A 63,104-nucleotide genomic window follows, 5' to 3' on the forward strand; every position below is an offset into this window, starting at 1 on the left:
ACTTTACGGATAGTGATTGCCAACAACAGGAACTGGTGGGTGATGCAGAGATCAATAAGCAATGACAATACAAGCTTTTGGTAGCATCTCAGCCAATCACAGCATTTTTCCCATTGTGCTCTCTGGATGAAGGAAAGGATATAGCTGACAAAAAGTGCTGGTGCAACACAGGCCTGTTAGATAGAATCTCAGCCTGTAGCAACAGGATAACACTGTGAATGAGTGAACTGAGGGAAGTTGAGGTCTTGTAATTTGTGCTTTATAATTACTAGACAAGGCCATTCCAGTGCCCAGTAATGCACTGATGAATGATGGAGGTATGTGACAGACAGTGAGGTTATAGAAGTCCATTTGGCAAGTAATACTTTAAGATGGCTTTCATTAATACTATTTTAATACTTGCAGGATTTTCCCTTGGTTTTCACATCAGCAGCTCATTGGAATGAATCATTATACTACAGCTTCATTTCTGTCATCTGTTATGACTTTTTTTTTTCTTAGATTGCTTATTGTGTATTAGCTCCAATGATGAATGTTAAAACTCATCTACCTTCCTTCTATCGGATGGTTCCCAATGAAGAACATCAGTACAGAGGGATTGTACATTTACTTCTGCATTTCCAATGGACGTGGGTTGGGCTCATAACAGCAGATGATAAGAATGGAGAAAAGTTTGTGCAGACGCTGAAGCCAATGTTTTCCCAGAATGGGATCTGTACAGCCTTTAATGAAAAGACAGCAGGCTTATCTCAAGCTATGGATGCAATTACTTCAATTGAAACTCTTCGGGACCAAGCTGTTTCACTAATGAACTCCAAAGTTAAAGTATTTGTGGTCAATTCAAGTCATCAGACCACGGTAGGATTGACATGGTTGATGTATATGTATTCTTTATTTGAAGGTACCACACATTATTCTGCTGGAAAAGTGTGGATCATGACAGCCCAGTGGGATTTTGCAGTAGAGGCAGTGCTCAGGTCTTTAGACATTCAATCCTTTGATGGCACCTTATCTTTTTCAATACACTCCAGTGAAGTCCTGGGTTTTCCAAAATTCCTCCGGACTCTAAGCCCTACCTTGACAAAGGGTGATGGTTTCCTCAGGGTCTTCTGGGAAGAAGCATTCAACTGCATTTTTCCTGATTCTAATGGAAACAAGGAAAATAAATGTAGATGCACTGGAGAAGAGAAGCTGGAGAGCCTCCCTGGAACTCTTTTCGAAATGAGCATGACTGGCCAAAGTTACAGCATTTATAATGCAGTCTATGCCATAGCACATGGTTTGCATAAGATTTATGCATCAAAGCCAAAACTCAGTGCACTGACAGACCCAGGAAGACAGGATGATTCAAATCCACAACCTTGGCAGGTAGTATTTTACATGTGGAACAGCTATCCTGTAATGGCTGACCTAAGTTAAATGAGTCCTTGATTCAAATAATGGTAAAAAGAAACCCAAAATGGCACAGAATATGTCCTTTGCCATAAGCACTTCCTTCTCTCCCATGCACAGCTTCACCGTTTCCTGAGGGACATCTCATTTAATAACAGTGCTGGGGACACGGTGTCGTTTAACGAGGATGGTGAACTAGCCTCTGGTTTCGACATTATCAACTGGGTGACATTCCCCAAGCAGTCCTTCCAAAAAGTGAAAGTGGGGTGGATGGATCCACACACTTCCCAAGACAGAATGTTCATGATGAATGAGAAGGCTGTTACTTGGCACAGCATGCTTAATCAGGTAGGATTCCTTGACACTTTTATTAATTAAAATTAATTAAAATGAGTAAACTTTGTATTAATTAATGGCCTGATCCTAACTGGGATTGGACCAGCACATGGAAGAATTTATGACAGTGGAGCAGAGTCCCACTGTCTTTAAATGACTACTGAAGATACCTGCTACTTGTCACCGGTAGCCATATTCAGAGCCTTGCTGCAAGAGGCAGCAGCACTGGAGAAGCACCTGGGAGAGGTTTGCGCCTTCAAGAGCCTGTAAGCCAGCAACAGTGGTGGGGATGTGAGGAACTGGACAGGGGTGGGTGGAGGAGGGAGGAGACAGGACCTTCAGGAAGTGTGTTATGGGTGGGTGGGTGGAGGGCAGGTATCAGCATAGAGAGCTCTGTCAATATCATGTCCTCAATTATTTTAATTATTTGATTTCAGAATTGTTACTGCCTGGGGGTAACTCTGATTAGAAGGTCATATTGAATCTGTATTTTAAACATTGTATTTATACTCTTGAAAACACAATGTGAAGTCCAATTCACTTTTTCTGGAGCTTGGTTCATCTCCCTAGTGTTGAACTTTCCTATCTAACTGCATTCTTGTCTTTTCCTCATTGCCTCTTCCTCACTGAGTTATAACCCTTGCCTGATTCTTCATAACATGGAACTGTAGTGTCATTTGCCGGGAAGGTAAAAGTAGCTTACATTTTTTTCCTGTGTTCATGAATAGGTCGTGCCCCTTGCAGTGTGTAATGACAACTGCTATCCAGGTTACTACAAAGAAAAGAAGGAGGGGGAGCCGTTCTGTTGCTACAATTGTGTTCCGTGTCCCGATGGAAAGATTTCTGATCAGAAGGGTAGGTGATACATTTTGTAGTGCGATAAATTCTCTCTATATACTGGTTTTGCTTTATAATATTTTAAACTCTACACAAACAAAAAGAAGTCACTCCATGACAGAGATCCATAATATCGTTTGCAGCTACAACACCAAAGAAATATATTTGACAAAGACGCAAATCAAATCAGTGTTCACAGAGGGGGGGGGGCTTGAATTATACTCTCAGAATGAAACAAAAAGGGTCCACACTTATGAACATTTGTGCCACAAAAAGTAGAATCATGTCTGATATTTTCTGGTGAATTTTAGAGGGAACTTTTGTAACTGATTCGTTTCATCCTCATTTCAATCCTAGAGGAAAAAAAGGTTACTGCACTTTATATGCATGGATCATAGGGAAGATGAAGAAGATTTGTTCTTGGTCATTCCATAGGGTTGGATCAAGAGAAATGACTACAAGGGAGATTATGCTTAAACATTAGAAATAACTTTCTTTTAATATGAATGGTTAGGCAGTGGAACAGCCCGACTTGGAAGATGGTAGACTTTCCATCACTTTAAGCATAGACTGCATAGCCTTCTAGTTCGGATATTATAGTTGTGGACAGCTGGAATGAGGTTGGACTTGGTTAACACAAGTCCCACCTCCATGATGTTATGAAAGACCTCAGTCTGACTCTCATTGGATTAATTTGAGAATAAGCCGAAAAATAAGAAAGCTTGCTAATTTTGTTGAGGCCAATGTTTCATGCTGCTCAATAGAGAGGTAGCTCTGAATTGAGGCTTGCCAGCTCAGATTGAAGTAGACCACTGGAGGATGGAGTTTTCCCCAAAAGACATATGTATGACCTTCAGAAAAATTCAGTTTATGAGTCATTGCTTTGCTTTATACTGGCATGTGACTAGGATGATAGCACTGAACTACTTTGCAGGAAAGTTATGAGGCTATGTTTCTATCACTGAAGTTAAAATTTGAGACAGACACAATTTGGGGTGACAGAGTGGAATGCTGAGTTCTACTCAATGACTTTGGTGTTTATGGTCAAAGCACAATAACAATTGAAAGATGGGTAGTTTCTGGAGAGCATCAGACTGGAAATGGATATGTTGACTTCAGTGGACACAGGGTGATATAACTAACTAGACAGAGAGATAATGATATATTCTCTTTTATTTTTCAGACATGGACGACTGCTTCAAATGTCCAGCAAATCAATTTCCAAGCAAGAACCAAGAACAATGCCTTCCCAAGCTGCTGAACTTCCTCTCTTTCTCAGAGAAGCTGGGGGTCATTGTGGTTACTTTAACTATGTTTTTTTCTCTGATCACAAGTTTGGTGCTTGGACTGTTCATCAGGGATAAAAACACACCTATTGTCAAAGCCAACAATCGGGACCTCACTTACTGTCTCCTTATCTCCTTATTACTTTGCTTCCTTTGTTCCTTGCTATTTATAGGCAGACCTTGTTCAGTGACCTGCCTTTTACGGCAAACTGCTTTTGGAGTCATCTTCTCAATAGCCGTGTCTGCCATTTTGGCTAAAACTACCACCGTGGTCCTGGCATTCATGGCCACCAAACCAGGAAACAGGATGAGGAAATGGGTGGGGAAAAGATTGGCCAACTCCATTCTCATTGGGTGCTCCCTGATTCAAGTCAGTATTTGTGCTGTCTGGCTGTTTACGGCTCCTCCATTCCCAGATGTAGACATGCAATCCCTGGCAGAAGAGATGGTAGCAGAATGCAATGAAGGCTCAGTGGCCATGTTTTATTTTGTCCTGGGTTACTTGGGATTTCTGGCTTTTGTCAGCTTTGCTGTAGCTTTCCTAGCCAGGAAGTTGCCAGACAGTTTCAATGAAGCCAAGTTCATCACCTTCAGCATGTTGGTCTTTTGCAGTGTGTGGTTGTCCTTTGTTCCATCTTACCTGAGCACCAAGGGCAAATCCATGGTGGCTGTGGAGATCTTCTCCATCTTGGCTTCCAGTGCTGGGTTACTGACTTGTATATTTTTCCCCAAATGCTACATAATTATCCTGAGACCTGAACTGAACAGCAAAGAGCAGCTGATTAGGAGAAAGCAGTAAGAACCAAAAGTTGAAATCCTCTACACAATTCTCAGATAAGGTTTCACTGAATTCAGTGAGAATTACTTCCAAGTAGATTTGCACAGAATTGCACTGCATGTGCTACTGACATTTGTTCTAGTGTTCTTTTCATTATTTCATGCTTATCTTGAAGCACTCTTCTCAGTTTCTTCTTACCCCCCTAACAAATACTGTCTTTAAAGCATCAGTGCATCTATAATATGGTTTTATGCTTAGTCAATTCATATTCTTTTCTAAGTAAAAGTGATTTAGGAATATGGCCACTATCAGTAGAAGTCCCTTGAGTCCCTGTATGGGTTTTTTGTGGGATCTGACTGGACATCCCTCATTTCTCCCTCATTTCTCCCTCATAGCCGTCTCCTAACCAACTTTCCAGCACTGATGCAATGCAATGCATCTCTAACATACCTCCTTCTCCAGTGCCTTAGAGGCCCTCCACAGGTGTCTGGAAGCAACTCACTTTCACAAACCCAGAAGTAAACCATTAATGACTTCTGGAGGCATGAGGAGGCCTGCCGAGGCCTGTGGAAGCCTGGTACAGTCTCCAATTGCATACAGAGGGCTCATGTTTGGAGCCAACTGGATGCAAGGGCAGGTGGGAGAGCCCAACTCAAGACCCACCACTCATTGGGTAGTGACCCACCAAGCGGGTCACAACCCATAGTTTGAGAAACCCTACTCTAGCCTATTTCCATACTGTACTCCTGTTAATTTCATCCTCAGGTCCTTCCATGTCATGTATGTCAGCCCTCTGACCCTGCCCCTTGAGATGCAATCTCACAAATATGTTTTCTTATTCTTCCTGCTTTAGACGAATGCTTGGTAAAGAACAATACTTTGGGGATATGACTTTGAAGCATGTAATTACCTCAGATTGCTAGCATCTATTCCTGGCCTTACCAAAACAACGTGAATTTTCTGAGGCCACAATCAGAATCACAGTGCATGACAGTCTATAAGATATTCCTGTGATAGTCATACCTGGGGTGTCAGATTCTGAATGCACAGGACTGCACCATTCCAAATTCCATCCACTGCAATTTGTCACCATAGCGCATCCAAACTGACAGAAGTTCTCATTTTTGGAAGGTGGTTGTAATCTGGTAGATGGTGGATGAGAGGAAGGAACTGGGAATCCCACATCAAGATTTACCCTGAGATGGCAGTGAAGTTTCTCTTGTTTTTGCACTTTCTGCAGCTGTGGCTGCCTCAAACTGTTGGCATGGTTCAGACTGTTATGTGTACCATGAATGATCCCTTCCACCTGCCATATGAGTATTATCAGACAGGGGACCTCAACATTGGAGCAATTGCAACTATGTTTGGCTGTATGTTTGATGAAACCTCTTTCACTAAGGATTCAAAAGCAAAGATGGTAAATGAACTTTTGTAAGGAGATTTTTTCTTCTTCTATAGCATTCACTAGGACAGAATAAGAGCACAAACATGCTTGCTTTAAGCAGTGGAATTTTCAGCAATCCATATAATGCTTTACAGCAATGTAACACTGTGTTGTTTTCTGGTTCCAGTTGAACAGACTGCATCCCCACTGTTCTCCCATCACATCACATTCTTCCATGTTAAACTTTTCTTAAAGTATAACATTCTTCCATGTTATACTTTTTTTAAAGTATATTTTAAAGTATATTCCGAGACACTTTCAGTCTTCTCATATCATACTTGCCTTCCTGCCTGATGTTATCTTTGTGTTTTTGAAACAGCCATCATATAAAGCAGGGGTGCCCAAACTCCGGCCCTGGGGCCACTTGCGGCCCTCAAGGCCTTTCAATGCGACCCTCAGGGAGCCCCCGGTCTCCAATGAGCCTCTGGCCCTCCAGAGATTTGTTGAAGCCCACACTGGCCCGATGCAACTGCTCTCAGCGTGAGGGCGACTGTCTGACCTCTTGCATGAGCTGTGGGATGCAGGCTCCCTCCATTGCTTGCTGTTTCATGTCTGTGATGCTGTAGTGGGAGCAAAGGAAAGGCCAGCCTTGCTTTGTGCAAGGCCTTTTATAGGCCTTGAGCTATTGCAAGACCTTCATTCATTCATATAAGTCCATCTTTAATATATTCATTTATGTCAACTTATGTAAATTTATTCAAATTTTAAATTTAAATTAATTTCCCCGGCCCCCGACACAGTGTCAGAGAGATGGTGATGTGGCCCTCCTGCCAAAAACTTTGGACACCCCTGAATTATAAAGCATGCTTCAGTCTAGAGGTTCAACAAAGATCACAACACAAACATAACATTCCTAAAAAAACAATTAGAAAGCAAACCTTAGTTTGAGGTGTTGGGAGAGATCTGGGTGGCAAATATTTTGTGAAATGAAAGCAGTCAAGGTGATAATACTAATCAATCTTCCCTACATAACCTACACAATTCACAAGAAAAGTCATTCAGGTTATTAATGGGTTCAATAGAATTTAAATCACTATATTGACAGCCCACGCGTATGATTGGGCAGTGCTCTCAGAACCTGCAGCATCATGAAATGTTCTTGACAAGGCTGCTGCCAGAAACCGTGGCCTGCCTGGAGCCCCCCCCCCCCCCAAATTGGTAAGTCAGCAGCAGCGGCAGACTGTGGGCAGGGAGGGGGAGGAAGGACTGGGGGTATAACTTGAAGGGGAGAAAGGAGGAAATGCGGGTGGAAAGGAAACAGAACGGGGTGGGTGGATCTGGTGGCAATGGTGCATGCCAGATCTTATGCCTTTTTAACCTCCTGCCCCTTTCTTGTCTTGGACATAAACCATCAAAACAGTTCTGTATGTCCAAGGAGACCCATATGTGGGCCCAGGGTTTACAAAGATGTAAGAGAAATAATTTTTATTCGCCTCCCACTTGCCCCCATGTTGCCGCCGCCACCACCACTGAATACAGTACGTGCCTTCAAGATGGCAGCAGCTGGTGTGCATCCTTCTCCGACAACCATCAATCAACCGTGGTCTGTGGTCACTTGCACTGCTTGCTCTGCAGCCCTCTGGTTAGGTCATCTCCTCCAAGCCCCTAAGCCAAGGGACAAGGGGTGGCAAGTGACCACAGACTGCGATGACCACTTTTGGCTCCAGTCTCTCTCCAGTGAAAAAAGTGTTGCTTTTTGCGTGTGCCACTTTTTTGCTGGAACAAGGCTGGAGACGAAAGTGGCAATCACAGTCTATGGCCACTTACCTCCCCCTTGCTCTTCCCTCCCCCCAAGCCAAGGAGCAAAGGGTGGTGAGCAGCCCCTCCATTTAAAACAAAGCAAAACAAAAACAAAACAAAACACCACTTTCCATTTTTTTAAAGGGGGTGTGATGTTATCCCTGGAAGTGACATCACCCAGATTTGACATCATTTCCGGGGGAGACATACTGACCTCAGCTCCGGGTACCAAAAAGACCAGCTATAACACTGGTCACAGCTGACTATTGTCCCTTTGGAGCATTCCTACCCTGACTCCAGGTTATAGGTCTTCTGCTCGAGTCTGCAAAAGGGGGGAGACACATTTTTGAGTCAGTGGCTCAAACTTGAGTCTGTGCCCAAGTCAGTGACACGCCTGACTTGAATGCACACGAGTTTACAAAAACACATAGTTTTGCGAATCGTACTCAGGCCACCTGACTCGAAGTCCCATCCCTGCTATTGGATCCTTGGGTTGGGCAGCTAGACAAGATCAGGGGATCCACAATCTTTTTTCTACAATGCTGATGAGCACCAGTGGACTTGTGCCAGAGGTCAAAGGTAACTTAAACATTCTCTTCAGAGTATTTAGGGTTACAATCCTATGTACACTTTCCAGCACTCCCCAGTGAATGCAATGGGACATGCATCACAGTAAAAATGCACAAGATTAAACATAAGAACATAAGAACAGCCTCACTGGATCAGGCCATAGGCCCATCTAGTCCAGCTTCCTGTATCTCACAGCGGCCCACCAAATGCCCCAGGAAGCACACCAGATAACAAGAGACCTCATCCTGGTGCCCTCCCTTGCATCTGGCATTCTGACATAACCCATTTCTAAAATCAGGAGGTTGCGCATACACATCATGGCTTGTACCCCATAATGGATTTTTCCTCCAGAAGCTTGTCCAATCCCCTTTTAAAGGCATCTAGGCTAGATACCAGCACCACATCCTGTGGCAAGGAGTTCCACAGACCGACCACACGCTGAGTAAAGAAATATTTTCTTTTGTCTGTCCTAACCCGCCCAACACTCAGTTTTAGTGGATGAGCCCTGGTTCAGAAATTATGTGAGAGTGCAAAGAGCATCTCCCTATCCACTCTGTCCATCCCCTGCATAATTTTGTATGTCTCAATCATGTCCCCCCTCAGGCGTCTCTTTTCTAGGCTGAAGAGGCCCAAACGCCGTAGCCTTTCCTCATAAGGAAGGTGCCCCAGTCCCGTAATCATCTTAGTCGCTCTCTTTTGCACCTTTTGTACAAAAAAAGATTGTGCTGTAGGACTCTCTGAGCTGAAGTTGGAATCCAGAACTTAAACAAAAATAGAACCAGAAAACATTATGTCATTTTGCACAATCAACATTTCAAGTTAATTTAGAGCTCTAACAAAAATGAAACAGCAAAACTCATAATTGGTGAGCCATTTAGGAATGGAACTGGCAATCATGATTGACAAATTGAGATTATTGACATTATTGTGGTACTGACACAGCATTTCTCTTACTTTTAGACATGGGCGACTGTTTAGAATGCCCAGTAAACCAATTTGCAAACAAGAACCAAGATAAATGCCTTCCAAAGACTCTAAACTTCCTCTCCTTCAAAGAACCTTTGGGGATGACTTTGACTTTCTTGGCTCTATCTTTCTCTGTGGTCACTGCTTTGGTGCTAAGAATTTTCACCAAGAATCAGAACACTCCTATTGTCAAAGCCAACAATCGGGACATCACCTATTCCCTGCTCATCTCCTTACTGCTCTGCTTCCTCTGCTCTTTGCTGTTCATCGGCAGGCCTCAGGCAATGACGTGCTATTTAAGACAAACTTCTGTTGGTGTCATCTTCTCAATAGCAGTGGCCTGCATATTGGCTAAAACCTTCACTGTGGTTTTGGCATTCATGGCCACCAAACCAGGATCTTGGATGAGGAAATGGGTAGGGAAAAAGTTAGCAAACTCCATTCTCATTGGGTGCTCTCTGATTCAAGTCAGTAATTGTGTTGTGTGGCTGCACACTTCTCCCCCATTCCCAGATGTGGACGTGCACTCGCTGGCTGAAGAAATCATACTGGAATGCAGTGAAGGCTCAGTCACCATGTTTTATTGCCTTCTGGGCTACCTGGGATTTCTGGCTATTGTCAGTTTCACTGTAGCATTCCTAGCCAAGAAGTTGCCAGACAGTTTCAATGAAGCCAAGTTCATCACTTTCAGCATGTTGGTCATTTGCAATGTCTGGTTGTCTTTTTCCCCATCTTACTTAAGTACCAAGGGGAAATTCATGGTGGCTGTGGAGATCTTCTCCATCTTGACCTCTGGTGCTGGATTTGTATCTTTTTCCCCAAATGCTACACAATCATCCTGAGGCCTGAGTTGAACAGCAGGGACCAGTTAATCAAAAGAATGTAGTAAGCCTAAGTATCTGGGAATTTTACTAATGTGTTTTTCAGTAGTGGTATTTATTCAGAAGGATATTTAAAAGCATATTTACCATCTCGCCTCTGTCAAATATGTGAATGGACTTCCAACCATAACATCATTTCCAGTGGGCCCCAGACAGGTTGTTGTTCTAAAAAATGGGTTCTGGTGCTAAAAGTTTGAGAACCACTGCTCTACACAGTTTGGATAAAGGTTTCACTGAATTCAGTGCCAATTACTTCTGAGTAGACTTGCACAGATTGCACTGCTTATGCTACTGACATTTGTTCTAGTATTCTTTTCAATATTTCATGCTTATCTTGAAGCACTGTTCTCAGTTTCTTCTTACCCTCCTAACAAATACTGTCGTTAAAGTATCAATGCATCTATAATATTATGGTTTATGCTCAGTCAATTCATATTCTTTTCTAAGTAAAAGTGATTTAGGTGCATGGCCACTATCAGTTGAAGACCCTTGGGTCCCTGTATTGGTTCCTCATGGTACCTGACTAGATACCTGACATTTCTCCCTTGTAGCCCAATCCTAACCAACTTTCCAGCACTGATGCAAAGCAATGCATCCCTGACCTTTAGGAGGCTGCCACCCCATCACAGAATGCAGTGTGTGCCCCTTTGGCATGGTTGCATCAGTGCTGGAAAGGTGGTATTGATTTGGCTGTCAGGGTCTTCTTGAGTCTCATGGTACCCAGAAGACCCAATCAGATCCAAATATTCCCTCAAGACTTGCATCAGATGTGCTTGGCTTACATGGATGCCAACCAAAATGAAATGGATTCTGCTTATTATTTTTTCCTGTTATGTTCACCTGAAATAAATTTACATCTCTAAATATATCATACATTTAACAAAGTGAACACAAGACTACAAAAGTGCATGCCATGCATTTGTCACACTTTAAGGTACTGTTAAGGACCTTGGCTATCTTGGGCCATATTGATAACACCTTGCATAGCAACAAACAACATAGTCTTTCACTATGGCAAGGAGCAGAGGGAGGCCATTCCAATTCTACGGTGTCAAGCCAGTCCTATAAATGTCTTGGTGAGTTTCTGAACCCTTGAGTGAGGCTGACTTTGAAATATACTGAATTCAGCCTGTGAGGCAGCTGTGCCCAGCTGTAATGAATTGGAATGCTGAGTTCTGTGGATTGCTTGGAAGAAGCAAATGCCAGGCCCTGTCTATGGGTCAACAGAGGATCTCCCATTAGCCAAATGTGGCAAATGCCCTGGGTGCAGAACTTGCGTGCCTCCAGGACTGCGCAGTAAGCCTTAATGAGGCTCCCAAAGCTGTGGGGAACTGTGCTTCCAGATATCCGGAAACACAGTTTAAGACAGCAGGGAAGCCTCAAATGGCTTCTCCTGTGAGTCCTGGAGTCATGCGAGGCTCTGTGTTGGTCCAGGTGAGTGGGGGGGGGGAGCTTCACACAGGGGGTGACTTCATGGAAGGCAAAGCAGATGTGCTTTTCAGAGGGGATGCCATGACTGCAGCAGGCTGTATGGCTTTCTCCCTTCCCCGAAGGCCAGAACCTAAAATACAAGGGCATGCCCGGGCCTGTTCCCATTTCCCTTTTCCCATTGGTTCTGTTTGGTGGTCCAAGAGCTACGAAACCTTTGCCTATCGGTCAGTGGCGATGGGGAGAGTTTTTTGAGGGGTCACATGAACTCCTTTCCAGCACTTCATTGGGGGCTCCTTTTCCCGCCATACCAAATATCCTGGCGCCACAAAACCCCTTCCTATTGGTCGGCGGCAAATGGGGGGGTTGTTTGAGGGTCACATGAACCCCCTCAAGGGGCAGGATTTCTGGAAAAAAAGGCAGGACTTCCGCTGTCAAGATAGTTTTGAAAAGAAGTATGCACTATTGCTACTGCTATTTACTGATCTTGTGCTTTCACACAGTGGCATAAATTAGGACGTAGAGTAGATTAACTGCAGTCTCACAGGTTAGAGGTGAGATCACTCCATACCTCTAACCTATGTCTGTGTTGTACTCCTGTAAGTTCTCCCTTTGGGCCCTCCATATTGTGTATGTCCCACCATCCCCTGAAGTGAGGTGTGACAAACATGTTTTCTTCTTCTTCTTCTTTCTGACTCAAGTGAATGTCTTGTAAATGACAGTACTCTGAGGAATGACTTTGAATTCTGCAATTACCACAGATTGCAAGGAGTTCTCCCTGATGTTGTCAAATCCACATGGATTTTCAGAGGCCATAGATAGAATCAGTACACAACATGAAAAGGTCTATGAGGTATTCCTGTGACATTCATTGCTGGGGCATGAGATGCTGAACAGATGTGACTGCACCAGTCTGAAATACACCTGTTTGTGTGTATCACCAGTATCCACTGGAGGAAGGGTGTTATAACTTGGCAATATGGTGGATGAGAGATAGGAACTGGACATATGAATCAAGACTTGCCCTAAGATTGGCAAGGATGCTTCTCTTGCTTGTCATCTTTCTGTGGCCAAGGATGCCTCAAATTAATGGCTACACCCCCACTCTTATGTGTACTGTGAATGATCCTTTCCAGCTCCCATATGAGTATTACCAGGCAGGGGACCGGATCATTGGAATGATTGCGACTATATTTGGCTGCATATTTGAGGAATCCTCTTTTACTGACAATCCAAAATCAAAGACGGTAAATGAACTTCTGTAAGAGAATTTTTTTTTTCTTTTCTCCATCATATGTACTAAGTCAGGATAGAGGCACAGACTTGTGATACTACACCTGCTCAGTACAAGCAATGACATCTTTGGCAAACATTAATCAAGTAACCTTTTCCAATGATTGAATGGTTTGCCTTGCCTCTTTTTCTTATACTTCTGTTCTTCCCATTCAGATATCACATCAAATTATCCTGCTTAAATTGTAGGTTAATTTAATTTTTCACACACTTAAAAACCCCACGCATGGCAACTGGACATGAGTCTGTCGCAGATACGATAACACATGATGTTACTTTTGTTCCTTAAATTTGATGGGTCCATTTTAGATCACACAAAATTGTTTTCTATTCCTTTTCTTTCCATTTGAGTGTTATACACTTTGAGTGTTTGTTGAGTGTAACAAATTTGAGTGTTATACAGGTGTATCCTAATTATCCACAGATTTTTCACCCATGGTTTTATCTCAATGCGATGAGAAGGGCCCTTTAAATTAAAGGGGGGAAAAGGTTGTTTAACAATAGCCTCATTAATGTGGGATAGGGCAGCTAGCAGACAATCCATCAATCATTCTCTCTCCAGGTGCTTTGAACAGCTACACTCCGAGGCAAGTGATCCCTCCCTTCTCCCTGAGCTCTTGAAAGAATACTAAGTGGAAGTGATGATTACCTCCTCCAATCTTCCCTGCAATGTGGCTCCCAGTGAAGGGAGGGGTTGCTGCCTGGAGTGAAGCCTTTCAAAGCACCTGGAGAGAGAATGATTGATTGATTGATTGCTGCCTGATGTCTCTGTTGTGCATTACAAAGGTCATTAAGGCTTTTTTAAATAGCTGAGCAAAGGGATATTGTTTTTTAAATGGATTTGTTGGAACACAATTTTGGAGTTCTGGGTATGGAACCCTCATGGATACCAAGACTCAACCTGTATTTCCTTAATTTTTGCAGTGATCAATACTTTCCTGACTTGTAAGTGTAATATTCTTATTTTTTTAATCATTTTTTCTTTATTGTTATATATCACACTTCTTCATCCCCTGTTGCTCAAGACATCTGCTTAGTCATTTCATTGCCCACAGCTCCTTGATAGAACAAGTACCTGTTCTGAATCTGTGTCAAGGCAAATGTCACACAGTTAGAGGTGTGTTGTTTCCAGTGAATAAGACAGGATTACAGCCAAAGTCATACTGAACACATTGGGCTTACTTCTGAGTAAAATAAATAACAATTTTCAAACACCTCTAGACAAAGGAGTGACTTGATTTTCAGCCATTTTCCTATCTGAGGAGTGAATCAGAGCAGTGGGTAAGTCACAGACCTCATCTAAATGGGTGAAAAATAACTGTTGGAGGATACCTGTTTGGCAGTCTGGTCAGTGACATGTGGAGTGCTGCAGGATTCTCTCTTGTCCCTTATGCTCTTTAACATCTACATAAAACTACTGAGAGATGTCATCTGGAGAATTAGAATAGGACAGTGTTTCTCAAACTGTGGCTAGGAACCCACTAGGTGGGTCGCAAGCCAATTTCAGGTGGGTCTCCATTCATTTCAGTATTTTATTTTTTAATAATTAGACTTGAAGCTCACAAGGTATGTGATTGTATTTAGGGAAATGTTAAAGACCTGTACTTTGAACAAGCTACTATGTATATTCTTTTAACAATGATAGTCAAAGGAACTTACTCCTGGGTAAGTGTGGGTAGGATTGCTGCCTAGGATTGTGAAAAATTTTCCTGCTTGATGATGTCACTTCTAGTCATGACATCACTTCCAGTGGGTCCTGACAGATTCTCATTCTAAAAAGTGGGTCCTGGTGCGAAATGTGTGAGAACCACTGGAATTTATATATAATTTAACTTTCCCTTTAGTGCAAAGATAAAAAGCTATCAGCGTGTCCTGTCTCTGATATTTGCTGTGAAGGAGATCAACACAAATCCCAAGATCTTACCAAATATGAGCCTGGGGTTCCACATCTATGACAGTTACATAAATGCAAGGATGACCCAACAGAACACCCTCAAACTTGTTTCCAGTTGGAAAAGGATGGTCCCCAATTTCACATGTGACAAGCAAAACAAATTGATATCCATCATTGGGGGTCTTGACTCTGAAATCTCCCTTCACATGGCTACTATCTTAGACATCTACAAGATTCCACAGGTAGAATTATTGTGTGGCCTATGTGTCTTTGACAACTGACCAAATGCTGAGCTTTAGCAATTGCAATTCATGATGTATTTCATATCCCTGCACTTGTTCTTCTGATCAGTGTGGTTCAACTAATCGACCCGTACCCACTGCTGACTCAGGGCTCAATCCTATCCAATTTTCCAGTGCCAGTGCAGCCGTGCCAATGGGGCATGCACTGCATCCAGTGGAAGGGGCAGTCACAGAGGCCTCCTCAAGGTAAGGGAACATTTGTTTCCTTACCTCAGGGCTGCATTATGGCAGCACCAGCACTGGAAAGTTGGATAGGATTGGGCCCTCACCTGGCACCACTGGCCCATGTGACCTGTGGGCCTCCACCAGCAATTGCACTTGTGGACTCATGCTCTTGCCAGCAGCATCAGCAAACCTGACAACAACAGAAAATGCCCAATGAATTCAGACACTTCTGCCTGGATCCTGACACTTCTGTGCATTCTGTTGGTGGGGCTGTTTGGACAAGATTGGCGTTCTTTAGAGTAAGTTTTCAGAAAAAAAGAGGAGTTAATCTCAGTGACGGAAACTATACAGGTCTGTGGGAAATGTTATGAGGTCCAAAGTTCTTATTAAAGTCCGTCTGCCAGGACATAATTTGACACATTATTAATTGCAGACCTTTCTCTTGCATCATTTCTGTCTTCTGTCATGACTATTTTTTCCCCCTTAGATTGCTCATTGTGTATTAGCTCCAATGGTGAACATTAAAACCCATCTACCTTCCTTGTACCGAATGGTCCCCAATGAAAAATACCAGTACATAGGGATTGTCCATTTACTTCTGCATTTCCGATGGACGTGGATTGGAATCATAACAGCAGATGATGAGAATGGAGAAAAGTTTGTGCAAACCCTGATGCCAATGTTTTCACAGAATGGGATTTGTACAGCCTTCCATGAAAAGACACCTGCTATGTCTCAAGTTATGGATGCATTGACTTCAATGGAGCCGCTTCGGGCCCAAGTTGTTTCACTATTGAGCTCCAAAGTCAAAGTCTATGTTGTCAATTCAAGTCATCAGACCACAGTAGTATTGACATGGTTGATATATATGTATTCCATATTTGAAGGAGCTACACATTTTTCTGTTGGTAAAGTGTGGATCATGACAGCCCAGTGGGATTTCTCAGCAGAGGCAATGCTCAGGTCTTTAGACATACAATCCTTTGATGGTACCTTATCTTTTGCAATTCACTCCAATGAAGTTCTGGGTTTTCCAGAATTCCTCCGGACCCTAAACCCTACCTTGTCAAAGGGTGATGGTTTCCTCAGGGTCTTTTGGGAACAGGCATTCAACTGCTTCTTTCCTGATTCTAATGGGGACAAGGAAAATAAATGTAGATGTACTGGAGAAGAGAAGCTGGAGAGCCTCCCTGGAACTCTTTTCGAAATGAGCATGATGGGCCAAAGTTACAGCATTTACAATGCAGTCTATGCCATTGCACACGTTATGCATAAGATGCACATCTTAAAGCCATGTGTCAGTGCAAGGTCTGATAGAGGAAGATGGGATTATTCAGCTCCACAACCTTGGCAGGTAGTATTTACCATATGGAATTCTCCACATATGCCAAATCTTCCACTAGCTCCTACCCAGTTTTTCTATCTCTAGGATGAATAAATCCTGACTTTGGAGGGAGTGGCTTGATCTGTGATAGTAACGTATAGTAATTGCTTAGAGTGAGGCGGTCCTCTTTGACTGGCCTTGCTCTCAGCAGCATGTGGAGGTATGTTCTGAGGCCCAGGGAGACTGTGTGCAGACTCCCCAGGCCTCACAAGGCCTTCTAAGGCCTCCAGGCTTTTTCAGGCAAGACCATCATGTCTGGTTTTTGTGAGGCCCAGGGAGGCTGCCACTGGCTTCAGAACACCCTCTGGATCTGGCTGGAGCACAGCTTGAATTGCGTTTGGAGGGGTAAGTAAGGGGCAGCATGAATACATGGTTGGGAAGGGACGGGGGCATGGGTGGGTAGAACAGGGGGAGCAGGGGGAGGAACATGTAGAGACTAGGGCAGGGAAGGCTGTGTGTCAAGGCTGGGAAGCAGGAGGTATCAGTGGCAGAAGTGCTGCCAGTATCCCAGCCTTCTTCCCAGCCACAGTCTCTCAATCTATGTCCACTCCAGCTTGTGCCTGCAAAATTGCTGGTGCAGGTTCAAGTAGACCCATTTGGGCAGTGATGTTCACTTACCCAGCAGAGACGTCCAGGACTGCACCGCCCGCCACACACACAGGATGCGGTGCGCACTCTGGTCCATGGCTGCATCGGGGTGGGATTGGATAGGATAGAACCAGGGGACATCCACTAAAATTGAGTGTTGGGAGAGTTAGAACAGACAAGAGAAAATATTTCTTTACTCAGCATGTGGTTGGTCTGTGGAACTCCTTGCCATAGGATGTAGTGATGGCATCTGGCCTGGATGCCTTTAAAAGGGGATTGGACAAGTTTCTAGAGGAAAAATCCATTATGGGGTACAAGCCATGATGTGTATGCGCAACCTCCTGATTTTAGAAATGGGCTATGTCAGAATGCCAGATGCAAGGGAGGGCACCAGGATGAGGTCTCTTGTTATCTGATGTGCTCTCTGGGGCATTTGGTGGGCCGCTGTGAGATACAGGAAGCTGGACTAGATGGGCCTATGGCCTGGTCCAGTGGGGCTGTTCTTATGTTCTTATGACTGGGCTATTAGAGATGGAAACTAGGTAGGGAGTTTATTCTTCCCAGAAATGTCCTGCTGATTTATTCACTTTTGGACATAAATATATAATGAATGTGCTGATTTCACCATTTCTCTTTCTGTAACTGTCCATTTCATGACCTAGCTACATTTATGCTTACTTATATCTTTGAACTTCAGAGCAAGAAAATCATTGCAAAGTCTGGGGTTTGCCAATATTAGATGGAAGGATTGCAATACACCCGTCCTTTTGCCTCCCTTCATCGTTTTGTAAAGTCCCCCTTTGCCTCTTTCCCTCTAGCTTCACCCTTTCCTGAGGAACCTCTCATTTAACAACACTGCTGGAGACACAGTGTCATTTAATGAGGATGGCGAAATTGCCGCTGGATTCGACATTATCAACTGGGTGACTTTCCCCAACCAGTCCTTCCAAAAGGTGAAAGTAGGATGGATAAATCCGCCTACTTCCCAAGGCAGAGAGTTCCTGGTGAATGAGAAGGCTATAACTTGGCACAGCCTGTTTAATCAGGTACAATTTTTTTTTATAATTACATGGCCACAATTTTATTAATTATTTCACATAATCTAGCAGCGGGCCCCAATTCTCCTGATCAGAAGCGGAGTTAGAGGGGAACACAGCCCAATAAGTATGTGCCATGTAACTGGCCCCTCCCTCTCAGTGTTGGAGCCATTGACGGCAGCAACAGCAATGTTCGGTCACTGCCCTGAATGGCTCCAACAACAGTGAGGAGGGGCCATTTACTGTTACCCTGCACATGCCCAATCTTGTATGATCTTGGAAGCTAAGCAGGGTCAGGCCTGGTTAGTACTTGGATGGGAGACCGCCAGGGAATACTGGTGCTGTAGGCTTATACCATGCTCTTTGGAGACTGAAGGTTGCCAACCAACCATTTACACACGCATTGTGGAGCATGCCATACTTACCATGCCACCCCCCTCTAGCTCTGCTTCTGCTCTTAATACTCCTGAACCCCTTTTTAATGCAAGTTCCCTGCCTTGGAGGAGACAGGTATTCACTGCCAATCCAACCTGCCAAGAGTGCTCTTACTCTTCATCCAAGCAAGTGATTTTCAACCTCTTTCATCTCATGGCACATTAACAAGGCACGAACAGCTCCGTTCTAAGTGCTGCAGCACTGCTGGGTGCAGTGGCACCAAAGGGGCTACTGCTGCATCCAGCATCCCTACTGAGGCCACCTCAGGGGAAAGGAATGTTCATCCCCTTCCCCAGAGTAAGGGTGCAAGCCCCATAATGGACTTCCTCAAGTTTGCTCTGCCTGTTTTGCCGGTGCAGACTGGAGAGGCTGCATGGCTAGGAAGGAGGTTTCTGCTGGTCCCACCCCCTCGCAGGCCACTAATCAGGAAACAGTCTGGGGGAGGTGGGGGGGGAAATTTTCCATCATGGCAGTTAGGTTAAAAGCAAACAATTCCTACTCAGGCCCTGAAGGCCGCCAACTAATCTAAGACTAACCCTGGAGTTGGTAGAATGGATGCAATGTAGCCTCAGCTCCAAATGCTAAGAAACTCAGAAGAATCCACAAGAAGAAAACATCAAGGGAGCTCTGCCCATAGACAGCGCACCAATGGGATACAGCTCTTCCCTATCTTGCCTTGTGCTGAGCAAAGGGCCCCCGACCTCTAATTGTGCCAAGGCTACATTCATTCAAACCACCTTCTAATCCCTATTGTTTCAGAACAGAGTTTGATTTCAGTCTGATCTATCATGGCGCATCTCTCCCAACATCTCTAATTTCAGAGAAAAAGGGAGAAAGATTGTGCTTCAGACTTTGATTTCATTTGTGACCCACCATTCCTCAGTTACTTCCCTGGGCATAACTCTGATTGGAAGTTCATACTGAATCACTACTTTAAACAGTGGGTTTACTGGAAACCCAATGTGAAGTCCAATTTACTTTTCCCAAGAGCTTGATTTATCTCCCCAGTGATGAATTTCCAAAACTAACTACATTCTGACCCCTTCCCCATCAAGTTATAAACCTTGACTGATCCCCCATAAGAAGAGGCACTGCTGTGAATTTTAGAGGGTACTTTGCTGGGAAGGTAGAGAAACCTGAAATTCTCTCCTCTTTTCATGAATAGGTGGTGCCCCTTGCGGTGTGTAATGACAACTGCCATCCAGGTTACAGCAGAGAAAAAAAGGAGGGGGAGCCATTCTGTTGTTACAGTTGTGTTCTGTGTCCAGATGGGAAGATTTCTGATCAGAAGGGTGGGAAACACGTTGTGCAGTGTGATAGAAATTCTATATATTATTTTTCAGTGGTTTTGCTTTATTATCCTCAAGTCCTCAAAAAAGAGCAGCCAACTCCATGATCGATGACATAGATACCGTCCCAAACAAATGTATTGAACAAAGAAGCAATTTGAGTTATTTTGTATACAACATTTTAACAAGTACAACGCAGCAATAAAAGGCCAGTGGATTGCAACAACCTGCCTAAAGTCTTTGCTCACCTGTGGGCTTGACTGCCTAACAGTAATAAGGAGGAGAGACCAAAATGGGTCTCTCTACTGAAATGATACAGCAATATGAACCCCTGTATTGTACAGCCTATGGGCCCAATCCTATCCAACTTTCCAGCACTGATGCAGCCGTGCCAATGGGGCATGCGTTGTGCCCTGCAGTGAGGGGGCAATCATGGAGGCCTTCACCAGGTAAGGGAATGTTTGTTCCCTGTCCTCAAGGCTGCATTGCGATTGCACCGGCACTGGAAAGTTAGATAGGATTGGGTCCTATGTCTCTTATGGCCTAATCCTATCCTTGTGGAAAGCTGGTGGATCCTTAGGTTGTGGCAGACTCTCCATTGGCCTAACAGAGTCATGTTGCTGATGCAAAAGACAGAAGGCCACATACTGGCAGTCAGGGTCCATAAAGGAGATAAGGAGGGTAATTTGTACCCGGGCCCAGGGTCAAAAAAGGGGACCCAGGAGCCAAAGCTCCTGAAATTTTCTGACACAGAAATTTTCTGGGACCTTACATCTTCCAATCTCATCTGGACTTGCTTCCCACGTGGGATTCTGGGGCTGCCTGCCCTAAACCATAAGCATAGGACTGAGGATTGTGTACATGACACTTCTTACCACCAGTGTCAAATCTGGAAGAAACTGGCCTACTACAGTAACTCTTTGGCATGTAGATCCACTTACCATGAAGGAGTATATGAAGGAGCTCAGGGACACAGCTACGGGACTACTGCTGCTGCAGAACTACATTTAGGTTCACACAGGACAATTTCTATTCTAGTGTGAGCCTAAATACAGTACGATGATAATTTTCTGCAATGATTTTCTATATTTTAGAAAATATAGAGATACTTATCTCTTAATATAGAGATAGAAAATAGAGATTTTAGAGATACTTAAGAGTGTGTTTGGTTTTCCACATTACTGTATCTAGCTGCTAATGCTAGGTGGACAGGTAGACCTGAGCTCTGCACTGGGGAAACCTGGTAGACCTGGGCTCCAAAGACTTTTTTGGCTGTTGTCACCAACCTCTGGCCTTTTTTGTTCTCTCCCTGTCCCTGTTCTGCCAGTGTCCATCACCACTCTTCCCCTCTCTGATTTACCCCTCCCCCTTGGAAGGGGGGCCCCCAAAAAAATTTGTACACACTGATAAAATTCCTCTCAGAGGCCCTGCAGGCAGTGGTGCTGTGCAGACAAGCCATCGGGGTGGTCATGGTGGTGGATCAAGGTGGATCAGGGTGGTGATCAGGCCAGGAGCACATCAGGGGCAGTACGGGGCAGAATTTGGTCTCAGTGATGGGTGCCAATTCCTATAACCACATCCCGGCCTGGACACATCCCTATCAGACTAACAGATCTAGGCCAGCAAAAGAGTAAATCTTTCTTTACTCACTGCTTCTGGCCAGAAAGAATTTCATGAAGAAATCCATTCTGTTCTGCAAATAATTGTTCTAAGTTCGGATGACTGCTTGATTAAACTTGATTATTATAAATTAGTGATGAAGATGGTTGTCGAGGGTTAGGAAGAAAGCCACCAGCCCCGGCATATATTTCAATTGTTTTCACATCTATATACTGTATGTCTGTTATTCAAAGAGTTCAACTGATAAACGAGGAGTAGAATATCGTTTGAATGATGGTTAGCAACAAACATTGGAAATGGATACCATGATTTCATTAAACACAAGCTGTACCTAAGAAGACTGAGAGATTGAAATATTGTGTTTTTCTTTTGCAGATATGGACGACTGCTTCAACTGCCCAACAAATCAATTTCCAAACAGGAATCAAGATCAATGCCTTCCCAAGTTGCATAATTTCCTCTCTTTCTCAGAGACACTGGGAGTAATTCTGGTTTCCTTATCTGTATTTTTCTCTCTAATCACAGCTCTGGTACTTAGATTGTTTATCAGGAACAGAAATACTCCCATTGTGAAAGCCAACAATCGGAACCTCACCTACTCTCTCCTCATATCTTTAGTGCTTTGTTTCCTTTGCTCTTTGCTATTTATCAACCAACCTCAGCCAGTGACCTGCTCTTTACGGCAGACTGCTTTTGGCATCATCTTCTCAGTTGCAGTTTCTTGTGTATTGGCAAAAACCATCACTGTGGTTCTGGCTTTCATGGCCACCAAGCCAGGATCCAGGATGAGAAAATGGGTGGGGAAAAGACTGGCCAACTCTATTCTCCTTGGTTGCTCTTTGGTTCAAGTTATTATTTGTGCTGTATGGTTAAGTACTGCTCCTCCATTCCCCGATGTGGACACACACTCTCTGGCAGAAGAAATCATACTGGAATGCAATGAAGGCTCAGTCACCATGTTTTATTCTGTTCTGGGCTACCTGGGATTTCTGGCCATTGTCAGCTTCACTGTGGCTTTCCTAGCCAGGAAGTTGCCCAACAGTTTCAATGAAGCCAAGTTCATCACATTCAGTATGTTGGTCTTCTGCAGTGTCTGGCTGTCTTTTGTTCCATCTTACTTAAGTACCAAGGGGAAATCCATGGTAGCTGTGGAGATCTTCTCCATCTTGGCCTCTGGTGCTGGTTTACTGAGTTGTATCTTTTTTCCAAAATGCTATATAATTATACTGAGGTCTGAACTGAACAGCAAGGACCAGCTAATCAGAAGAATGTAGTAAGCCTAAGTATTTGGGAATTTTACTAATGTGTTTTTCAGTAGTGGTATTTATCAAGAAGAGTCTTTAAAAGCATATTTACATTCTCACCTGTGTCAAATGTGTGAATTTCAGTGAACACTCAATTGCCCTTAAGGCTGTGTTCTATCATGCTCAAACCCAGTCGCAACTACTGAAAGATTTACCAGACACAAATGATAGGGGTTGGATTAGGACATTTATGGGCAAAACTGACATGAAAAATAAACAGGAAAATCAAGAGAGGTGTTCATCAAACAAAGTCAATTAATTGAGGCTATAATTGCTTCCTGGCACCACCTAAGAACAAAGGCAGATCTTCAGACAGTTGCTGAGTCAATGAGACATTGCTGTACTGCTGTTTGAAACAATAAAGGCTACAGTCCTATCCACACTTACCTGGGAGTATGCCTCACTGATTCTAATGGGACTTACTTCTGAGTGGACATGCATAGGATTGGGCTCAAAGGCTACCCTACTAAATACTGATAGTAGTGCAGATTTGTCATGATTGCAATATTTGAATCATAACCTTTTTTTTGTACTGCAGATACTTGATTTCTGTTTTTTATTATTGGATTCAGCATTAAATTCTATTCCACTTGATATGTAAGCATTTGCATTTAGTGAAACATAACCTTTCCTATAAGCCTGCAAATTTGCAAAATGTGAAAGTTTCAAAAATTGTCCACAATTTTGGCCACCACTGTATTAAATACAAATTAGCAAGGCTTCAAGTGTTTGGAACATTTATTATGGTCCATATTCGTCAATGAACACTTAAAGAGCCAGCAAATTGCCATTTCCTTGCCTTCCCAAGCTGCATGAAATGGGGGGAAATGAGCAGTTAGTGGCTGGCTCATTCTCAATGTGGATTGCATGGAAAGGATACAATCAAAGCATGCCCTTCTTTTTTGGATTACCTAATCTCTTCTTTAAAATCCCCTTTTCTGTGAAGTTAGTCCTCTTCTGGACTGTACCTAAGGGCCCAATCCAATCCTGGGCCAGCACTGCCTGGGAAATGGCCATCCCAAAAGTGCCACAAGCTGGCTGCCAGAAGGTGCTGGGTGCAGAGACAAATGAGGATGGTTGCTGGGCCTCCATGCTGCTTAGAAGAATCTTAGGAGCTGCCAGCAATAAGTAACCCACTGAGCAGGGGTTCCAGGGAGGGTGGAGAAAAAGCGGCACAGGGGTGAATCTGGGCAGGCAGAAGGATGGGGTGGAAGCCCGGGAGGGGGCGTGAATGGTGGTAGAGGCTGCCGCCAGATCCTATTCCCCCATTCCAGGCCTGACAGCCCCACATGGATTGAGGTGGATCTGTGGCAGCATTTGGGGTTGGTCCAGATCCAAGTAGACCCATTGTGGCTTCTGAGGCTCAAAATGAGACAAAGAAATTAATGTTTCCTTAACTTGAGGAGAGCTCCAGCTGCCTCCCTGCTCCTGCAGGACACAACACCAGCTGTTTTGGCACTGTGGCATGGGCAGGCCATTATGATAGTTAAGTGTTCTCTGTTGATCACTGCTTGAAGGATTCTTTCCTTCTTCTGATGTCGCCCTCTTCTCAGGATCTAGACCAGAAGTCCTTCTGGGGAGTACCCTGCCCTATCATTTCTTACACAGAGCCATGCATATCAGTGGTACAACATAAATATTGAATTGTAATAATTAGCTAAGAAGATGAAAGAAACTTTGAGGCAAGTTATGTCCTTCTGAGCTTGCAGGGGAATAGGCAGGGGGCACTGAAAGTCTGCAACTGCAGTCCCTCCTATAGGAGCTCTTGAATGTTTGACAATGAAATCTACAGTGATAAAAACATTTGCTTATTAATACCATGATTTGCTGGGCTCTGGCCTGACAGAGTTGCATCCTGTGGGGGAATTTGGGCTACTGGAGGGGTCCTCAAGACAAGGGGAGATTTGTCCACTTGCCGCTGGGTAAGCCCCAGCAACCTCATTGAGGGCGCAATCCTAACCCTTATGTCAGTGCATTTCAGCACTGACACAAGGGCAATGCAGCTCTGAGGTAAGTGAACAAACATTCCCTTACTTTGAGGAGGCCCCTGTGAGTGACACCCACCTGCAGGATGCAGCACATGTCCCATTGGCACCGCTATGCCAGTGCTAGAAAGCTCTGACATAAAGGGTTAGGTTTGCACCCTGAGTCAACAAGGACCTGTGCCAGCAAAATCAGGAATGGGGATAGGATATGACATGCTTTGGCGCCACCAATTCTGCTCACTGCCTGGGGGCCAGTTCATCCACCCTGCCTGCCCTCCCCTGCCCCATTCAACCTACTTTCCACAATCCCCTACCCTTCCCCCTCCCTTGCACTGGACTTAATTGGTTCTGCATGTGTCCCTGAGGCCACTGGTGCCATCAGGAAGGCTTCCCACTGGCATGCTTGGCTTCTGCACTGTCACAAAGTGCTTTGCGGCACTTTTGCAACAACGTGGACCAGCGGAACACTTGATGTCACAGATGACAGTGGCCTCTTGGCTAGTCTGCACTGTGGCCAGTAAGTTGGCAAGAGCATCAGGGCAGATCAGGGCAGGGAGTGCGCGGAAGTGAAGAGGCATAGATCACAATGGTAGGCACACATGCTGAAAAACCTATGCCTCTTTCCCAACCCAGAACCATCATTAGGAGTCTCCAGTTAAAAAGCTGGTGTAGGTCCAAAGAGACCCATTTGGGAACCAGGCAGCCTATGGAAAGATAAGGTATTTCCATAGCATACAGTTTACACTTCAAAGTTAGTGCTGCATGGTCTAGGATTGGCCATAAGTTATGGTGAGACCCAACACATATAGTTTTCTCCTCCTTTGCTGTAAACATCATCCAGCCCTGCACAATACGCTGGAGTGATTATACCAAAAGCTGTAATTACCACAAAGGATATTGAGTCATCTCCATCTCAGTAAGCCACTTGTGGGTTTTCAAAAATCACAGACATAACCAACAACCAACTCTGAAAATGTAATAATGTATGCCTGTGCCATTGACGTCTGGAATTTGAGATGGTCATCAACCAGCACTTCAGTTGTTTGCCTGCATCAATGGAATTTGGTGACCTTTAAAACGTGTGTGTGAATCCACCTAACAGGGAAGAACTGAGTGTTCTGTGTTAAATTTCCCCAAAATGGCGGGGATATTCCTCTTGTTTCAGCTCACTCTTTGGCTGCATCTGTCTCCAACTCACCTCAATGCACAAACTGCAATTTGTACTGCATCGAGTCCTCTCCAGTTCCCACACGGATCTTTTCAGAGGGGGGGATGCGATCATTGGAGTCATTGCTACTCAGTTTGGCTACATTATTGATGAATTATTCTTCAGTGAACACCCCAGAACAAAGATGATAGACGAATTGTTGTAAGTAAGTATTTTTCCCCTGGCATGTTCAGAGAACAGGATGCATGTAACTTTGTTTTGAAAATGTATTAAAAACTCTATACCAGAATTCTTTGTTCAAGCAATGAATGAAAATAAACTAAGTATACATATTTCCTTTTCTATGAACTGCTTGGAATATTTCTCCATATTTCCATCTGTTTGCCTCCTCTTCATTCGCAATGCAAAGTCATTCCAATGGTTTCCTCTGTTCCTCTTCCATCCTCATCTCCCCACTGTATCTCCAGTTAAATATCAGAACTCCCTCATGTCCAGTCAGGGGGAGTCAGTGTCAGTTTCTCAGGGCCCAATCCTATCCCACTTTCCAGCGCTGACGCAGCTGCAATGCAACCTGAAGGTAAGGGAACAAATATGCCCTTATCTTGAGGAGGCCTCAGTGGTTGCCCCCTCCCCACAGGACGCAGTGCAGGCCCCTTTGGCATAACTGCATCAGTGCTGGAAATTGGGATAGGATTGGGCCCTCAGTAGGCTTCATTTGCAGTTCTTTTTCAGTCACACAAGCTGAAGTATATTCTCCTATTTATATGAGAATACCACTCTATTTTTCTATTTTAAGTCATTTGGCACTCCCATTCTTCTATACAGTGTTTCTCAAACTGCAGATCGGGACCCACTAGGTGGGTCACGAACCAATTTCAGCTGGGTCCCCATTCATTTCAATATTTTATTTGTAATATATTAGACTTGATGTTGCCATGGTATGTGACTGCATTTGGGGAAATGTTACAGACCTGTACTTTTAACAAGCTACTAGGTATATGCTTTTAACAATGACAGTCAGTGAGACTTACTCCTGGGTAAGTGTGGGTAGGACTGCAGCCTAGGATTGTGAAAAATTTTCCTGCTTGATGATGTCACTTTGGGTCATGACATCACTTCCAGTGGGCCCTGACAAATTCTCATTCTAAAAAGTGGGTCCCTGTGCTAAATGTGTGAGAACTGCTGTACTTTCACAAACTATGCCCTTGATTTCTGTTGTTGAATCAAAGATCCATTGTAATGTATAATTTCCCTTTTTATTGTTATTAACTAGTGAAAGGCGACAGTCGGTTCTTGGCTCTTGTAGGTGTTGCCTTTGCAATTCTCCCCTGGCACACTTTCCTGTGCTTTTTTGAGCATTGACAGTCAGAGTATCTGATCCTGAGCTTTTTCTCCAGCAGGTGGCTACCATGGAAGATGAGGTGGAGTGGCAATATTGAATTATATTGATCAGCAGCCTGACCCAGTGCCAGGCAATGTGATATTTGCAATGACAGGGGAATTGCATGAATGCATTTTATTTATAAACACTGGTCGGAGACCCCAATGATACATTTCTCATGACATTAATTTTTCAGGAGAAAAAGTCTGTGAATGAAAACTGCCTAGAAAACATGTGTATCCATGTGCTTCAAAGTTAGAAATGCTTGTACTACTAGTAGCATATACAGCTATGAAATGGTACAAAATGGCAAGCAGTCAATCTGTTGCATCATGAAGAGTTAATGAGCTCTCTTCTACATATTGTGTGTGTTTTTAGTGCAACACCAAAGTGCTACCAACATGTCCTGTCATTTCTATTTGCTGTGAAGGAGGTCAACGAGAATCCCAAGATCTTACCCAATGTCAGCCTGGGATTCCAAGTTTACGACAGTTACTCAAGTGCAATAATGACTGTTACGAATACCCTGAAGCTTCTGTCCAGCTGGGAAAAACTGATTCCCAACTTCAAATGTGAGACGCAAAAGAATCTGATAGCTGTCATTGGGGGATGTGACTCTGACACCTCTCTTCAAGTGGCAAATATTTTAAGCATCCACAAGATTCCACAGGTAAAGTGTACAACTTAAATCCATCATTGATCATCCATATCTCTTTAACACAACCTCAGGGATTTCCTGTAAATGAAACACATACAGAAATACTACAAAATAAATTGTCCACGAATGATATTTAGTATGAAATTAGCATCAATTAGAATCAATGATCTTTCAAGACTATGAGGAAAATACGAAGCTCATTCATCATTAAATTATCTCACGTTTCTTTAGAGCAGGGCTGCTTGAACCCAAGCCTGGGGGCTGAATCTGGGGTTCGGATGAATCCGTTCGCTTGGTGAGCAGACCTTACTATTCCACCCAGGTGCTGCATGTAGTGCTCTCTGTTTGGGGGACAGGGACGCTCTGGTCAGTCGTATCTGCCTGGGCATACTGTCACAAGGACTTCTGGGATGCCAGGCAGCAGACACGACTGCCCAGAGTGTCCCTGTCCACCAACCAGGATTACACGCGGCACTGGGGTGGAATAGAAAGATGCGGTACAAACGGGGACCACAGTTCTGTTGCATAGCAGTGATGAGTTTGGCCACTGCTGCTTTATAGTAAACATATTAAGGAACAATGTGTTGTATTATTGACCACTGAATTTCATTTCTGCAGATATATTCATTTGCAGTTTGTTACGGTTCTGTATTGGTAGTCCATTTACAATTAAAGCCCCTTCTTTTTGCTTAGATTGCCTATTGTGTATTAGCTCCAGTGACAAATGTCAAAAGCCAGCTCCCTTCCTTCTATTGGACGGTCCCCAATGAAGCGCATCAGTACAAAGGAATTGTGAAGCTCCTACTGCATTTTGAATGGACTTGGGTTGGGATCATTGCATCCAATGATGATAATGGAGAAACATTTGTTCAGAACATGAGGTCCTTGTTTTCCCAATATAGCATTTGTACAGCTTTGAGTGAAAAATTAGCTGCCTTATCTGGACTTATAGAAAACACCCAATCAATAGAGACCATAGATGTAATGAATCCCTTTGTGGCCCAGATCACTTTGCTTATCAACTCCAAAGTCAATGTATACATTGTAAATGCAAAGCGGCAAACTGTAGAGTGTTTGAAATGGATGATATATTATTATATGATGTTGGAAGGAATTATGAATTTTTCTCTTGGAAAAGTGTGGATTATGACGGCTCAGTGGGATTTCTCAACTGACATCATGCAGAGGGATTTTGATGTACAAATCTTCCACGGAGCCTTGTCTTTTGCCATTCACTCCAGTGACGTCCACGGTTTTCCAAAATTCCTTCAGATCCTACATCCTAAAACACATAAACAAGATGGTTTTCTCAGGCTCTTCTGGCAACAGGCATTCAATTGCTTATTTTCCTATTCTAATGAGAAGGAGAGCCGTGAAACTTGCACTGGGCAAGAGAAGCTGGAGAGCCTCCCCGGGACTCTTTTTGAGATGAGCATGACTGGCCAGAGCTACAGCATCTACAATGCAGTCCATGCTATTGCACATGCCTTGCAGGAGGCATACTCACTAAGGCACAAACTCAAACCAATGCTGGGAAAAAATGCACTGCCGTCTCCAAGTCTTTCAATGTCTCTGGTACATTTTATTTATTTTACCACAATTGTATTCTGTGTTTCTCCCGTTTCTCCCGTATTATTATTCTTAATAATAATAATAATAATAATAATAATAATAATAATAATAATAATAATAATAATAATAAAATACAGGTATTTTTCTATACCGCCTTTCTTGGTCCTCAGATTTCTCCTCAGACGTTATTCAAGGCGGTTTACTTAGGCAGGCAATTTAAATCCCCGTAGGGATTTTTACAATTGAAAGAAGGTTCTATCTTTCAAGAAACCACAGCATTCAGATGTTTCTTTCTTGATCTGGTCGCACACTCTGGCCTCCATCCTCCCACGCTCAGAGCAGATGGAATAGCTCAGCTCAGCTTGTCAGCTGCTTCAAGGTCGCACGGTGCTGGTGGCCTCAAACTGGTGACCTTCGGATGTTATCTTCAGGCAAATGGAGGCTCAACCTTCTAGACCAGACCTCCTGCCCAGACCAGACCTCCTGCCCTGTATATACAGTTCAAGCCATTGAACATGCCTTGCAGAAGACATACAGCCCAATCCTGAGCTGCCCAGCACACGGGGCTGCTGCAGCGCCAAAAATGGCTGCCCCTGCATCCCGAGAGCAACCTGGCCAGTGCTGGTGGCTCCTCAGGAGAAGGGGACTTTTGTTCCCTTTCCCTGGGTAAGGCAAGTAGCCCCACAATGGGGCTACTCAATTCTACGGCAACCCAAGGGGTAGAATCAAGAACCTCTGAGTTGGGCAGGTGGTCCAACACAGAGGCTCAGGATCCAGTGAAGTGAAGCTCCATTGAAGTGAAGTGAAGCTCCATCACACCGGTGAAGTGAAGCTCCTTCCTCCCACCCCGCTCACTTCCCCAGCAAACCTCCTCCCCACCCTTTTCCCAGCCATCCCCACCTCCCCCTCACCCCCACCTTCCTTTCTGTCAACCAGCAGTCTGCATGAAATCAGAATGGTGGAGCAGTGGCGGTCCACTGGTGATAGCCCAGTGGTGGCCGGAACTGAGCTAGTGCCGGTGCTGGATCAGTGGTGAGGGCCACTGACACACCTTAGAGCATTTTTGCAACAGTGTGTGCTGGTAGTAAGCCGGTGCACGCTGTATAGGATTGGACCCATATTCATTCAGGTCAAAACTCAGACCAATGTTAGAAAAAATACATTGACGCCTTACACTCTCACATAACACCAGAACCAGGGGACATGCACTAAAATTGAGTGTTGGGAGGGTTAGGACGGACAAAAGAAAATATTTCTTTACTCAGCGTGTGGTTGGTCTGTGGAACTCCTTGCCACAGGATGTGGTGACGGCATCTGGCCTGGATGCCTTTAAAAGGGGATTGGACAAGATTCTGGAGGGAAAAGACCTTACGGGTTACAAGCCATGATGTGTATGTGCAACCTCCTGATTTTAGAAATGGGCTATGTCAGAATGCCAGATGCAAGGGAGGGCACCAGGATGCAGGTCTCTTGCTGTCTTGTGTGCTCCCTGAGGCATCTGGTGGGCCGCTGTGAGATACAGGAAGCTGGACTAGATGGGCCTCTGGCCTGATCCAGTGGGGCTGTTCTTATGTTTCTTATGATTCTCCAAATTGGTCATGTTTTTGGTACATCCCTATCCCGTTTGCAATTCCTCCCCCATTCAGTGCACAACATATTTCTGACTCTGATCTTCCATGTCTTTCATTGACAATGAATAGCCTGTTTAACATAAGATTTCAAATGTCCCTTGAAGCAAAATTTAAACAAAGCAAGACAACCACCTCACCAAAGCCCCAACCTCAACTTAAAGTCCACCTTTCATTATTAAACCTAGATTCATCAATTTCTGGGGAGCATCTCATTTAACAATAGTGCTGGGGACAAGGTGTCTTTTGATGAGGATGGGGAATCAGCAGCTGGATTTGATATTATAAACTGGGCTACATTCCCCAACCAAACGTTCCTAAAAGTCAAAGTAGGAAGGATGGATCCACAGACTTTGCCAGGCCAAGAGTTCAGCATCAATCAGGAGGCTATTATGTGGCCCAAGACTTTCAACCAGGTGGGTTCCATCCATAGCTTCTAGGATACATAACTATGGGCGCAAGCCTAACCCCTTATATGTGTTTTCCAGCACAGGCATAGCGGTGCCAATGGGGCATGTGCTGCATCCTGCAGTTGGGCGTCACTCACGGAGGCCTCCTCAAAGTAAGGGAATGTTTTTTTTTCCCCTTACCTCAGAGCTGCATTGTCCTTATGTCAGTGCTGTAAAGCACTAACATAAGGGGTTAGGATTGCACCCTATATGGAATAAGGCTCTATTGCTCTTTTACCCCACACTAGTAGAACTGTTTTTTTATTAGTTCATGTCATTTGGATCCCTTCTAAGAAAAATCCATTCAAATTTTGCCTTTCCAACACCTTTGGGATATGAAAATGCTTTCTGCGGTGAAATTGGACAGAATAGCCTTTTCCTATCAAGTGTAGTCTCTTTGGTTTTCCAGAAGATTGACAAAAATGCAGCATGATAGAATGGGGATGGTTTGGACACCAGTGGAAGAAAACTTGGTACGAGACTGAGCAAACAGAAGTAAGAGTTCACTATCACCTGTGTGCTACTGCATTGCTGTTGGGAACAATAATTCGTTGACAGCATTACGGGTGCAATCCTGACCAACTTTCCAGCACTGGCATAGCTGTGCCAGTGGGGCACGTGCTGCATCCTGCAGTTGGCAGGCAGTCACGGAGGCCTCCTCAAAGTAAGGCAATGTTTGTTCCCCTTGCATTGCCCTTATGTCAGTGCTGGAAAGTGGGTTTGGATTGCGCCCTACATCTGTTTAGTGCAGGGGTGGGCAAACTTTCAACTTTAGAGATCCTGGATCCTTAGCCTTAAAGCATAGTTGTGCCTCTGGGAGAGTTGGCTGGCTTGCTGAGGCTACATCCGTGCACTGGCTTGAAGAGGTCACATCGAACTGGATGACACTTACTGATCTGTGTATTCTGACACTTACTGATCATTGCAACGAAAGAGCTTTTGACTTTAGAAACTGATCTCATGTAACTCTCATTTGCATCCCAGCTATTGAAATATTTTCTCATTCTAATGATCAATGTCACAATGAAGCTTTTCAAACATGAATTGATTGTATCAACCTATTTCTTTTTTTAGAAATACAAGGAACTGCATTATAATCAAATACTTGCTCCTTCAAGTACAGTATTGTGGTCTGTTAACACAAGCCTACAAAATGGAGGGTCAGAAAAGTTGTTCCCAAACTTTATGGTGGTTTGATATGAATTTGGAGTGCCGATTCCAAAAATGGCATCCGTTTTGCCCTATCGCGTCTAGTTTAAGGAAGCAAAATGTGTGTTGGCCTGTGTAATCATTGTGTAACACTAGGCTGGCCAGAAGGGGGGCTAGGATACGACCTAGGTCATCCAGTTCGGTCTCACCCCCCTCCTGGGCCTGGATCTCCCACTGGGCTGCCCTCTACCCTGTCTTCTCTGCTGCAAAACACCCTTGTTCTGGACTCCCCAACTCCCCAACTCCCTGCACCAGCCGGCCTCAACCAATTTGACCTAACCTGCATTTAGTGGCATGGAGGCTGGATGTGACCTCAGCAAGCCAGTGCACGGATGTAGCCTCAGCAAGCCAGCCAACTCTCCCAGAGGCACAACTATGCTTTAAGGCACATTCGTGACACTCCTGAACTGGCGTAAGGATTTTGTGCTGGCCCAGCAACAAGTGATCGAGCCCTAAGTCAATTTAGAACAATTGGGGGAGAATATATGTCACAAAACCTCTGACAAGTGACCTACTTATTGAGTAATTTAATGGAGATTTCCCACTGCAAGTGACTGACAGATTCATACAGTCTTCTTTCCTTTTTCCGATGCGGATGGATGCTTCGAATGTCCAGAGGATCAGTTTCCAAACTGGAACAGAGATGCATGCCTTGCCAAGGAGATAAACTACCTCTCTTTCACAGAACCTCTGGGGATCACATTAGTATTTTTGGCTTTGTCCTTTTCTCTGATCACAGTTTTGGTGCTAGGGATATTCATCAAGAATAAGGATACTCCCATCGTCATAGCCAATAATCGGGACCTCACTTACACTCTGCTCTTCTTCTTAATTCTCTGCTTTCTCTCTTCTTTGCTGTTCATTGGCCCGCCTCAGACAGTGACATGCTGTTTACAGCAAATGATCTTTGGAACTACCTTCTCAGTGGCCGTTTCTTGCATCTTGGCCAAGACCATCACTGTGGTTCTGGCTTTCTTGGCCACCAAGCCAGGATCCAGGATGAGGAAATGGGTGGGGAAAGGACTGGCCAACTCTATTCTTCTTGGTTGTTCCTTGATTCAAGTTGTTATTTATGCTCTGTGGCTCTGCACTGCTCCACCATTCCCAGATTTAGACATGCACTCACTGATTGGAAAAATCACAGTGGTGTGCAGTGTAGGCTCAGCTACCATGTTTTATTCTGTACTGGGCTACCTGGGTTTTCTGGCTATTGTCAGCTTCACTGTGGCTTTCCTGGCCAGGAAGTTGCCAGACAGTTTCAATGAAGCCAAGTTCATCACTTTCAGCATGTTGCTCTTTTGCAGTGTCTGGTTGTCTTTTGTTCCATCTTACCTGAGCACCAAGGGGAAATCCATGGTTGCTGTGGAGATCTTCTCCATCTTGGCTTCTGGTGCTGGTTTACTGAGTTGTATCTTTTTCCCCAAATGCTACATCATTATCCTGAGACCTGAGTTGAACAGCAGAAACCAGCTAATAATGAGGTATTAGTATGACCTTCAGCTAGGTGCAGCACAACCCAGAATGACTGCAGCACTTGCTGCTCCACCTCCAGCATAGTGAAGTTATTTTTGATACTCTGGAATGTCAGCCAAGGAATCAAGATGAAGTTAGGAGATTGTACTTGTTTTGGAAAATGAGGTCATTGGCAACTGTGTATTTTGAATAAATAAAGATTTGCTTCATGTGAAATGCAACTTCTGAACACTAACCCGAACCAGTTTCATAGAGAACATTTACACACCTGGGAAGCCCAGTTTTAATGTGGTGTTGTGCTGCCAGACCCTGTCTTCTAGTGGTATGTACTTTCATGGCAAGCAGAAGTGGTCAGGGAACACCCCTTGGTGCCAATTAAGTGGATGCAGGCAGTAGGAGGGAGGCATTGAGGGTGTGAAACAGGACAGGGGTCAGCAGAATCAAGAGACAATGGGATGGGGAAGATCAGGACCAGGAAGGAAGCTGAGTTCACGGCAGCCGCATCCACCAAATTGTAACCCCCTGCTCTGGCCCAGTCCACCTTCACTGGTTCACTCCGACTTGTACCAGCTTTCTTTGACCATAAAGTGGAGGGAAATTCAGGACTGAACATCATTGCCATCTCAATAAAAAATACGTCACCAAGACCAATAGCATACAATTATGTCATTTCTCACTTTGGGTCCTCAGATGATGATGGTGATTATGACTTTTCAACAAAAAAAGTTCATAAACTGGTTCATAAACTGAGAAACTGAGAATCATGAGTGTTACTAGGACATTAGAGATCTTGAGATGGCTATATCTTAGATTGGATGCCACAAACCTTTTTAAAACATAAAATCCATGCAACCTATGTGTCACCTTTTCTTAGTATAAGTCTGAAGAAGGATGCTTCTCCTTCTAAGGATTTTCTCTCTCCTTTTTCCTCCTCTTTCTGTCTTCTTTCCTTATAGTTCCATTGTATGCACAAGTTAATAATAGAATTCCCCACCTCCCCATATTGTTTAAGAAGGGCCAGCCCAATCCAAACCCACATAGGAAAAGGGAGGTTGGCTGGCCTGCCCCACATCCTGAGGCTCAGCCTGGGGCAAGGGGAATTCAGTTACCTTACCCCAGGTAATGCAACCGCAGCCCCAATGGGGCTACTTGGATCTGCGCCACCTCGGGAGGTGGTGCAGAGCCGAGCGGCCCGGAGCTGCTCCAGCCCACCTGGGAATGGGGATAAGATCCGGCACAAGTTCTGGATCCTGGCCCCATGCCCACAGGGCCTCCCACCGCCCACCATCTCCCCACCCCATAATGCCTCCTTCCCGCCCTCCCCGAGCACCCATGCTGGCCTGACTCAGCTGGTACAACCTTACCAGTCTGCTGGCACTTTAGGCCTCATGTTGGCCTCCCTCCTCGGATTGCGGTGCAAAACTGCTTTACAGCACTTTTGCAACACCTCTGTGCCTATCTGAGGGTCAGGATTGCTCCCTGAATGTGTTAGCATAGTGAACCCCAGTTCAAAGCCTCTTGTTTTTCTTGAGCACTTCTCAGTAGAATTGGTAACCTTAACGCGGTCAGTACACTGGGTCCCTGCACATGATTGCTTCCAACTGCACACATGTTCCTTGTTTTGTAAAGGCAATGTCAGTAGCAGCCCATTTGCACCAGAGGCCCTATCCTGAATAATGGGTATCGGAGACAGTGTCATCAGGAGGTGGGAGGGGGGATATCAGTGTGTGGCTAGCGCTGGGCTTTGCCCCAGATCCCACATGCAACCTATCCCTGGCACTGGAAATTGGCATGAGTCAAGATTCAGACAGACATGTCCAACAACTGAACATTAAACAAGACCAAAACCAGGCAGAACACATTTCAACATTTGTCTCTCCTAGGTACATGTTAGTGGAAAGGGGAAGGTCCATGATGTTAAAAATGTCAGTGGTGTCCAAATGAACTAGTGTCCTCCCTGTCTCCATGCTAGGCCCTTTGCTCTTATTTTCCGCGCACCAGGTTAGCAATTTCTAACCAGTGTGCCACAAAACACTGGTATGCCGCAAATGGTCTGCAGGTGTGCCATGGGAGTTTGGGAGAAGGTCATTTATTATTAGGTCTTTTGGAGGATGTGAGCCTCCCACCAGCTGCACGGTGTGCCTTGTCAATTTAAAAAAACAACGATGGTGTGCCTTGACAATTTTAGTGCCTTGTCAGCATGTCGCGAGATGAAAAAGGCTGAAAATGGCTACACTTGGAGATGTTGAGCCTACATGTCATGCATGTCCTATTACATTACAGTGAGCTCCCACAAACATGTTTTCTTTCTTTCTTCCTCCTTTGCAGGTCATGTTTGGCACACTCAAAACTGTAGGGAGATGGCATTTGGTCCTGTAATTATAGCAAAGTAGTAGGATTTTCACTCTAAATGTTCAAACCCTTGGGGATATTCTAAGGCCACAATCGATAATGAAGTCTGAAAGCTTGTACAAATTATCCATGTGTCATCTAGAGCTGGGGTGATCATCCCCTGACAGGCGGGGTTAAAACCATCTGCTCTCCTTCTATCAAGAGTACAGAAGTGCTGTTCAAAGTGTGTTGTATCAAGGCAGCTGGTGGATGAGGCAGAATGTAAACATTTCGAGTAGCAGGGTCATTTCATTTGCTGCTGCTCTTACTGGAACTGTGCAGATGCCTCTGGTTCACAGCAAGGCAGACTCAGTTATGTGCACCATGACTGAACCCTTCCAGTTCCCATATAAATATTACCAGGCAGGGTTTCTAACCCTTGCAATGATTGCTACTCAGTTTGGCTGTGTATCTGATGTAATAACTTTCAGTGAACACCCCAAAACAAAGTTTGCTGATGAGATTGGGTAAGGAATTCAGTCTTCCCTCTCCCCCCCCCCTTAGACCAGGTCAGATGCAGGGGTCAGACATCTAAGTATGCAATCTTAACCAACTTTCCAGCACCGAGGTCAGGACAATGAAACTCCGAGGTAAGGAAACAAAGAACCCCTTACCTTGCGGAGGCCTCCATGACTGGCATCCAACTGCAGAATGCAGCATAAGCCCCACTGGCACAGCTATGCCAATGCTGGAAATTCGGTTAGAATTGCGTCCTTATGCAATGATCAAGGGGTCATGCGGTACTTTTGAGGGGCCACAGTTATCATCTTATGCAATGTTTGGTTATAAAGCAAAAATTACAAGGATATCATTCCCTCAATACACATAGCCCCAATATTTAGAATACAGCTGTTGGTTGGGGGCCCAATCCTGTCCAACTTTCCAGCACTGGTGCAGCCACAATGTAGCCCCAGGGTAAAGGAAGAAATGTTCCCATACTTTGAGGAGGTCTCTGTAACTGCCACCCTACCATAGGACGCAACGTACACCCCATTGGCACAGCTGCACCAGCAATGGAAAATTGGAGAGGATTTAGCCCTAAGTCACTACAAATGCTTGCATTCTCATCACAGGTTGGCTTATCTATCAGCATCGAGGTCATGTGGGTGGCAACCATGAGTCCATCATACAGTGAATCACTTATTGTATGGTGAATCTTGTTTTACTACAAGCTCAATTGTAAAGTGAACCCATGGTAAAGTGCACACTCCACTTCACAGCATTTCTTTTTAGAATGCAGTGAGGATTCATAGCAGGCTTTTAAAACTATGCACTTGTGATTTGTTATTACATGATGTTATTTGTATAAGCCACGTTATGCTTTGTTGTCTTCCTGTCCATTTTATGATCTCTACCTGTTCTTATTTTGCAGCACATACCTTGATTTATCTCATTATTTTCTAGCTGTTTCATTTTCATCACCCTCCATGTATCTCTGTGAGTTTTTAGTCTTCCTCCAAAAGACAGTTGACGTTTACCTATCTATTTCTCAGTCTGTATTTGCTACCTATCTCTCAGGTGGTCATTTACTCTCTCTGTCATGGACACTGTGTACTTACTTTATAAATAGAGATCAATTTAATTCTGGACATATTTGAGCCTTATATTAACCCATTATTGCCCAGCCCACAGGTATACACATATGGCCCCTGTTGCATATATACAATGCTGGGCAGAAATGGCTTAATGGGAAAGGGAGAAAATCTTTTGTTTCACACATGTGTAATGTGGATCCCTTTTTACAACCCATGCCTTTTTGGAATATGATATAAAATATTTGCATTATATTAATGCAATTCTTTCTACAGTATGGCACCAAAGAAGTACCAGCATGTCCTGGCTTTGGAATTTGCAGTGAAGGAGGTCAATGAAAATCCCATGATCTTGCCCAACGTCACCCTTGGATTCTACATTTATGACAGTTTCACAAATGCAAGAATGACCCTGCAAAACACCTTGAAACTTCTTTCCAGCTGGAAACAGATGGTTCCCAATTTCAACTGTGATATGCAAAATAATCTGATGGCAGTGATTGGTGGGCATGACTCTGAAATCTCCCTTTACGTTGCTACTCTCTCAAGTATCTACAAGATTCCACAGGTACAATGAATCTGTGGAATATCAAACACCCCCCGATCTCAACTACATGTATTCATCAGAATAGATCGATGTGTCACTGTGACTTGAACAGATTCCATTCATCTTCTCTGTTAACCAACAGAGGTTCTCTTCACAGTAACTGTCTGGTACTGGTAGATGTATGTTTGTAAATGAAATATTGTACTAATGTGTCTCTTTCCTTGCATTGTCTACTGATTAACAGTGCATCCCAATCCATGTGCCCTCTATCAATGTGCATCAAAGTATATCCTGATAGCATATGTTGTTTTGAGGTTCTCTATGATATTGTCCCCAGTATGGGGAAAATAACAAGATTGGAGGTGTTCATCCTGCAAAATAGCTTGTTCCAAGTTCTTGTGTACAAAGCAGTAGGAAAGCAGGCATACTTTCCATCATTTTCCCATGTGGTTAACTTTGACACTTGCTGACAATGTTCCTCCTCTGCATACACCTCTACATGTCACCACACAGGTGACAACCTATTTATGTCACATACAGGATTTACATGGCAAAGAGAATCATTAGCGGTTCCTTCACAGTCTCTTCCTTTGAGCTGGCTGACTTGGTTGGCTTGGCCTGAAGGATTATAAGAATTGCATAAGAAGTGCATTGCCATTAATGCTGTGTGCATAGTTTTTTTCAGCTTCATCAGAATGATGAAATGCAAGGGATTCCCACCTTCCAAACTGCCCAGAACGTTCAACTATATTTTCAAGAGTGCTTTCACATTTTGCAGAGTATGACCAACCTTGAGGAGAAGCCAGAATATGAAATGGTCATTGACCTGCCAGTAGCACATAATGGAGTTCTGGAGTGTGTGTGTGGAGCGGGGGAATGTTGGTGGCAGAGGATGTTGTTCATCAATAACTCCAGGGAACATCAATGGCAAATGGGTGAAAAGTTATTGCAATCAGATCTGTTGTATGAAGGAAAATTTTGTTTAGTGTGGCAAGCTTCAGTGAAAATATACAATGGAAACAAAATACAGGAGAATCTATGAAAGGGAACCAGTTAATTATTTCTATTTTTTTTCTAATAATGCAATAATATTTTTTATTTTGAGAGTGTAAGTTCTGCTCCTCATTGGAAAGGTCTGTTTCATTTTCATAGATTGCCTACTGCATTTTTGCTCCAGTGAGGAGTGTTAAAACCCAGCTCCCTTCCTTCTACCGAACAGTCCCCAATGAAGAGCTTCAGTACACAGGGATTGTGCATCTTTTCCTGCATTTCCACTGGACGTGGGTTGGGATCATAGCAGCCGATGATGATGATGGAGAGAAGTTTGTGCAAGTTTTAAGGAAAATGCTTTATCGGAATGGAGTCTGTACTGCCTTCAGTGAAAAAACACCAGTCTTATCCCATACTTCTGAGATGCTGCAGGCATTTGAATCTATTCAGACCAAGGGAAGATTGTTCACTAACTCCAAGGTCAAGGTTCTGATTGTAAATGCAGAGCCTCAGACCACAGCATGGTTAATATGGTACTTTTATTTTCATTCAGTAAGTGAAGATACTGCATTGATTTCTATAGGTAAAGTGTGGGTCATGACAGCTCAGTGGGACTTCTCATCACAATCAATGCACAGGGACTTTGATGTACAAATCTTCACTGGTGCCTTGTCTTTTGCAATTCATTCAAAAGAAGTCCCGGAGTTTACAAACTTCCTTCAGCTCCTACATCCGAACTCAAAAAAGGAGGATGATTTTGTTAAAGTCTTCTGGGAAAAGGCTTTCAACTGCTTGTTTTTTGACCCTCGTGAACTCAGAGAGACCAGTGATATTTGTACTGGTCAGGAAAAGTTGGAGAATCTCCCTGGATTAATGTTTGAAATGAGCATGACTGGGCAAAGCTACAGCATCTACAATGCAGTCCATGCCATAGCGCAGGCTTTGAATAAAATGCACATGTTCAGGTCAAAACATGGCAAGATGGAGAATAGGGTTAGAATGCTTCCAACAGATTTTCAGCATTGGCAGGTAATTTTTCCCCATTCAAAATATCTCTTTAGTCAAGAAGAGTGCAGTGTTTTAGCTAGGTTTGGAGGAGATTCCCACGATGAATGAAAGTGGTGCAAACTGAATATTATTGCATTCAGTTTTGCCCAGAAGAATGGTCTGTGATGACCTCCCAATGGTGGAAATACTATACCTGCTGCTGCTACCTTCCTTGTGGTCTAGGGACGTGCAGTGTGGGGGCAGTAGGTGAGGCAGAACTGACCCATCGTCGTTTGGGGAGAAGTACCACAGCCATTCGCAACAAATAATAAAAATAAAAATAATAATAATAATAATAATAATAATAATAATAATAATAATAATAATAATACAGGTATTTATAGACCGCCTTTCTTGGTCGTCAGATTTCTCCTCAGACTTTATTCAAGGCAGTTTACATAGGCAGGCTATTTAAATCCCCGTAGGGATTTTTGCAATTGAAAGAAGGTTCTATCTTTCAAGAACCACAACAGTCCAGATGTTTCACTCTGATCTGGTGTCACATTCTGGCCTCCATCCTCCCACACTCAGAGCAGATGGAATAACTCGGCTCAGCTTGTCAGCTGCTTCAAGGTCGCACGGTGCAGGTGGCCTCAAACTGGCGACCTACGGATGTTATCTTCAGGCAAACGGAGGCTCTACCCTCTAGACCAGACCTCCTGCCCAAATGGCTCCTGCATCAGCAGCCATTCGCCTCCATTTTGCATCCCGCCCCCACCCAAATGGCTCCAAAGGGGAGGGGAGGAGCCACTTGCATGCTGTGGGTAGGCTGCCTGAAAAACTTAGTGCCCTACCCCCCTCTAGCTATGCCAGTGTTAGAGGGCTGGTTTAAAGGTTGTTGTAAACTCAAAAGGCTGCATCCTGTTCACTTTTTCCTGGGAGTAAGACTCAGTGAACACAGTAGGATTTACTTCTGAGTAAACATACAAAGGATTGCACTGAAAGAGTCCAAGCTAAGCAGTCTGTTGCTTCTCCACCCGCCTGGTGTCTAGCATTTCAGGGTTGACAGGGAGATGGGCTGCCTCTCCATCTCCCCACAATCCCCTTTCAAGCTTGACTCCATGCCTGCACATGCCTGATCTCATCTGATCGTGGAAGCTAAGCAGGGTTAGGCCTGGTTAGTACTTGGATGGGAGACCGCCTGGGAATACCGAGTGCTGTAGGCTTATACCATAGTCTTGCGAGACTGAAGGTTGCAAACCATTTTGGTGTTGACCGAGGTATCAAAAGGAGATGGGGGATGACCTCGCTATCTCTCCAAGATTCCCCTTTCAACTCATGTAAAGGTTTCTGCACAGCAAGCATAGGTTTGAGAAAACACCATCTTGATAGCTTGAGCTCCATTGCTCTGCAGCCAGGGACTCTTTGTGCCATTCCAATTCAGTTTTGTAAACAAGACATTGGTTTTTCAAGCTCCTCTGAAAGAATGCTCTTGAAATCCCTTGGAGAGGTAAAGTAACAAAGTTCTATTTTTTCTTAATTAGATCAAAGACATAAAATACTACAAGAAACCAATATTGTTTCTATTGGCTGGCTATCATAGAGGGAATGGACAAAGAAACTTTATTTTTTCTCCTTGGCAAGCTATTTTCCTCTTTTCCTCTAGCTTAACACTTTCCTAAGGAGCATCTCATTTAACAACAGTGTTGGGGATATGGTGAGTTTTGATGAGAACAGTGAATTAGGAACTGGGCTTGACATTATCAACTGGATGACTTTTCCAAACCGATCCTTCTTAAAAGTGAAAGTAGGAAGGATGGATCCACAGGCTTTAGCAGGCCAAGAGTTCACCATTAATGAGGAGGCCATCGCATGGCACACCATGTTCAATCAGGTCAGTTGGGACCATTGGTTCTGTGATGGGAAACGATATGTTCTAATATTAAGCCTTGATAACCACTCAAGCAGCTCAATCTTGAGTTGCCCGGTGCCCAGGGCTGCAGTGGCACCAAAATTGTTGCCTCTGCATTCTATGGATGCTGGGCAGCCGCTGCCGGCTTCTGACATCTCCTCAGAGGAAAGTAAGAAACCCTGCAATGGGGCTACGCAATGGGGCTACTTGACTCTGCACCATCTATTTAGCTGGCGCAAAGTGAAGCAGCCACATGTCGGGCCAGGAGGCACAGTGTGGGGGGTCTGGATCTGGCAGAGCAAGCTCCACCAGTCCCGCCTCCATCCACCCTGCACCCTCCAACTGCCCTACCTTCCTCCCACCCTCCCCCATCCTGGAATGCCTCCCCCATGCCCCCACTCACCTCTCCGCCCCCTGGCACATGCCTGGAGTGCTGGGTGGTGTCCGGTCAGCCTACAACTGGTGCTGGCCCAGCACAGGCTCACACTGGGCTAGCTCTGGCACTGGGCTGGCACTGACTGTTGTAGGCATGCTTTATGGCATGTTTGCAACAGTGGGCGCTGGCAGTTGGCTGGCATGAGCCCATCAGGGTTATGCTCCCATTTGCCTAAAAGAAATTGATTAGTAACATTCAAAACTGGCAAAGAAAACTTTGTTACCATATGTAACATTTTAAATTTTAAAAAGTGTTTATAAAGAGCTTTCTTATGCTTTCTATTTTGACATGTGATGCAAAAAGGGGAGAATTTGGAAGTTGAAGTGATCACCTTAAATAGTGCACTAGTAAAAAAATCTGCACATTCTCCTGCATTATGATCATATTAGGAATTGCGAAATGTTAGGCTGGGGAAACAAGACGTCAAGGCAGAAATTCAACAGGTGAAACTTCTGGGAGGAGATAAACCAAATGAATGTCCACCCGATGCACCTCCAAAAGCCATAGTACAATGCCAATTGTCTCCCACTACTCCAGTAAACGCCCAGGAAATAAATTATACAGAAGTAGCATCGACAGTCACTTGCTGCAAACAGACAAGAGAATGGGCCATCAGTCTGGGTTCTGTTCTCTCCCATGAATCATTCAAGCTCAGCCACCCTTCACATCTCCAAGAGAAGCAACCTGGGTATTAAAGCTGTGTAGGTTAAAGAGTACACTCTGAATCAAAGAGAAGACCCGTACAAATTCTATTCCATCTGTGTGTAGGTGCTACCCATAGCTGTGTGTAATGACAACTGTCATCCAGGCTACAGGAAGAAGAAGAAGGAGGGGGAGCCATTCTGTTGCTATGATTGTACTCCATGCCCAGATGGGAAAATTTCAGATCAGAAGGGTAGGTGACATCACAAGCACTGTTTGCTTGGATAATCTATGTCATGAGTTTTCCTTTACCATAAGTTCAGATCTTCAAAACAGAACAGGGATAATGCTGCTCCCGTTAGGAAACAGATTTGAATCAAAAGGCACACAGAAAACAAACTAAAAATTAGTTCAGGTTATAACAACCAAACTTGTTGGAATGCTACGTCCTGTCCCTCTCCCACTGCACGCAGTGTATCATGGCAGTAAAGAACAGGGAGCTCATGATCACTGAGAAGTGCCCCTCCTTATACCCAGGAAGTCATGGAGCGAGGGTTCATGCTATGGACTTGCAGGGATAGGACTGGGCGCTAGTTATAACACTTTTCAGATATGCCCTTGTTTCCCAGTGGGGAAATAACTGCGTGTGAGAGCAGAATTATACGTGTCCAATTGGTTTAGTAATAGATCTCTTGAATCTTGGGGATGAACTAGAAGGTTGACAAGAATGTCGTTCTAGAAAATGATGAGTTTTGAGAATCTCCATAGCATTGGATGGGAAATGCATAATATGGAAGATTAAAAAATTATGAGTGCTAACAAAAAACACCTTCAGCTTGGGCCAAAATTGGTACATGGAAGAAGAAAAATAGTGTTGTGACTGATGATTGATTGATGTGGAAACTGGTCTTCTTTTCAGACACAGACAATTGCTTCAAATGCCCTGAACATCAATTTCCAAACTGGAACCAAGACGGATGCCTTCCAAAGATTCTAAATTTTCTTTCTTTTGGAGAATCTTTGGGGATCACGTTAGCCTTCTTGGCTTTGACTTTTTCTCTGCTCACAGTTTTGATGCTCGGAGTCTTCATCAAGAACAAGGACACTCCCATTGTGAAAGCCAACAATCAGAACCTCACCTACTCTCTCCTCATCGCCTTGCTATTCTGCTTCCTCTGTTCTCTACTATTTATGGGCCATCCTCAGATACTGACCTGCTATTCCAGACAGATTGCTTTTGGAATCATCTTCACTGTGGCTGTTTCTTGTGTCTTAGCTAAAACCTTCACTGTGGTTCTGGCCTTCAAGGCCACCAAGCCAGGAAGCCGGATGAAGAAGTGGGTGGGGAAAAGACTGACCAACTCCATTCTTCTTGGTTCCTCCCTCATTCAAGTGGCTATCTGTGTTGTGTGGCTCTGCACTGCTCCTCCATTCCCAGATTTAGACGTGCACTCACTGGCTGAAGAGGTCATAGTGGAATGCAATGAAGGCTCAGTCACTATGTTCTACTGCATTCTGGGATACCTGGGGTTTCTGGCTTTGGTCAGTTTCACTGTGGCTTTCCTGGCCAGGAAGCTACCAGACAGTTTCAATGAAGCCAAGTTCATCACTTTCAGCATGTTGGTCTTTTGCAGTGTCTGGTTGTCCTTTGTTCCAGCTTACCTGAGCACTAAAGGAAAATCCATGGTGGCCGTGGAGATCTTCTCCATCTTGGCTTCCAGTGCTGGATTACTGAGTTGTATCTTTTTCCCCAAATGTTACATAATTATTCTGAAGCCTGAGTTGAACAGCAGGGATCAGATAATAAAGAAACCTTAGAATAGAGTGTGTTTGCAATGTTTATTGAGAATCAATGGTAAAATGATGTACCATTTCATTGTCGCGAGATTGGTAATATTAACAATCTATTTAGGATGCAGCCCTTTCAGCATTTACATTGGTTTTGTTTAAAATTTTTCTGATTAAAATGTTAGTGAATAAAAATGGTAACATGAGGATCCAGCAAAACCTTTGCTGCTCTCGCTCAACCACTTAGAAGTTCAATCCAAAGTGTGAACTTGGAGATTTTCCGTAACTTACACATGGGTGAAATCTAGTAATGAAGGAATTGTGTGCTATGGCCAATGGCAGAACTGATTGACAATACTGGGGAGGGAGGGGAGGGGGATTCTTTTTAAGCAATGAAATATTTTTGAGTCACTCACACAATAATAATAATAATAATACATGTATTTATATACCGCCTTTCTTGGTCGTCAGATTTCTCCTCAGACTTTAAGGTGGTTTACATGGGCAGGCTGTTCTAAATCCCCTAAAACTAAATTTAGGGCAGGGCTGTTCTAAATCTAAAAATGTAGGATTTTTACAATCGAAGAAAGGTTTTATCTTTCAAGAACCACAACATTTCAGATGGATCTTTTTAATCTGGTCTCACATTCTGGCCTCCAGTTTCCTCCCACGCAAGCTGACATGCAGCTCCTTCATCTCTCACATGGAGGGCAGCCAAGACACTTCTTTGCTCACACCAAAGAGCAGGTGGAATAACTCTGCTCAGCTTGTCAGCTGTTTCAAGGTCTCACCATTCACGGTGCCGGTGGCCTCGAACTGGCAACCTACAGATGTTATCTTCAGGCAAACAGAGGCTCTACCCTCTAGACCAGACCTCCTGCCCCACAATGTAAATGTGAATGAAAGAAAGAGCTTATCAAAAACACTTATTTCTATGTCATGATGGCCCTAGACTGTTACGTGAGGTGATGATTCAAGGGATAGGAAGCAAGGAAGTTTCTTTTAAGGAAACTTGGTTTGTGAGGGGGATAAGGAGTGGGTTACATTTCTATAAGAATGGGTTCTGCGGGTCAGTTGTGTGTCCTTCTCTGCTCTCTGAGTTTACTATCTGTTCTTTGGAAAGGGGTCTGGTCTAGGAGGAAATCAGGTCAGGATTAACTTATGGTCAACCTAGAATCGAGAGCCTCCATGTCGAGCAGCCAGCCCAACATGGAGGCTCTGGATCCAGTGGAGCAAAGCCTCCCTTCCACCCTGCTCCCTCTACCTGGAACACCTCCACCCCGTCCTCTACCTGCCCTTCCACTGCCTCCCCCTCCCCAGAACGCCTCCGCCCAGCCTCCTCCCACGCATTCACCTACCTCTCCACTGCTTGGCAGTCCACGCAAATGCCAAGCAGCAGAGCTTCAGTGCTAGCCAATGCGGCCAGCGCTGGCCTAGCGCTGGTGGAGCAGCAGCGCTAGAGCCCGCAAACCTGCCTTATGGTACGTTTGCAACAATGCATGCTGGGAGTGAGCCGGCACTCACAGCTTAGGATTGGGCCCTCAGTCTCTGGATTCAGAAGAGTTCTCTGGGGCAGAAGTAGAGCTGGAGGAGGGGCAGTGAGGTTAGTACGACATACTCCACAATGTGCCGTGTAAGCAACCCCTCCCCCTCAGCATCGGAATCATTCATACCCAAATGTCTCCATGTAAGGGGGAGAGGCCACTTCCATGGCTCTGAGCATGCCATACTTACTGTGCCGTCCACCTGCCTAGTTCTGCTTCTACTCTGGGTACACCTGGGTTGCTGGTTTCCTCCTTGTCTGTTGGTTTATTTTACTAAGACCAGAGGGAGTGGTGTTTGGGCCCAGTCTCTTTCACAGACTGCTCTTCCTGAGCTCTGTTGTTTTGCACCCTGTCAAGGGTTCACAACCAACACTTGATTTGCTCTGAAGGCCAATGTCTCAACTGTAATCTTTTCAATTAGATTTGGCCATGGAGTTGGTGAAGAAAAAGTCCATAACTGCAAGGAAGTGGGCAAAAGTAGTGTCTTGCCCTGTTTCTCTCCTTGGGCACTATGGAGTAAAGTCCTCTGCACCATGCCAGCCAGAAAGTCAGACCTCAGAAACCTGGCAGATTCAAAGCACTACACATGGAACTGCTCAGTCTACAGCAAGGCAATTGCACAAAAAGGGAGACCACATGTGACAATAATGAGCAGAGGAGAAACATGACTCTTAACCTGAAGTTATTCTTTCATGGGAAGGCTGCAGGTTTTTCGACAACACCTGAAATCTGATTTTGACATGATTCAACATTTAGGCAGGCTTTCCTATACCAGCTTCTCTTTCTAACTCTAACAAGACCAGACCCTTGGAGATAGCTTGCGATACCCTACTAACTGGACAAAGAGACACTTTTTCAAGTAGTGCTCCTATGTTTACCAGGGGGAGATTAACTGTCCTCTTCACCCCAGCACAGTGTCATTTCTAGTGGCTGTCTGCTGGTGTCCTGAAACTTTTTAGATTGTGAGCCTTTTGGGGACATTTGATTTTGAGTCCAGTTCAAACTTACTCAGAAGTAAGTTCCATTATAGTCAATGGGGCTTACTCCCAAGTAAGTCTGGATAGGATTGCAGCCTTTGTCTGTAAACCACATTGTGAATTTTTCTTTTGTCCAAAAGTGGTGCTTCATCATCATCATCTATTCTGAAACACCTGGAAAAGTACTTGAATACTATCAGGATGAACACAAGTGCCATCAGTCAATTACAAAAGGCCACCTTACTAGGAACAGCATAGATACTTCGACTATATTTGTAACGCAACAACATAAAAACAAAAAATAGTTGCCTATCTTAGGTCCTTGGGAAGGACTCGATAGGTGGATATATACAAAATCCAGTCAAGAACAATATGACTGTGTCTAAATTGGATGATGAAAATGATCTAGTCCTGGGAAGACAGGAAAATCATTATCAATGTCATTTTAGTCCTTTGTATGCCAGCCCCACATCTCTCTCTCCATTCCAAGATCTTACTCATGCATGGCCCTTTTTCATTTTGGTTTGTATTGAGCCTGCACCTCATACACATCATTCTAGGCTACAGGTGAGGCCCAACAAACATGTTTTCTTCTCTTTCTTTTCTTTTCCTGCAAATGATGCTGCACAGAGAATGGGGAGTTAACCTTCAGCCCTGTAATTTTCTCAAGTAGTGCGATTTGTCTTCAATATTTCTAAACCCCATTGGGATGCTCTAAGACCACCATCAATAACCAGGACTCTTCATATACCTGGAAATCTTCCATAAGCAGATTGTGAAGCTGAGATGAGTGTACCATATTCCTGCCTGATCCTTGGCAATTTCGTTCTTCCGAAAGAACCTAGAGCCACTGAAAGAAGTGTATGGAGACAGACGGTGGAAGATGTACTGAATATCTGGAGTCAAGACCTTTCCAGAGATGGCAGGGCGATTTCTTTTGTGGTTGTTCTTTCTGATACTGCAAATGCCTTCAACTGACAGTAGAGGAGACCCTGCAATGTGCACTGTGACCAATCCTTTGCAGTTCCCATATAAGTATTATCAGAATGGGATACTAATCATTGGAGAAATTACTACTCAGTTTGGCTGCATGAATGACGCACTGTCTTTCAGCGAATACCCTAGAACAATATTTCCTGATGATATTGTGTAAGGAAACAAATGCCTTCCTCTTTAATATGCAGGAGACCAGGTCATAACCGTTGCATGCGTGTTCAGAAAACAGAATGTATATGATAGTTTTCTGGAGATACACCAGGCTCATTGAGCCCTAACCTAATGGGTGTGCCACAAATGCTCCAAACCCAGAGTTGGCGCTAGGTGTCATAAAAGTGCCATAAGGCATTTTACCACTCACAGGAGATGCTGGGCACCAGTGGATATGCTTCCGGTGCCAGTTGCACTGAGCCTCATTGCTGGGATGATGCCCTGGAGGAGCACCAGGCGGTGAGTGTCCCTGCCCTGCGGCGGGGAGGATTTTCAGGGTGGGGGAAGATGGGGAGAGGACAGAGCTGCATGGAGGGAGAGTGGGCCTGAGGGTACATCAGGCCTGGGAAGGGGCAGGGATATCGGCGGAATCCTACGCGCCCTCATGAGCCGTGCTGTCCAACATGCAGCTTCAAGGAGACCCTTTGGTGCCAGCTGAGTTCTACGGGAGAACAAGACTACAGCAGCTACTCTGGCCCTGCTGGATACACTAGTGGCCATTTTGGCACCACTATACCTTGCAACAGCAGCAGAACATACGCTTGGGAGATAAAACTCTTTTTACTTTCTGTTGTAAGACCTTTTTCATATTTTCCATTTTTTGCCTTTTTCTCTTTCTGTCTTTGTGTATTCTCCCTGTTCTTCCAATATAGCACGCAGTTCCATATATATATATATATATATATATATATATATATATATATATATATATATATATATATATATTCGTTCCATAATTGTATTATCACAGCCTTCTCAGGGTGAGTCCTATAACGTACATCTGGTTTCTTTGTTCTGTATTTCTACACAAGACATTTGGTTGTTTTGAATATGTGTCAGTTTCCATCTTCTGTCAATTGCCAGAAGAAGATCTTTCGTTGGCAACCTTCAGTCTCGAAAGATTATGGTATAAGCCTACAGCACATGGTATTCCCAGGTGGTCTCCCATCCAAGTACTAACCAGGCCTGACCCTGCTTAGCTTCCGAGATCAGACGAGATCGGGCATGTGCAGGGTCTTTTCAGCATCCTGGGTCAACTTCAATAACAAAAGTGTCTGTTCTCTTGGCTCTATGTATGATAGTTCCTACTTGATAGACTGCTAGCATGTTGAACAACAGAGGACCCAGGAACTTTACAAAAAAAAAAAATCATCTGGTCTGATAAATAGTAGATCAGGCTCCTACCCCATTGGAGCAAATGCTACTCAGTTTTATTGCTTGTTTTGATATGTTATCTTTCAGTGAAAGCCCCAGAACAATGTTTTCTAATATAGAATCTGATAAAAATGTCCCAGAAGCTTATCTACGTCTTCCAAGGCTAGGAAGGACCACACCACTTGAAATGATTTATTTGACTTGGTTTCTCTTGATACTTTTGATTTTGAAGGAATGTTAGTGTCAATGCTGAAATGTGTGATTGTGGTGATGTATGATGTGGTATAATCTTTAGGAAATCCTTCATGAAGAGAGGAATATCTGTCTCGTATATATGTGACTTTTCCTTTAGTGCAACACCAAAAAGCTACCAGCATATCCTATCACTGGTATTTGCTGTCAAGGAAATCAACGAAAACCCCAAGGTCCTACCAAATATCACCCTGGGCTTCCACATTTATGACAGCTTCACAGACGCAAGAGTGACTCAGCAGAACACCCTGAAGCTTCTTTCCGGATGGAAAAGGATGGTCCCCAATTTCAACTTTGACCAGCAAAGCAAGCTGATAGCTGTCGTTGGGGGAATAGACTCTGAAATTTCCCTTCAAATGGCTACTCTGTTGAGCAACTACAAGATTCCACAGGTATACTCAGTATGTGGGCTATGCACTGTTAAACAAATATTTGGGATTTTGACTGTTCCTTATCTTTTCAGGAGGAGTGTGATGTGTAAGTGTTAGAAAAGTTAAATAATCTGTTGATGATACTCTGCTCAGTGATGACACAGATATCATCTCCTTTCATCGATTTTGTTGTATACTGATAAGTAGTATGGATGAGTCATACCTATGTTGAGCTCGAAGCAGGCAACAGGTCAGTGGTGGACCTCCCATTCACTCTATGGGGCAAATGCTCTGGGTGTGGAGCTTTGTGCTCTGTGGAAGCTTCTCTGAGGCTCGTGATGGGGTTGGAAACTCCTTTTAGAATTACTACTCAACTCCTTTTAGAATTGCTTTTAGAAACTCCTTTTATAATTACAGCTCAATGGAATGTGTCTGAGGAATGTGAATCTTGATCAAGCACCAGTGAAGTCAATGAGAAAAGTTCTTTTGATGAAATGATTTCCCATTAAGTTCAGTGCTGCTTACATAGGATTTGTTCCATTTGGAGATAACTCTTTCAATAAATAGGCTGTTACTTTACCTAAGTGGTGTGATTGTATAGTTTAACCTCTGAGGAAAGAAAGCGGAAAGGTGTGTTTCTCTGCCCATATCAAGTAAAAAGAGGTGTCAGGCAAAAGCTTGTTGATGGTACATTGCTATCCACGATGCTTCCCATAGTTGCAGGATGGGAAACATATCCAGCATAAAGAAGCACAAATGACCCGGATATGTGTATCATGAACAAACAGTTCTTCTGAGATCTTCAAGCACTGGAAAAATATTCCAGATATTTCCCTTTTCATCTGCTCAGCTGATCACCCTCCCCGGGCAGCATATGTCCTTTTTATGCATCTTTTTTCACATGTGCCTCTGTGTCAATGAAGCACTGACTCAGTGTGTCTCTTCCCTTGAAGAATTACTGACCCACAGTAACATCCTCCAGACTAGCCGTCTATCATAGTGTATCAAATCATTCCCCAATTCCACAGCATAGCATCATTTGTTTTCAGAATTTCAACTCCATGTTGTGAACAATAAGTTGTTTTCCTTAGATTGCGTGCTGTATATTTGCTCCAGCGATGAACGTTAAAACTCTACTGCCTTCCTTTCCTTGGGATGGTCCCCAATGAAGCACACCTGTACAAAGGCATTGCCCAGCTCCTTCTGCATTTCCAGTGGACGTGGGTTGGCATTGTCACAGCAGAGGATGACAATGGGGAGACCTTTGTGCAAACCTTAACACAGATCCTGCACCAACAAGGAATCTGTATTGCCTTCAGTGAGAAAACACCAGTAGTATCGAATAGTTTTCAGATGTTACAGTCATTTCAATCCATCCAGACCAAGGCCAGTTCAATAAACAACTCCAAAGTCAAAGTATTGGTTGTAAATGCAGAACCTCAAACTCGAGCATGGCTGACATGGTACATATATTTCCATTCAGTGATAGAAGATACTAAAGAAATGTCTATTGGTAAAGTGTGGATCATGACAGCCCAGTGGGATTTCTCATCAGACTCCATGCAGAGGAATTTTGACATCCAAGTCTTTGATGGGGCCTTGTCTTTTGCAATTCAGTCACAAGAAGTTCCAGAGTTTTCAAAGTTTCTTCTCCTCCTGAATCCTCACTCAGAAAAGGGGGACGATTTCTTCCAAATCTTCTGGGAAAAAGCATTCAATTGTTTGTTTTCCTATCCACATGAACTTAGTGAGGGCCACAACAGTTGCACTGGTCAAGAAAAGCTGGAGAACCTCCCTGGCTTAATGTTTGAAATGAGCATGACTGGGCAAAGCTACAGCATCTACAATGCAGTCCATGCCATAGCGCATGCTTTGCATAAAAGATTCACTATGAGACCCAAACTCAGCAGGATGTTGGACAGAGTTAGATGGAGAACTACAGATTTTCAGCCATGGCAGGTAACCTTCTTCCCATTCAGAACATCTCTACAGTCATGAAAGGTTTAATGCTAGTTAGTTCCCAGTTCACAAAATATGCCAGTCAAATCAAATCTGCACACACCATTGTGGTTTCTTTCCTTTTGGAAATGGAAATATTTTCCATGTCCAGGTGATTTCTCATTCAAGACTTAGGTCCCAATTCTGTCCAACTTTCTGGTGCCAATGAAGCTGCAATGCTGACCCAAGGTAAGGGAACAAGCATCCTCTTTCCTGTAGGAGGACTCTGGGACTGCCCCCCCCCCACAGGACGCAGTGCACGCCCCATTGGCAAGGCTGCATCAGTTGGATAGTTGGATAGGACTGGGTTCTTAGACTGTTTCCCATGTTTCCTCTTCCTCTGCATTGATTGAAGAAGTAGGTATTAAAGTGCACGCAGTGTGGAGTATTCTAGCATTTTAAGATGTGTGAGTACATGTGGATGGCCCAGATCCTCCAGAAACTTCCCAAAATAAAAGAACTGACACTGGTGTTGTCAGAGGGTGGACCCATGAAGGAATGTGACTGAGGGCCCACACTCTTCTGGAGTCTCCCCTATGCCCCTCATTGTTGTAGTAATCTTGCAGTCTGGAGTCATACAGTGCAAACTGCTTGGCTGAATATGGACAGTTGTAATCCTCCAGCAAAACAATATAGATCCTCCACCCTAAAGAAATGGCCTTTTAGCAGTGCTTTAACTTTTTTTTTTAACCTGCTAATGTTTATCTTCAATAACTATTAATTAATATTCCTCTTCACTCCCTACATAAATGACTGATTTAATTCAGTTTCATGGATTTTATGGCTGTAGCCACACTAATGAGGATTCCCTGTCCCTATGATTTAAAGCACGATCCTAATTTTCCCTTGAGCCGATGCAAGTCCCTTGTACCGGCCCAGGAGTATCGCAAAAGTGCTGTGAAACACTTTGGCGCCACTCCAGGGGAAGATAAGCCAGCGTACAGTCGTGCACTGGCCTCCCCATGACAGTGCGAGCTCTAGGCCAGGTAAGAATGCGCTGACCAAGCGTGGCCAGCGCAGGGGTCTGGGGGGACATGGGAAGGGTGGGGAGGAGGTGAGCAGAGGCATTTGGGGGCAGGAGGAGGGCGGGCGGCAGGTGTTCCTGGGGGCAGGGAGTAGGAAGTGGGCCAGGATCCTAACCTCATTCCCATGCCACCTGGGGCAGTCCTGGGCTGCTCAGATTTGCTCTTCCTCCTGAGGTGGGGCAGATTCAAGTAGCCCCATTGGGGCAGCTACTCTTTATTCGGGGTACGGGGAAGTGATTCCCCTTGCCCTGGGCTGAGCCGCTTTCGGCCCCAATCCTGTCTTGGATGCAGCACAGGCCGGCCGGCCGGCCTGCTCCAGGACAGGTTAGGATTGGGCTGTGAATGTTATACATTATGATATTTTTATAACACATATAATGTTTTATAAGAAAACATGAAGTTTATGGATAAGTCCATATGAAAGTTGAATTAATCACATGGAGTATTTTTTTTCTTTTGCACCATCAGTTCAAGGAACATATTGTAAAATAGCAGAGTGAGAATGGCCAAATAAACCTTTGTTCTTCATGTCATAACCTCTGACTTACCCTTTTTCATTTTAGCTTCACCATGTACTTACAAACTTCTCATTTAACAACAGTGTTGGGGACACAGTGTCTTTTGATGAAAACAGGGAATTAGGAGCTGGGTTTGATATTCTCAACTGGGTGACTTTCCCAAACCAATCCTTCTTAAGGGTGAAAGTTGGAAAGATGGATCCACAGGCCCTACCTGGTCAAGAGTTCATCATTAATGAGGAAGACATCACGTGGCATAGTAAGTTTAACCAGGTGAGCTCTTACTCTTTTGTCTAAGATGGAAAATTAGAAAAGATTGCAAATTAGAAAGGAGTGCATCAGTATTAACCCTCAATCAGTATTAATGGGTATGAGTAACATCCATTCAAAAATGGCCAACAATATGTTGCCAACAGAAGCCTGGATCCAACACACTCCCTTGGAGATACCGGATAGTCACCATCAAAAAAGAGAGTTCCAGGGGGCCCATGGACAGGCAGAGTAGTCAAGTAAAAAATGTCATTTCATACCTCTCTGCTGCTGCGAGGTCCCTAGCCAGCCTGCAGAATGCAACTGAAACTGTGTTAGCATCCCTGCATCACGAAGGCCAGCTGAGGCTAGGATTTGGCCCTCAAAGGATTACACTAAAATATTAATTGGCAAACTTCAGTCTCGAAAGACTATGGTATCGCACTCTGGATGGTTGTTCTGGCACAGCATCTAGTGTGGCTGAAAAGGCCGATTTGGGAGTGACAATCCCTTCCACACTGGGAGCAAGTAGGTTTGTTGGCAACCTTCAGTCTCGAAAGACTATTGTATCGCACTCTGGATGGTGGTTCTGGCACAGCGTCTAGTGTGGCTGAAAAGGCCAATTCAGGAGTGACAATCCCTTCCACACTGGGAGCAAGTGTAGTGTGTCCCTGGTCTGTCTCCCTGGCTGTGGGCCTTCCTTCTTTGCCTCTTTGCCTTGGTCTGTTGGCCAAGTGTTTCTTCAAGCTAGGAAAGGCCATGCTGCACAGCCTGCCTCCAAGCGGGCCGCTCAGAGGCCAAGGTTTCCCACCTGTTGAGGTCCACTCCTAAGGCCTTCAGATCCCTCTTGCAGATGTCCTTGTATCTCAGTTGTGGTCTACCTGTAGGGTGCTTTCCTTGCACGAGTTCTCCATAGAGGAGATGCAATGTCAGATTACACTGAAATGTAATGCAGGATGAAATGTCATGTAGGATGGTCCGATGATATTCATTATAATATCTTATCACAATTCCTCTTTGAATGTTTAGGCTTTTGTTCACTGATCCATTGTGGAAAAATTGACTTCTTATCCCCTTCATAAAATAATAGATCTCAGCCAGTCCAACTCCAAGAGAAGCAAGTTGGGTGTTAAAGCTCTATACGTTCATCATTTTGCCAGATTGAACACCACATATATTCCCTTCCATTTGTGCATAGGTGCAACCCATTGCTTTGTGTAATGACCACTGCCATCCAGGTTACAGCAGGAAAAAGAAGGAGGGGGAGCCATTTTGTTGCTATGATTGCGCTCCATGCCCAGATGGGAAGATTTCAGATCGGAAGGGTCAGTGATACGAGAAGCACTGTTTTATATGTTGCATCCCATGGCATTTTATTGCATGAGCTTTCTTTTACTGTCAGTTCAGCTCTTCTAAACATAACAGGGGCAATGCCAACCCAGACAAGAGAAAGATCTCTGTCATAATGCACAGAGGAAAACCAGCCAATGGCCCCATCCCAATCCAGAGCAGTGCTGGTGAAACACATGTTCTGTTGGTGCATGCTGTCATAAATGCACCATAAAGCACTTTTCAACACCACTTTATTTATTTATTTTTCACCTTTTTATACCGCCCTTCCTCCAAGGAGCTCAGGGCGGTGCACACAGCCGCTCCCCTCCTTTTGTCCTCACAACAACCCTGTGTGGTAGGTAAGGCTGAAAGAAAGTGACTGGCCCAAAGTCATCCGGGAAGCTTCATGGCTGAGGGGGATTTGAAACTGGATCTTCCAAGTTCCCCTCCCAAGCCACTACACCACCCTGGCTCTGGGCAGGAAGTCCAGAGCCTTCCCACACACACACACACCAGTGCTAACACAGACAACTGCCAGACCTGGTGCAGGATTGGGGGAGGGCAGGGGAGGGCAAAGAGGGGTTGCAACAGCGTAGCGGGTGGATAGAGCCCAGGACGGGTGCGGAATCAGCAGTGCTCATGTGCGTCATATTATATCCCTCTTCCTGAGCCCAGTCCATCTGCACAATATCGCTCATGCAAGTGTGAGTTGACCCATTACGGCTTCTGGGACAAATGTCCCCTTAAGCCAAGGAGGTCTTCAGCAGCTTAAATTCCCTCCACAGGAAGAAGTGGAGCTCTTGCCAAAATTTGCCTCCACTGCTAACTTACCAGCATCTGCAGAGGCCTCTGCCCATCTGTGGCAGCAAACTGGAATAATCCAAAAGCGGCCAAATGTTTGCAACACAGTAAAGGACCTTGAGCTGCCCAGTAGGGCTGGGGCCAAAGGCATAATGTTGAACTTCCCAGACATCCCTTTGAACTCAAGTATATATCATTATACCCCAAGCACTAACAAGTGGTCTCTGTAGGCAATCATTAATTCTTTTTCTTTAAAGTGACAAGTGGGATAATTTTCTGTTCTACCAGGACATGGAAATAGATTTGCATTCTGTAGACCCTCAAGGACAAACCACTGGAATTTCATGGATAGAGAGTTCGGACATGAAGGGGAGGGGTGCATTTTTGGGGAGGTAAGGACTAAGGCTGCAATCCTAACCACACTTTCCTGAGAGTAAGCCCCACTGGAAAAAAAAAAAATAGAACTTACTTTTGAGTAGACCTGGTTAGGATTGTGCCCTAAGAGTGGAAAGTAAAAACAAATGGATGCATTGAATAAGGAAAATTGCTATATGAATGAGCCATTGACCTGGCAACTGGTTTATTTTCAGATATAAACGACTGTTTCAAATGCTCTGAACATCTGTTTCCAAACAATAACAAAGATCAATGTCTTCCAAAGAGTCTAAACAGCCTTTCTTTTGGAGAACCTTTGGGGATCACGTTGGCCTTCTTGGCTTTGACTTTTTCTCTGCTCACAGTTTTGATGCTCGGAGTCTTCATCAAGAACAAGGACACTCCCATTGTGAAAGCCAACAATCAGAACCTCACCTACTCTCTCCTCATTGCCTTGCTATTCTGCTTCCTCTGTTCTCTGCCATTTATTGGCCATCCTCAGATACTGACCTGCTATTCAAGACAGATTGCTTTTGGAATCATCTTCACTGTGGCTGTTTCTTGTGTCTTAGCTAAAACCTTCACTGTGGTTCTGGCCTTCAAGGCCACCAAACCAGGAAGCCGGATGAAGAAGTGGGTGGGGAAAAGACTGACCAACTCCATTCTTCTTGGTTCCTCCCTCATTCAAGTGGCTATCTGTGCTGTGTGGCTCTGCACTGCTCCACCATTCCCAGATTTAGACATGCACTCACTGGCTGAAGAGATCATAGTGGAATGCAATGAAGGCTCAGTCACTATGTTCTACTGTGTTCTGGGATACCTGGGGTTTCTGGCTTTGGTCAACTTCACTGTGGCTTTCCTAGCCAGGAAGCTACCAGGCAGTTTCAATGAAGCCAAATTCATCACTTTCAGCATGTTGGTCTTTTGCAGTGTCTGGTTGTCCTTTGTTCCAGCTTACCTGAGCACTAAAGGAAAATCCATGGTGGCCGTGGAGATCTTCTCCATTTTGGTTTCTGGTGCTGGGTTACTGGGCTGTATCTTTTTCCCTAAATGCTACATAATTATTCTAAAGCCTGAGTTGAACAGCAGGGATCAGATAATAAAGAAACATTAGAACAGAGTATATTTGCAATGTTTATTGAGGCTAGTGAAATGATTTACCATTTCATTGTCACGAGAATGTTGGCATTGAAAATCCACTTAGCATGCAGCCTGTTGGACACTTGCACGGGTATTGGTTGAAATTTTTCAGAATAAATTGTTAGAAAGTTCCAGTGATGTTAGGGAGCAGCAAAACTGTACTTCCTCCTGCTAGACCACATAGAAATGCAGCCCAAAGTGTGAACTTTGAAGTATTCTGTAACACACACATGGGTGAAATCTAGTATGAATACATCGCTTGAGTGCCATGATCAATGGAAAATAAACTGAAGGAGAAAAGTGACCACTCATTGCACAAATAGTGACTTCTGATGTCTTTCATGCCTGCACTCTCACTCTTAGTGATGCAGTGGTGGCGTTTAGGGCCGATGTACCTTATTTTCCATCCTAACTTCTCCTTGGAAAAAGGGCAAAGTAGTGGGCAAAAGTAGTGGTCTTGCCCTGTTTCTCTCATCGGACAGCACCACAAAGTAAAGTCTTCCCCACCATGCCAGCAAGAAAGCCTGAGCTCTGAAACCTAGCAGAGTCATAGCACTACACATGGTACTGCTCAATCTAGAGCAAGACAAATGCACCACAAGGGAGATCACACATGATAAGACTGAGCAGAGGAGAAACATGATCCTTGATGAATGGTTCTTAAACTTTTTAGAGGCTCCAGAGGCTGCTACCTGTTCTGTAAATGCCAAGGTTTGTGGCTATAATGGTGATTGCTCCCCCAAGTAGCAGCTTGTTTAACCCTTGAAGCAATAGCCTAATCTGCCCTGTAATTTTGGCAAACCATCAGAAATTAGGTCACAACCCACTGGTGGGTCCCTGACTCACAGTTTGAGAACCTTTGCCTGTACAACCTGAGGTTATTCTTTCATGGGGAACGCTGGTTGAATTAAATGTAAGGGCACCAGAATGGTCCTGATCTGCTGAACGTGGAGCTCCAGAATGCACACCCTCCCATACACACTCCATAGTACAATGGATAAAAACAGAAGCTTAAGCAGCTGGCAAGGTAAAACTGGTATTTTTTTTTTATTGTAACACTAGGTGGATGCCAATACAGTGTCTTTTTAAAATATGAGTCCTGGTGCTAAAAAGCTTGGAAACCTGTGCCTTACTCATATGTTGCTATTTTTCACGGTGGTTCGTATTGTGCCTACACATCATGCATATCATACTAGGTTACACATGAAGCCCAACATGTTTTCTTCTTTTCCGGCAAGTGATGTTGCACGGAGAATACTCTGGGGAGACAATCTTCAGCCCTACAATTTTCTCATGAATACTGCAATTCATTCTCCATATTTCTAAACCCCGTCGGGATGATCTAAGGCCACAATCAATAACAATACATTCTTATATTCTAAACTTCTCTGTTTGAACCCTCTTACACACAGCTAGATTCTTTGTTCTGTAGTTCTCCAAATAACATTTGGATCCTCTGAATCTGTGGGCTCAATCCAAAGTGCACCTTATGCCGGCCCAAGTCCCTAGGGCCGGCATAAGAGGGTTGCAAACATGCCGTAAAGCATGTTTTTGCCTCCTCGCTGGGAAGCCAGGTGGGCGCTCCGAGAAGCGCCGGCCTGCAGAGGCTGTGGAGATGGGCCTATGGCCTGATCCAGTGGGGCTGTTCTTATGTTCTTATGGCATAAGCCTCCGCCACAGCTTCCCCGCAGCTGCATGTGTTGGTGTGCTTGCACTGGCACAAGCATCAAAGGTAGGTGTGGGGGGGCGGAGAGGAGGAGGGAAGGAGGTTTTCTGGGCAGGGGAAGGGCGGGCGATGGGCGGCCCCAGGGGCGGGCGTGTGGGGAGTTGGAGGCGGGGCTGGGACCCGGCAGTTATGCCGGATCCCAACCCTCACCCCTGTGGAGAACAGCAGTTTCAAGCCACTCCATTCTCCTCGGACTTGCGCTACCTCCAGAGGTGGCACAGGTCCAAGGAGACCCATTGGGGCCAGCAGCCCTTACCCAGGGTTAAGGGGAAGAGTTTCCCTTTGCCTCTGGCTGAGCCACTGCTGCCCACAAACCTGCCTTGGATGCAGCACAAGCCTTCTGGCTTGCCTGCTCCAGCGCAGGTTTGGATTGCTTCCTGTGTCGGTTATCTGCCAGTTGGAGACAGAGTGCAATTGCATTTTGCTAATTATACCCTTTGAACATCATGAGTCAATTTTCAATAACAAAAATTTCTGTTCTTTTTATTATTATTTATGAGAGTTGCTACTGAGTAGATGGATCTGGGTTGCTAGCATAGAGCTGGGTTGCTAGCATGTTCAACAAGACAGGAGGCAAGAACTATATAGCTCTTTCCTGGAGTTTGAAGAATCTCCTGAGGTTGACATAGGTTTCAGTTTAGATGACCCATAAACATACATTTTATTCTGGAGCCATCAGGATACCCTCATTGTACTTCTTTGATCGTAAAGATTCCGATGACATGTTAGTAAACATTAGTACTCTGAAGCTAGGGAAAATTAATACACTTGAAATAATTTATCTGACTTCCCTTCCCTTGTTACCTTTAACACTGGTGTCCAATGTCAGTTTGGAAATGTGTGGTTGTGATAATATATGACGTGGAATGTATTTCAAAGTGCTCTGTTAAGCATCTACAAGATTCCACAGGTACAATGTATGGGCCATCTCTTTACTGCTTTTCTTCCTCTGTTCTCTGTTATTTATGGGCCTGCCTCAGACTGTGACCTGCTATTTACGACAGACTGCTTTTGGTATCATCTTCTCAGTGGCTGTTTCTTGCATCTTGGCAAAAACCTTCACTGTGATTTTAGCCTTCATGGCCACCAAACCTGAATTGAACAGGAGAGATCAGTTAATAAAGAAACATTGGAACACAATATATTTGCATTGTTTATTGAGGCTGGAGAAATGATTTGCCATTTCATTGTCTGAAGAACATTGGTATTGAAAATCGACTTAGCATGCAGTCTGTTGGACACTTGTACTAGTATTGGTTGAAATTTTTTTGGACTAAATTGTTGCAAAAAAAAATGATGGGTGTGCAAATGATAACGTGAGGATCCAGAAAAACTTTTCTTCTTCCTGCTAGACCACATAGAAATTCAGCCCAGAGTGTGAACTTCGAAATATTATGTAACACACACATGGGTGAAATCTAGTATGAATGAAGAGATTGAGTACCTTGATGAATGGAAAATTAACTGGTGGAAAAACATGAATGAAGAGATTGAGTACCTTGATGAATGGAAAATTAACTGGTGGAAGAACATGACCCTATATCAATTGTTCTTAAACTTTTCAAAGGCCCCAGAGTCTGCTGCCTGATTTCTAAATGCCACAGGGTGTGGCTATAATGGTGATTGCTCCCCCAAGTAGCAGCCTTTTTTACCCTTGAAGCCAATAGCCTAATCTGCCCTGTAATTTTGTAAACCACCAAAAATTCGGTCTAGGGCCACTGGTGGGTCCTAGGCCCATAGTTTGAGAACCTCTGCCTGTACACCCTGAGGTTATCTCTCATGGGGAAGGCCAGTCAAACAAAATGTAAGGGTACCAGAATGGTCCCGATATGGAGGTCAACTAATGCTCTAGAATGCGCATGCACTCGTGCTCACACACAGACACAGACACAGACACAGACACAGACAGACACACACACACACACACACACACACACACACACCAAAGTATAAAGGAAAAAACAACAACAGAGGCTTCAGTAACTGGTAGGGTGAAACTAACTGGTGTTTTCTTTTAAATTATTGTAACACTAGGTGGACCCCAATAGAGTGTTATTTTAAAAAGTGGGCCCTGGTACTAAAAGGTTTGGTAACCTTTGCCTTACTATAAGAACATAAGAACAGCCCCACTGGATCAGGCCATAGGCCCATCTAGTCCAGCTTCCTGTATCTCACAGCGGCCCACCAAAGGCTGCTATTTTTTTTATTTTACTATTGCCATTGCTGCTATTTTTTTCACTGTGGTTCCTATTGCGCCTACACATACTTATCATTCTAGGTTACACACGAAACACAACATGTTTTCTTCTTTTCCGGCAAGTGAAGCTGCACGGAGAATACTCTGGGGAGACAATCTTCATCCCTGCAATTTTCTCAAGTACTGCAATTCATCTTCCATATTTCTAAACCCCATTGAGATGCTCTAAGACCACCATCAATAACCGGGACTCTTCATATACAAGGAAATCTTCCATGAACAAATTGTGAAACTGGGGTGGGTGTGCCATATTCCTGTCTGAACCTTGGCAATTTCCTTCCTCCCAAAGAACCTAGAGCCACGAAGGAAATACGTTATACTGAGGCCGATGGTGCACGATTAATATTTGGACTCGAGATCTTCCCAGAGATGGCAAGGCTTTTGTGGCTTTTCATTCTAGGGCTGCAGATGTCTAGAACGGACAGCAGTGAAGACAACGTAATGTGTACTGTGACGAATAC

The 63,104-nt window shown here is 44.2% G+C and overlaps 5 protein-coding genes across 5 annotated transcripts in view; all 5 read left to right on the plus strand.

The window, feature by feature from the left end:
* The window catches only part of LOC136653282 (vomeronasal type-2 receptor 26-like), a 6,464-nt gene extending 1,814 nt beyond the window's left edge, over window positions 1–4,650 (plus strand). The window contains exons 3-6 of the mRNA XM_066630193.1: window positions 502–858; window positions 1,513–1,740; window positions 2,457–2,583; window positions 3,749–4,650. Coding sequence (XP_066486290.1) covers window positions 502–858; window positions 1,513–1,740; window positions 2,457–2,583; window positions 3,749–4,650 — 1,614 coding nt within the window. The remainder of the gene's footprint in view (window positions 1–501; window positions 859–1,512; window positions 1,741–2,456; window positions 2,584–3,748) is intronic.
* Window positions 4,651–12,734: 8,084 nt separating this feature from the next.
* Window positions 12,735–22,939, plus strand: LOC136653283 (vomeronasal type-2 receptor 26-like). The gene is made up of 6 exons (XM_066630194.1): window positions 12,735–12,919; window positions 14,796–15,087; window positions 15,800–16,156; window positions 18,103–18,330; window positions 19,922–20,048; window positions 22,041–22,939. Exons 1-6 carry the CDS (start codon window positions 12,735–12,737, stop codon window positions 22,937–22,939), a joined length of 2,088 nt encoding a protein of 695 aa, XP_066486291.1.
* A 3,217-nt stretch (window positions 22,940–26,156) lies between these two features.
* LOC136653284 (vomeronasal type-2 receptor 26-like) lies at window positions 26,157–34,507 on the plus strand. The gene is made up of 5 exons (XM_066630195.1): window positions 26,157–26,323; window positions 27,882–28,173; window positions 28,855–29,736; window positions 32,885–32,927; window positions 33,759–34,507. The coding sequence occupies exons 1-5, from the start codon at window positions 26,157–26,159 to the stop codon at window positions 34,505–34,507; spliced, it is 2,133 nt and encodes a 710-aa protein (XP_066486292.1).
* Window positions 34,508–37,207: 2,700 nt separating this feature from the next.
* LOC136653285 (vomeronasal type-2 receptor 26-like) lies at window positions 37,208–45,747 on the plus strand. Its single transcript, XM_066630196.1, has 6 exons — window positions 37,208–37,350; window positions 38,692–38,983; window positions 40,115–40,945; window positions 42,606–42,833; window positions 44,056–44,182; window positions 44,849–45,747. The coding sequence occupies exons 1-6, from the start codon at window positions 37,208–37,210 to the stop codon at window positions 45,745–45,747; spliced, it is 2,520 nt and encodes an 839-aa protein (XP_066486293.1).
* A 3,488-nt stretch (window positions 45,748–49,235) lies between these two features.
* Window positions 49,236–58,634, plus strand: LOC136653286 (vomeronasal type-2 receptor 26-like). The gene is made up of 5 exons (XM_066630197.1): window positions 49,236–49,387; window positions 50,952–51,243; window positions 52,438–53,181; window positions 54,809–55,022; window positions 57,886–58,634. Exons 1-5 carry the CDS (start codon window positions 49,236–49,238, stop codon window positions 58,632–58,634), a joined length of 2,151 nt encoding a protein of 716 aa, XP_066486294.1.
* Window positions 58,635–63,104: the final 4,470 nt, after the last annotated feature.

The sequence above is a fragment of the Tiliqua scincoides genome, chromosome 5 (genome assembly GCF_035046505.1).
Source record: "Tiliqua scincoides isolate rTilSci1 chromosome 5, rTilSci1.hap2, whole genome shotgun sequence".
NCBI classification, from domain to species: domain Eukaryota; kingdom Metazoa; phylum Chordata; class Lepidosauria; order Squamata; family Scincidae; genus Tiliqua; species Tiliqua scincoides.

Excerpts from the sequence above, each read along its gene's own strand:
- LOC136653286 (XM_066630197.1), top strand. The coding sequence starts at position 49,236 with ATGTGCACTGTGACCAATCCTTTGCAGTTCCCATATAAGTATTATCAG. Across the intron at positions 49,388-50,951 it reads ATATTTCCTGATGATATTGT|TGCAACACCAAAAAGCTACC; the intron begins GTAAGGAAACAA and ends CTTTTCCTTTAG. Across the intron at positions 53,182-54,808 it reads CAGATTTTCAGCCATGGCAG|CTTCACCATGTACTTACAAA; the intron begins GTAACCTTCTTC and ends TTTTCATTTTAG.
- LOC136653284 (XM_066630195.1), top strand. The coding sequence starts at position 26,157 with ATGCACAAACTGCAATTTGTACTGCATCGAGTCCTCTCCAGTTCCCAC. Across the intron at positions 29,737-32,884 it reads CAAGTCTTTCAATGTCTCTG|AAATACAAGGAACTGCATTA; the intron begins GTACATTTTATT and ends TTCTTTTTTTAG. Across the intron at positions 32,928-33,758 it reads TCAAATACTTGCTCCTTCAA|TTTTGGTGCTAGGGATATTC; the intron begins GTACAGTATTGT and ends CTCTGATCACAG.
- LOC136653285 (XM_066630196.1), top strand. The coding sequence starts at position 37,208 with ATGACTGAACCCTTCCAGTTCCCATATAAATATTACCAGGCAGGGTTT. Across the intron at positions 38,984-40,114 it reads GTATCTACAAGATTCCACAG|ATTGCCTACTGCATTTTTGC; the intron begins GTACAATGAATC and ends TCATTTTCATAG. Across the intron at positions 42,834-44,055 it reads GGCACACCATGTTCAATCAG|GTGCTACCCATAGCTGTGTG; the intron begins GTCAGTTGGGAC and ends ATCTGTGTGTAG.
- LOC136653283 (XM_066630194.1), top strand. The coding sequence starts at position 12,735 with ATGCCTCAAATTAATGGCTACACCCCCACTCTTATGTGTACTGTGAAT. Across the intron at positions 12,920-14,795 it reads AAGACGGTAAATGAACTTCT|TGCAAAGATAAAAAGCTATC; the intron begins GTAAGAGAATTT and ends CTTTCCCTTTAG. Across the intron at positions 15,088-15,799 it reads ACATCTACAAGATTCCACAG|ATTGCTCATTGTGTATTAGC; the intron begins GTAGAATTATTG and ends TTTCCCCCTTAG.